Source organism: Hirundo rustica, chromosome Z (genome assembly GCF_015227805.2).
Source record: "Hirundo rustica isolate bHirRus1 chromosome Z, bHirRus1.pri.v3, whole genome shotgun sequence".
NCBI lineage: Eukaryota > Metazoa > Chordata > Aves > Passeriformes > Hirundinidae > Hirundo > Hirundo rustica.
The window spans coordinates 19,905,738-19,972,821 of NC_053488.1; the positions used below are offsets into that span (position 1 = coordinate 19,905,738).

Below are 67,084 nucleotides of genomic sequence, written 5' to 3' on the forward strand. Positions count from 1 at the left end.
GAGGGAAAAGGACTGTGGGGTGGTGGTGGTGGGTGCCCCCCGGGAGGGGCTGACCATGAGGAGACACCGCAGCGCCAGCGAGCGGGACGGGATAAACCGTGCCAAGGGAGAGCGAGGAAAGGTAAGGAAAGGAAGACGCGGCGAGAACTCCAGGTAGGCGGATCCCAGCCGCCATTTTACTCCCCCATGCCTCTTTTCCACGGGTCGGGTCGCCCCCCCGAGATAAAGTGTAGAGACCCGAACAAGGATGGGGGCGAGGGGGTGGGCGGGCGAGAACGCCCAAGTTTTCCCGGGGCAGGGCGGCAGCGAAACGACTGCGGGTTACTCGTGGCAGAGCGGAGGAAAAGGACAGCACAGAAACCAGGGGGCCAGGGGTCGCCGGCGGGCTGGGTCTGCTCCTGGCGCGGGGGGAGCGCGGCCGGGCGCCATCTTCTCCTTCTGTCAGACTCTGTGCCCCCCAACATGGCAGCTCCCCCTCGGCAGCGGCGGCTCCGTCTTCCCGCTCCACAGTGGGGTATCCCTCCCACTGGGTACCATGGGCAGTCGAGGAACAAGGGGAAGCCTCGCCTCGCCTCGGCGCCACCCGGCCGCGGCTGCCGGATCGGGCCGGGAAGGTGGTGGCGGGGGCCATGGGAAGGGGCGCGCGGGAGAAAATGGCGGCGTGACGGGGGCGCGCGAGGAGACCCAACACTCACGTCCTGCTCCACGCGTGGCTTCTCTGCAGCGCGACACAGGCGGAACTGACGCGGCGCGGAACGCCCGCCCCGGGCCGCTCACGTGGGGCGGCGGGGGGCGGCTTTAAAGGGGACGCGGCCCTTTGTCCCTGTCGTCGCTCGTTCCCGCCTCCCCAGAGGGGAGGTGGGGGGGGGGGAATCATTGTGCTGGAAGGGAGATTTTTACACGATCACAGAAAATCACAGATTGGCAGAGATTCACAAAGGCCATCGACTCGAACTCCTCGTGCTGCACAGGATACCTCAAGAGCCACACCCTGTGCTTGAGAGCGTTGTCCGAAGACTTGGTGCTTGTGACCACCTCCCTGACGAGATTGTTTTCGTGCCTGACCACCTTCTGAGTGAAAAACCTTTTTCTGGTATCCAACCTAAGCCTCCCCTGACGCGCTATGGAAATCCTGTCGCTGGCCACGAGTGTAAAGAGATCGGTACCTGCCCCTCCACTTCCTCTCCTGTGGGAGCTGTAGAATACGATGGACATTAGGAAGAATTTCTTCACAGAAAGGATTAGACGTTGGAATGGGCTGCCCAGGGGGTTGGTAGGATCTCTGTCCCTGGAGATGTTCGAGGAAACACTGGACATGGCACTTGGTGCCGTGATCTGGTTGACGTGGTGGTGTTGAGTCGTAAGATGGACTCGGTGGTCTCAAAGGTCTTTTCCAAATTGATTCTGTCGTTCTCTGAAGTATCCCCTCAGTCTTCTCCAGTCTGAAAACCGCCACCTACAATAATTCATAAGGGTTTTTTCAGGCGCTGCAGCAGTTCCTCGATGCCGCTCGGGCCGCCCGCGGCAGCGGCGGCTTTGCATACCGAAACCACGGCCCCGCCACACCTGGGGCGCCGCTCGGGAACCTCTCCTGACGTTTCCCCTTCTGCCACCAGATCCCCTTTCTGCCACCGTGTTTCCTTCTCTTGGGCTCTGCAGCTGGGGACCAGAGAGCACCAGGGCACTCGTCCGGGGAGGCACCGCGGGGCTGAAGCACCCGGGATGGAAGCTTAAAGCTGTCTTGGCGCCTCGTTTAAATACCTACATTTTAAAAGCTGTCCAAGCGAATAAGAAACCTTGAAAACATACTGACAATGATGCCTTTTTTGTTGTTTGTTTGTTTTTTGTTTTGTTTTTCCTGTAGCGTATTCTCGTAGTGATGCATCCTGAGCACCCTGCTGAGGATGGCCGTGACAGGGGTTAGTTCACCTAAACGAGTTCTGCTTCTGAGACACACCAAAATGGAACCGAGGTGAGGAAAGAGCCCTCTGCCCTCCGCTTTGTAAGAGGCGATTTTTAACAGCGTTTGCAGACTGTGATAGGCCAGGCGTGCTGTCAGAGCACGAAGTGGCTTCATGTTGTGTATTCTGTGTTACCTGTTTGAGCCTTTGAGTTTATGATTAATGTAATGTTATTAGTATGTAATGAACATAATGAATTTAATGTTGTTACTAACATTAAAATATGGTCATGATTCACATGAAACTAACACAGCTTGCTCCTATTTGCTGATCACTGCAGCAATAGGTCGTGAGCAATGACAATTCTTCAGACGCCCAGTACCACAAGTCCTTTTATCATTCTTACTAAACTTATGCTTTTGCTACCACATGAGTGCAAGCTTTTTGTAAAAAGTGCAAGCAAACTATAAAAATTAGGAAGTGGACTGTAATCCCAACCCTAGCTTCCAGATGAAGTTGATACAGGCTGAGTAAAGTAGTGGCTAATTGGCCTCCATAGTTTCAGTAACAAGCACCTATTAATAAAGTGTTAAAAAACAAAAGTCTTTGGTTTTGTTTGCTTGTTTGTTTTTTAATTGCAAAGATCTCTGTTTACTAATATGGGCCAGTGAGAGGAATGAGATTTGTCTTTACACACAAGCCCTGGGTCTGCTAGTAGATAAAACTAGCTAGCACTGAGAGATAAGAGAAACAATGGGAAGGAGTCTACTGATTGATGAATGGGAAAGAAGATAACTTGCCTTCACAAACAAACCATAAGTTTGTTTGTAAATGAAATTGAATATTGAAAGATGAAAGCAACAATGGGGAAAACCCATAAATCCCACAAAAAAAAAAAAAATTTAGGGGGGGGGGGGTTTTATACATTAAAAGGGGAATGTTAGGTCTTGGGCATATCGGGAAGTCTGTACCTCTCAAGTACCTCAGCCAGTGGGCAAAGAGAGAGGGAAATGCGGCCGGGAAATTAGGATAAAAGGGAGGCTGCGTCCTCCAAAAAACTGAGAGTCCCCACAGGAAATGCCCCATGGCCTCTCCCTTTATTCAAATAAAGTAAAAGGACACCTCTGTCTCCTTTTTGGACATAAACCTCTGGTGTTCGTGGATTAATTTTCCTAACAGCCAGAAAGGTAAACATCATGTTTCAAGAGGGAAAAGTCCCCCAAAATCAGCATGAGCAGCTGCAAATTCTAAGCAGTGTTTCTGAAAAAGTACTTAAAGGAGGTGGGCAAAGAGGTTTTTAGAGGAGATCCATGAGGTCCTTAGAGCCCTCATCATGAAGTAAACTGGATTTTGCTGTGATTAGTGGCTTTCACTTCCTCGCTTTAAAAGTAGGAAAACAGGAAGGAAATAACCAGAAACAGGAAGTGTACTCATCTAAATAATCCTTGGTAACCTGTTTTCACAATGTCATGTAGGTCACAAAATGAAAAGAAAAATACAAAAATATACATTTCTTTCTACATCTCTGACCTGTGGATGATAAAAATATGGTGGTTTATACAAACAGGAGTCAAAGCACAATAAGTGATAAGCAGGTAATATAGTAATTATCACCACTGCAAAAACACTTGGCTTGTTGAGCCAAGTAATTGTGGAAGATGAACAGATTATATTGTAATACTTCATGTTTGACTCCAGCAACAAGATCATCTCCAAATATATACTATTAATTTGTAAAAAAACAGTTTCTCTTTTCAACCAACTTTAATTAACTTTTCATGTTAAAAGCATAATGAGAGTTCAGGTGTTTGTAATCCCTATATGCTTTGCTTTTTCACAGGTCAACGCTAGGTACACAAAGAATGTTTATGTTTTAATCAAATCATCAAAGAATTGTTTATTCAAATCAACAATTCTTTATGGATTTTTAATCAATTCTTTCCGTCTTGACATAAATTGACTAAAAGAAACATTTTCTGCTGGCTCTTAATGAGTTAATTTTTCCCACCTGCAATATTTCCTCCAAAGCAAGCACCATGTTTATTTTTACAGCTAAATTCCTGAATAGCAGGTCAGTGAGGGGCAGGGAAGGTTTGCTGCAATGGGGATTCGATGTTCTGCTTTTCAGGCACGATGCATTTCTTTGAGAAATACTCCGGTCTTTGAGTGTAACGGTGTTCTGAGCTTTTGGTGAATTACCTTCACCATATTTTATTGTATTTAGAAAAGAAGAAAGATGCTGCCAAGAAAAAGTGCTGGCTTTAGAACAGTGGGAAAGGAGCCATAATTTTTCCAAGGTAAATCTCTGCTGTTACCTTCTGAGTGAGTCATCTATCCCCCCTAGGGGTATAGTTCACTTTCTGAGCACTTAAAATAGACTTTTGTAATGGGTTTGTTCCTTCATCAGACACTTTCCTTCTGTAACTGCCTTAAAAGGGCTTAAATTCTTCTAGTTACTGCCTGATTGCCTCATTTCATATCCCACATGTCTTTGACAGAGAAGAGTGTGGAAGCATTAGTTTTTTCTTCAGTAGTAGATTTTAGCATGCAGATTTGAATGGGAATGCTGAAAAATACATGCTTGTGCTTCTGATTACATAGCAGTTACTAACTGCTAATGATGACTCCTCTGGTTAGAAATAGTACAACTAGCAAGAAAAGCATTTGGGGCAAACCTAAAGTGGGACAGCTTTTAGAGCTTTGGTGTTCATACTTACTAGTTTAAAAGGTGGAAGAAGAAATCTGCTGTGAAAGAGGGGGGTTATAATATTGATGGTAGTTTTATTAAAGTATCAGGAAAGAAAGAGTAAGGGTTTCTACCACACAGTGGTTTTGATTGTGGAACTGGAACCGGTTCTTTTCTCCTGTGTCGTGTAATTTGACTTTGCATCAATACTTGCATAACTTTCTATTATGTTTGGGAAGTGGTTTTTTTAAAATGTTGCAATTTAGTAACCTTTAGTAAATTTAGTAAACAGTATTAACTTCCATCTGTGGTTTATTAAATTGCTTTTATGTGTTTTAACATGTCTATTGTTATGGTCACTGTACAACGTCTAAACCCTACTGTTAGAAGTAACACTTTTTTGCTTTAATAATTCGAAAATATGGGGTCTTTTTCTTTACTGCTTAAAAAAACGTAATTTCACTTTACAGTAAGAAGGTTGATAATCTGATGAATGTCTTGTCTCTCTAGCTATCTGAAGCAATTTCCGGGTGAGAGGATAGCACTGGTCTCCATATGTTGACTGTAAATCTCTTTCTATCTAGAGCTTTTAGAAAGAGAGCACTAAGTATTAAATTGCCTTTTCAGGAAATAAAAGCAACTTTTGTTAACATGGTCTATGCTGTGTTGGAAAGCTTTCACCTTCTGCTGCGTGGCCCTGCCCTCTGGTGGGCACGCAAAGTCTGGCTGAGAGCGTGCTTTTACGTAAACCGGAAGGTTGTCTCCAAGAAATCTTACCTAATCTTACTTAGCAAATCTTGAGATTTAAAAACATTTAGTTTTCCCCGTTGTGTTTCAGCCGCAGTTTTGCAGTCCTGTGGCAGCAGCAGAGACATTATCGCACGTGTTTTGGGGCATTAAAGTAAAACAGTAGGATTGATGACATCTGCAAGTTATTATGGTGCTTTCTTCTTCTCACCATATTTTGGAGATCTCTTCTCATACAGTTGAAATGAAGGCCAAAAGGGTGTTTTCCTGAATGCTAGCTTGCTTGCCATTTTTGTCTGTGATATTTTTAGACACTTTGAACTGGGCACAGGTAGAGTATCTCTTGTATTTAATTCCAAATTTAAGATTTGTGTTCCAGCATATGTTTTCTTTCTGGAACTTCTTCTGGCTGTTCTTCTGTAATCTTACTAGGATCAGGAACAGAGAAGTTTCTTTTTCCTATTTAAAAAACAACTTTTCCATGTTTCTGTCTTTCTCCCTGTGCCACAACTTGCACTTTATCACTCCATGTATTTTCCTTCCAGATAAAGATATAGAAATCAGTAAAGGTCAAAATTACTTTATGGATCTAATATGAATTTAGTACTGTTTCATTTTGAAGCAGTCTGATACGTGTCTTAAGGAGATAGAATCTTGTTTTATAACACACTGAGGTTTTTTAAGTATAGATCTTGAATCTGATCCTGCAAGCTAGTAGAAGCGTAAATAGATGTTATGTAATGGTTCACAAAGTCACCAGGAAGCATCAGGTTCTTATTAGGAAACTGCTGAGGGAAAGACTTGTATAATACTAGTGGGTTTATTTTTTTTTTTTTTTTTTTTTTCCCAAGGAGAAAGGAAATCTTGGTTGTTAATTTCTTTGGTCACATTTAGAAAGTATGACTTCTCATAAAGTATGTTGTCGTCTTTTTAAAGTGATATATGCACTGAAAACTCAAAATGCAAAATTCACACAGGAAAGTAATCTGAAACTTCTTCTAGAATTGCAGCTGAATTGGGCTGCCAGATAGGAGCTTATGCTGAGAAATATGCAGGGCTGAAATCACTACATAAAGGGTGTAGTATTTGAATTATAACTACTAGAAATTACTTGGATGAAGAAAAGTTATGAAACCTAAGTCAAAAATCTCGGTTGTGAGTAAGAAAGCCTCAGGGTTTTTCAGGTTGGCTTGGTTTGGGGGTTTTTGTTGTTGTTTGTTTTGGGGTTTTGTGTGTTTTTGTTGTTCTTGTTTGTTGGGTGTTTGTTTGTTTCATGGAGACAAAGTTGAAAAGAGGGTAAATATTCCAAGTTCATTTGGAACATTATAATATAATACATATCAATAGTAGTAATGTTAATAATGTAGGTATGTATCCACAGAGAGAGTCCACAGGAGGATCATTTGATCAGAGGGATGGAGCACCTATGAGGAAAGAATGAGAGAATTGGGTTTGTTCAGCATGGAGAAGGGAAGGCTTTGGGGTGACATGATTGGAGCCTTCCAGTCCCCAAGGGGAGGCTACAGGAACAATGGAGAAAGACGTTTACAAGAGCCTGGAGTGACAAGGGGGGATGGCTTCAAACTGAAAGACTTAGGTTTAGCTTAGATATTAGGAAGAAACTCTACTCTAAGGGTAGTGAGGCATTGGCTAAGGTTGCCCAGAGAAGCTGTGGGTGCTCCATCCCTGACAAAGTTCAGGGCAGGTTGGATGGGGCTCTGAGCAACCAGGACTAGTGAAAAGTGTCCCTGTCCATGGCAGGGGAGTTGGAAATAGGTGATTTTTAAAGTCCCTTCCAACACCAGCCAGTCTGATTCTGTCATTTGATGAAGTTCGTGTCATAAATGAATAGCAGTGGCAGGCCTAACTACTTCGCAAAAAATAGTTTTAGTGATGCAGTGACAAAAGTATGTGAATGTCAGTGTGTATAGATGCTTATATTTTTAATGAAATGTGTATTAAATATTATCTATTTATCGGGATATTGGAAGGCTTATAACTGAAAAAAAAATTGAAAGACAGTTGAATAAAACCCCCTTTGTTTTGTGTTCTTGTCCAAGCAGCAGGATCCAGTGGTCTAATTATGAACAATTTTTAATAAAAGAAAGGACAGATAAACATTTTTATAAATCATAAATATATTTATAATCTGTATATCTTGAGTCAATTGAGATTTTCATGGCAGAGGTCATATCTTCTAAGTTCTTATATAAAAGGTTTCTGTAGTCTTTTCCTCAAGTACTGTCCCATAGAACTGCGGATTAAGGCTTTTCTTTCCTAATCTATAGCATTTAAATATTCACCCAATAGCCACTTTCTTCCCAGAAAAGCACTCTGGGTAGAACCAAGCAGATTCTATTTACTGTTGTGCTTGATTAGGATAAGAAGGAGCAGGCAGTGCAGTAATATTAAATTCCTATGCAAAATTAATAATAATGACCAACAAATTATGTTCAGTGAATTGGGAAGGATGTTTGGCATCAGAAGTAGTTGTACTTCACATTCAGCTGCAATAATGTTAGCTATGAGATGAGAAAGTAAGTATATTCCTTTTCTCATTTTTTGAACAATAATATCCTTACAGTTCTACTGCCTAAGACCACAGCTACTCTGGAATATGGGAATCCCTGCTTTTGTGAGGACTGCAGGAGGGCATCCCTAACAGAGGTGTGTTTTGAATAGGCATAGTTTACAGTAAACGAATACTTCCAAAATGATACTTTTTACTCAATCAGTGTTTATTAATAATTTTATAAGCCTTGATTAGTTTATCCGTAATGCACGCTGTAGCACAGGCAAAATACATAAATGAGATTAAAGTATTTAAGCATTCAAGTTTTGCTTTGTTCAGAATTTTGGGGGACATCTGATGGTCAGAGGGAAGGATTTGCCGGAAGGAGGGGCAGAGCCATGAGGAACGGACACTCATTCTGTGCCTTTGATCGGGAGGTCACTGCACTGGCCACAATGTGCTGCCCAGCACATTTCAGGAGTGATCTGACGGACTGCCGGCTTCTGTAAAAGTCACACGAATGGGCCCCGTGTGGGTGAGGCTGTACTAGTGTTGCACGTGCTAAAAGCACACAGGAGCTATGGTGGGATTCTACGCAGCATATATACAAATGCATGGCTGCGTCTGTGTATATATTCCATAGGTGCCCCGAGCGCTGCTCCCCGTAGCCGACCAGCGGGACTACACCTTCCAGCGGCTCCCGCGCACATCCCGCGCCTGCGCACATGGCCCCCGGGGCGGAGGCGGTTCCCTGTTCCGTGAGCGGGAGTCCGGCCGCCGCCGGACTACATCTCCCAGCGGCCCCCGCGCACATCCCGCGCCTGCGCAGGCGGAGCCGGCCCGGCCGCACTCCGCCGTTGTCGCCGTCGGTGGGTGGGTGGGGGAAGGGAGAGAGCGGGAGGAGGAGGAGGAGGAGGGAGGGGGGGGAGAGTTGAGAGTTCACCCGCCGCCGTCGCTGCCAGGCCGGACTCATGATTCCCATATGCCCGGTAGTTTCGTTCACCTATGGTGAGTAGCGGTGCTCAGCGTGTCTGTGCTTGGGGAGAGGGCGCGGGCGGGGGTCGGTCCTGAGGCGCCCAGTCTGACCTGGCGCTCCCGCGCTCTCTCTCCCTTGTCCCTCTGTGTGTCTCGTTCTTTCCCCACCGCCTGTTCTCGTTGGGCCTCCTCTCATGGCCTCGGCCGCCGCCGCCCCTCGGTCGCCGCCGCCGCAGTGCCCAGCCGGCTGGGGGAAGATGCCAAAATGGCCACCGGCAACTACTTTGGATTCACCCACAGCGGGGCTGCTGCCCAGTACAGGTAAGCACCGCCCCGACCCCCCGGAATTCCCCCAGGGCCCCTCTCCCCGGCCGGGACCCAGGGCAACTCCCGCCCCTTGCTCCGTGCCGTGGGTTGTGCCCGGACCCTCCCGCCGTTCCCGTGGGTGTGTGTTCTTGTCTCCCTGTATGCCTGGGGTGGGAGGTGGGGCTGGGCAACACGGAGAAGGAGGAGGAGGATGATCAGCAACAGCATCGGGTCCCCAGGCCCTTAGATTAAAATGGCCACTTGCAGTCAGTCAGCAGCACCGGCGAGTCACGGTGTGCCTCCCCCAGGCCCTTCTCTTGCCTCAGCTTTGGGGAATACAGAATTGCTCCCTAAGGCTTTGCTGTCACTGTGGGAATGCAGGATCCCGTATAACACGGGTTGGAAACCAACCTAAGGGAAGTTGGATGGATCAAGGAGAGATGGGGCACCGGAAAACAGCAGGGGACTTAATCCTGTTGAAGTAATGTTATGATTAATGTGTCTAAGAAAGTAGAGAAGGTATGTTCAGGGACAGGTAGCTTTTTTAAAAAATGTCCTACTCTGATTTTTAAGACCAGGAGCAGTATTCTAGTGGAACTTGAGGACCTGTGACTGTGTTAGACAGTCTACATACCTGCGTCTTATGTGTCTGAATAGATCTATCAATACAGATCTCATATAGACACACTGCTACAGGTCTTTGTACCTTTGTATTTTTTTGTTCATCTAAATTGTGACCAGAGTGTTAAAAAGTAATTGGTAGCGTTTTATTATAGTGCATTTTCTGGCATCATATTATTTAATTTGCTAAATACAGTCAGGAACATCTTTGCAATTTTGGCTTGTATTGGAGTGACACCTTGAAGCCCACATTTAAATCTTATGTTGCTCATTCCATAGATCTGTCATAAAGACCTTCCTCATGCCTAAGTTGTAGTGAATAAGAAAAAACGCAAAAGAACAGAGCAAATGTATCAGATTATTAACAAACAAATGCAGATGTGTGCTACTAGCTACTAAAAATTGCATACCTGACGTAGTTTTAGGAATGTACACTTTTGTGGAGGTGTTGGAATAACTCCAAGTCTATTTTTTCCCATTGATTTTTTTCCCTGAGAATGGATGTGAAGTACATTGAATTTAATTTATTCTGGTGTTTAGTAGAGGACTAAATTTAGCTAATCTTCTCGTTCCTTTGGATGCTCACAGTGCGTGTATATGTTTTACATGACGGTTATAGTGAATATATAGGACACATATATAGAACTTTCTTTTAAGTATAAAGTTTAAGTGAATAATAAACCAAGATCTGTATGTCTGCAGTTTTGAAGTGCAGATGAATTTTTAAGAACGTTTTTTATTGCAGGGCTGAGGTGATCTTTAGACTAAAGATCCTGAACAATTCCTTTAAAGTTATATAATTGGAATAACATTCAAATTTAATAGCTGATCCTAAGTGTGTTTTTGATAAAATGGGAAACAGATCAAAATAACCTTTTTCCTTTGTAATCATAAGTTTAAGATACTGTTTAATTTGCTATCAGTTAAAGACGCTACATCCTGTAAAATGGTTTGTGTGTTTACCACATCTAGAAGTGAAGACACACAGCAATCAGTGTTTAAGCAGTCCTTTCATAAGAAGGAATTTAGTATTTTGAGCTGAAAACACAGAGTCACTTAAAATGTCTGAAGGGAGATTACTTTCACAAAGCCAGCTTGGTAGGTCCTTACTAGTGTGTTTACAGAGTGCTACAAATCATTTATTCCACTGCAGTATATTTGAGAAAGAGATGGTGGTGGCAAAGGAAGATGGTAAGATTTGATATTACAGCAAGTCTTCCAAGTTTTTTCCCAGTATTTGAAGTGACAGTTCATAGAATAAAAAATAATGTTCTTGGAAACCAGGACAATAGATAAACAAATGTTTTTCTACCTACTTAGTACATAGGTGAACCTCATAAATCTTGAAAAATAAAATGTGTCTCTGGATGCTGAATTAACCCATGGATTTTTTAAAAGCTGCTCAGAGTAACAAGTTGTCTTCGGAGAGCAAATCACACTTGCAGTTGAAGTCTTTAGTTCTTTATGCATACCAATTTGGAAGTTCTGACGCTGTAGTTTTTATAGCAACAAACAGAAATTTTGATCATAAATACGACATCAGTCACATTTTTAAAGGTTCTGTCTTGCCAAAATGGCTGTGAAAAATTCTGGTATGTTGGAAGAATATTAGTCTGCAATTTTAGATGATCTCAGTGCTTGCAAATTATAATAATCAGAATTTTATTGATTTCAGCACTTAGTTCAAAAATTTGTGCAATTCTTTTTAGTATACCTTTCTTGTAATATCCTAAAGTATGAATACCTCATGTTTCATCTGGAAACATGCAGAGAAAATAAAAAGTCTAAACTTTGCAACAGAAAGAAGAGTGTCTAAGTAGATTCTGTTCAATTTCAAGGAATAGAGCAGACTCTTCCAGTTGGGAGGGGCCTACAGTCACTGTCCAGTCACTTGCCTGCCTGCTTCAGGGCTGGCCAAGTTCCAGCATGTTAAGGGCACTGTCCAAATGCCTTTGAACACTGGTAGACTGGGGCATCGACCACTTCTCTAGGAAGCTGTTCCAGTGCTTGACCACCCTGTCTTGATAGAAATGCCTCCTAATGTCCTGTCGAAAGCTCTCCTGGTGCAGCTGGATTCATGGATCCCTCATGTCCCCTGATTATGGGGAGGAGAGCTCCGCACCTCCCGGCGCCCTTCCCCTCTTTGGAAAGCTGCAGAGAGCAGCGGGGTCGCCCTTCAGCCTCCCCTTTCTCCCAACCGGACAAGCCCGAATTCCTCAGCTGCTCCTCACAGGCAGTTCCTCCAGCCCTCCCACCGGCTTTTCCTCCTCAGGACACCTTCCAGGACTTTCCCGTCCTTCTCCAGCTGCAGGGTCCAGCAGGGCCCACGCTGATGCCGCTGCAGGCTGAGCCCGGTGGGACCGTGCCCTGTGCGGGCCGGCGGTGCCGTGCTCGGAGCTCTGGGATGGGCTTTGTCCTCCGGGCTGCCCGGGCCCTGCTGACCCACACTGAGCCCAACACCACCTCCCTCTGCAGCTGTCCAGGCACTCCTCTCCCACTCCATACCTGTGCCTGGCATTACCTCATCCCAGGTGAAGATTCCCACATCTGAACTGCTTAAATTTCACTCCATTAATGGCTGCTCAATGCTCCAATTTATCTGGATATCTCTCCAAGGCCTCTTGTTCCTAAAGAGAATCCAAAGCACCTCCAAGTTTGAATCATCAGCCAGCTTGCTAATGGTGTGTTCAAGTCTTGGTTGCCAGACAGATGTAGCCCTATTCAGTGAATGCTGCCATCGAGCCAGAGCAATGTGAACCTGCTCTCATCCCACAGCTGGACAACTTGTTGGAAAACAGTGCTGGGAGGGACAGTGTTAGCAGCTTTAATCAAACTGGAGCTGCATCCACTGCCTTCCCTTCATCCAGGAGGCAAATGACCTTATGATAGAGGGAGAGGTTGGTTAATCATGACTTTCCCTTTGTGAACCCATGTTGACTGTCAAAGATGATTGCATGTTCTTTAACAATTCTTTCACCTTTCCAGTAGCACTTAGTATCTCCATAGGTTTTCCAGGAGCTGAGGTTACATTAATAAATCTCCAATTCCCTGTTTCTTGCCTCATGCCTTTGTAAATGGGAATTACGCTTGCAAGCTTCCAGTCAGCAGTGACCAGCCCAGACTCCCAAGGCCTTCAGTAGATGATTGAGAGAGGTCTTGCTGTAACAGCTGCTGGCCCATTCAGTACTCAGGGGTGAGTCCCATCAGGGCACATGGAGGTGTGGGAACATTCGTTTATAAGCTGGCCCCTCAGAATTTGGGTATTCCACAGTTGTGGATCTCCGACTCAGAGGACTCAAAGGAGAAAATCTGCTGTACTAAGTGATTGCTGAAAGGTGCTTTTAAGGAAATTTTCTGTATTTAATTCTAGACTTGTTGTAGACTGGTATAAACTCTTCCAGAATTGCAGCTCCTCATAATGACAGTACTCTGATTTGCGTTATTAGTAGTGAATCATAGGATCATAGAATATTGTGAATTAGAAAGGACACACAGGGAACATCAAAGTCCAACTCCTGGCCCTACACAGGACATTCTCAAGAATCACACCATGTGCCTGAGAACACTGTCTGAACATTTCTGGAACTCTCTCAGGCTTGGTGCTGTGACCACTTCCCTGGGGAGCCTGCTCCAGTGCCCAACCACCCTCTGGGGGAAAAACCTTCAGCTGATGTCCAACCTAAATCTCCCTTGACATAACTTCAGGCCATTCCCTTGGGTCCTGTCATGGGTCACCACAGAGAAGGGATCAGTGTCTGCCTTTGTTTCCACTTGTGAGGGTGTTGAAGGCCACAATGAGGTTTTCCCTCAGTCTCCTCCCGACTGAACAGACCAAATGACCTCAACTCCAAATGAGCCATTCCTCACACAGTTTCCCCTCCAGACCCTTCACCATCCTCATTGCCCTCCTTTGGATGCTCTCTAGTAGTTTAATGCCTTTCTTGCATTGTGACACCCAAAGCTGCCCCCAGCACTCGAGGTGAGGCTGCCCCAGTGCAGAGCAGAGCAGGACAATCCCCTCCCTTGCCCAGCTGGTGATGCTGGGCCTGATGCCCCCAGGACAGGGTTGGCCCTCCTGGCTGCCAGGGCACTGCTGGCTCACTTGCTATCGACCTGGAGTCCCAGGTCCCTTTCTATGACACAGCTTTCCAGCCTCCTGTTCCATAGTCTGTCAACACAGCCAGGGTTGCCCTCTCCCAGGTGCAGAATTTAAACCAAAAACTGAAAAGGCAGTGGAGCATAGAAGTCACTGTGTCTGCCTGGAATTCCAGGTTATCCATGGCCATGGTGGATCATTTAAATACTCTGTCATTCTTCTTTTAATTTCTCCTTCATATGAAGGAGAAATTAAAATCTGTCCAAATCTTAACAATAAATACTGATATTTGTTGTAAAGGCCAGATTGATAGATGCTCAGGTGGTAGACCTTGGATTTGGAAAATTCCGGAGTACTAGGTTGTTGCTGTCTAGCCCAGCCAGTAACTACACAGCCTTTTGCTCATTTCCTACTCGCCCTAGTGGCGAGGAGAATCAGAAAAGTAAAAGTCCTGGATTGAGATAGGAACAATTAATAGTTGAAAGAAAATAATGTATAATAATATGAATTACAGCAGTAACACTAATAAAAGTAATAATAGTAATGACGGGAATGGGGGGAATAAAACCTAAGAGAAGGAAGCCAAGCACAACACAATTGCTTATCCCCTGCTGACTAATGTCCAACCTGTTCTCCAGAAACAATCAGCAGCTCCAGGCCATCTCGCCCTTGTTTATACATGCATGCATGATGTTCTATGACATGGAACATCCCTGTGGCCAGTTTGGATCAGCTCTCCTGGCCATGCTCCCACCCAGCTTCTTGTGTACCTGCTTACTGGCAGAACACAAGAAGTTGAAAAGTTATTGACTGGAAGTGAGCCCTGCTGAGGAGCAACTGTACTATCTCTCTGTTACCAGCATAATTCTCATACTAAATCCAAAACACAGCAGTCAACCAGCTACTAAGAAGAAAATTAACTCTTCCCCAGCCGAAATCAGGATGGTCATGCAAAACTTGATAATATTAACTGTTGTGACACTATAATCATTAAAGTTCCTTCAATTGACTAGATAAGAAGAGGAATAGATTACTGTCTTTATTAGTTCACAAATACTAACTTTCATAAAACATACTTGAAATCAAGACAGCAAAAGAGCTAAGTACCCTTTAAACCCGTAAATAATGTATTAGAAGCATTCTTGTTCCTTTCAGTGTTTTTGCTGCATGAAATTTCATGCTACCCTATTATTTAAAATTCTTTTTGTGCACTACCCTGTAATAGTATCATGATTTACTGGTAGAAGCATCAGATTATGCAAATAGTAATGCAGGAAATTTCTCTGAACATTACAGGACCTTTACAGTTTGTGCTTTCTGCTAGTTGTGGCATTAGGGCCTAAGGTTATAAACCTGTATGCAATACAAACCTCATTTGCTACTTATTTAAGTGACTGTACTAATCCATCTGTTTACAAGCCTGCAATAAATGTGGAATTTGGTTATACTAGTCTTCTTTGTGTATGCATGTGTGCATGCTCTGTATCTCACCTGAGCCACTGTGTGACTATTCAATTTGAAATTAACACCCTAATATTGGCTTGTCTTTCCCGTGTAAAATAATGTTAGCGTTCTTGGTTCAGTGCTGGAGAGAGGTATACTTATGCTTTTAATCTCTAATTGGCTGGTTAAAATGGTGATGGAGAGATGGGCATTGAGTAATGTTTGGACAGAGAAGTGTGCGAATGTGGTAGTTTCATTTAGTTAACCTTGTATTATGGTTTTGGTTTCTGTTAAAAAGGTGAAGAATCTTTTAAGTGTTGTGAGTTTCATCTTGGTGGTATTCATACTGTGTCTTTCTCTAATGAGGTGGGATCCTGATGAGAGATGCTTGGTTAGTTAGGAATGATTTGTTAACTTTGAGTTGTTTTCAAGCAGCTTAAATATTACTGAGTGTGGTAAGCTGTCAGAGATACAGGCAATTTTAGCAGTGCAAGTTCAGAGCAGACCACCATGCCTGTGAGTCCAGGTTAAGATGCAGTCTTCTAGGCAGAAGTATGGAAGTGAACTCTTGCAGTTACAGCTGGTTTGGAATTAAAATGTAGTGCACTATGTTACAGTATATTCAAATGGTGCCAAACAACAAAAGAAAGTGAATTGCTATGCATGGATGAGTTGGCTATTGAGAATTGATTGGGGGTGGAGTGTTCTTTTCTCATCTGCTGGTATTTCTAATTACTTTTATCTTCAATATCTGCCCCAGTTAATTGTTTTTCATCTGGATCCTGGTTTGAAAAGTATTGAGTCTTTCACAGATGTTAGGGTTGTAATTCACATAGGCATAGCAGACCAAGCTTAAGGTATTCACTAAACATAATTCAGTCTTGTGTTGATGAAAAAAGGTTGGTAAGGACAACAGTGGGTAGGTTTTCTTCTGCAGACAGGATGTACTACTAGACTTGTGCAGTGAAAGTAATCACAGTTTTACAACACGATGAAGCTAAAAGCTCAGAATGCTTGCTCTGTGTACTTTATGCCCATGCCCTCTTGAGTTCTATCGCATCTTGACACATGCATAATTCTTAGCAGAAGAGACTTCACTGAATATGGCAGAGCTGTGTGGAGCTTATTCTCTTCTGGTCAACAAATGTTAGTGTTAAGTGCTATGGTAAACATGCTGTTTAGCTCAATGTACACAAGAAGCCAACTGTACTGTTGTTTGTGAAAGGATTTTCATGGACTTCTTTTCAAATCAGTGAGGTCCCACTCTCAAAGGAGATATGCCAACATAACAAAGGCAGTAAGGGGTTCTGGGTTTGTTAACATGAGTTGTATGCCAATATTGCAATAGGCTATAATAGGAGACAGAGAAGGTGGTAAATGAGGTGGAAAGGCACCTAAAGTCAAAGAAGCCTTTGTCATTTTGAGGAGGGAAGCCTGCCAACTAGCTGAAATTTGTAGCAGGTGCATGTCTTTAGGAACTGAGCACTTGGGGAAGATTTTCTGTTAATAATTAACATAGTTGTGTCCTTTGTAGCTGTATCCTCAGAATGGGTTGATGGTTATAGGCTAAGCTGTGGGGTGTTAAATTATGTGTGAAATTTTGTCTGCTACTACAGACAAACACAACAATGGTAGCTTAGAGCATAGTTATATTGTTGGTGCTAGAAAAGCTAAAGTAGTAGCTTAAGGCAGGAAATACAGAATGTTATAACAATTTAGTACAGTTTTCCATACTAGTGAAGTTTCCTTCCTTTTTTGGAGAACTTTTAGCTTGCCCATTTTAGCTTTTTTTCTGTTTAGCATCTTCATTAATGGTCCAGATGTTAGGGCAGAGTGAACTCTCAGCAAGCCTGCTCACGACAGAAAATGATGAGGAGTGAGTTACATGCCAGAAGGTTACAGTGACATGCAGAGGGACTTCAAAGTTCTGCAGAAAAGAGCTGCCAAGAATCTCAATAAGAAGTTCAATAAGGGAGAGTGCAAAGTTCAGTGTGAAAGAACAACCCCATGCACTAGTATATGTTGTCGGCCACCCAGCTGGAAGAGAATGTGGGGATCCTGGTGGACACTGGACTTGAATGTGAGCCGCAGTGGTCCTTGCAGCAAAGAAGAATGGCATCCTGGGATGCATTAGGCAAAGTATTACCAGGTGAGTGAGGGAGGTGATCACTCCCCTCTTGTACAGCACCAGTGAGACCACACCTGGTATCCTATGTCTGTTATTGGGCTTCAGTACAGGAGAGATATGGACATACTGGAGAGAGCCCAAGAGGCCCACCCAAAGCTGCTGAGGAGTCTGCAGCATTTCTCTAATGAGAAAGGGCTAGGAGAGCTGGGACTGTTAAGCCTGGAAGAGGGTGAGGGGGATCTTCTCAATAAGTATAAATACCTGAAGGAAGGATGCAGGGAGGACAGAGTCAGGCTTTTTTTTTTTAGTGGTGCCCAGTGCCAGGACCAGAGGCAATGGGCACAAACCAAAGCACAGGAGGTTCCCTCTGAATGTGAAGAAATACTTTTTAAACACAAGAACGACAGAGTCCTGACACACATGGCCTAGGTAAGTTGTGGAGTCTCCATCCTCAGAGATGCTCAGAAGCTGTCTTGGTACAGTTCTAGGTGTCTGGCTGTAGGTGACACTGCCTGAGTGGGATTGGACCTTAATGACCTCCAGAGGTCCCTTCCAATCTCTGCTGTTCTGTGATTTTGTCAGGGATAATGTTAGCAGTGGCTCCTTTTTTAAGTAGATGTAACCTGTCTTTTTGTTTTGCATATTATCATTCAAGGCTGTTAAATAGACTTGAAAGAAACGAACTTTTTTTAAAAAGCAGTATATGAACTGTCTGTTGTCTGTAGCTGAGCAAAGAGAGGTTGATACAGAGCATATATTATATCACTGTTACAGACACCTGCAGTATGTACAGGGAACAAAGCATGGCAGAATTTGATTTGATTTAAATCAGGTTGTGAGACTAAGTGTAGACGTTATCAAAGAAGAAAGGGTGTTTCGAAAACATGAGGCTGTTCATCTTTGAGGTGAATTATTGATAAGTATATGGTTTAGCTATTTAGTGACAATCAATAATTTGTAGTGGCAAGATGCAGAGAAGTTTTTAGAACAAGGAAAAGGAAAACTCGAAATGGTTATAAAACCATGTCTTCTTTAGGCTTTCTGTAGTTAAACCATAGAATGTATTACTGCTGAAATTTAGCAGAATTCAGGGGGGTATAGCACATTTGCATGCCTTCAGGCCTCTCTGGATTCCTACTGAATTGCATTACAAATAGCGTTCTGTTCACAAAACTGGAATAGGAAAGAATAGGAAATAAGTAATTTTCTTTAAAGTTCTTAGAAGAATTTCAAATATTGAAAATGTGATGTTTGTAGTGAGTGACAGTCTCCAAAAATACAGAGGCAAAGTCACTCCTGAGGTACAACATAACTGTAGTGTGGTATTTAATTTCACCATTTTATGCTGCTTATTATTAAGTGTGTTTAGGAGAATAAAGCTAGCTTTTTTTCTCTTTTTTTTTTTTTTTTTTTTTTTTCTTGTTAATTCTAGTTTTGGTTTTGCTTTTCTGTGTCCATATTCCATTAGCACATCTGAAACTTCATCTGACTAGTTATTCAGTAGTGCCTCTTCCTAGGTTAGGATCTGAAGCAGTAGCAGATTACACTGCTTGTAACAGTTTTTCAGTTTTTCATGTTTTAATCAGCATGTTCCTGAAGGAACTGCAGAACTGTGTTTTTTCTGTCCTATTCTGCTATTAATAGAATAATCTGTAAAACTCAGAGAAACCTGGCACTTAGATTTCACCAAATATGGTTTCCCTAATGCTAAAATGTTCCAATGTTCTTTAAAGGTACAAATCAAAAAATACATCCTAATTTGTGGAAGTTTCATTCAAGATACTCATATTTTGAAAACTATTTTGGAACTTGGCTTAATTATGTGCATGGAAATAGTTTCTTTAAATGAAAAGAAAAAGCAAAACAAAAACAACAACAACAAAAACAAAACCCACAAAAACAAACAAACAAACAAAACAATAACAAAAAAACCCTGCAAGAAATCGTTTTAGAAGCTGTAATTTCTGAGGAGTACTGTCTTTTGGGTAGAGACATTTGGGTATTTGGTTTTAGGCCAGATCCTAACTGTCTATCAAAACAGCGCTTGTCAGAAAACTGAAACTGAAAATTCAGAGACGTTCTTTGCCTCTTGGGGGAGAGTTTTCAGTGTTTAGCAACCTAAACAGAGCTGGAATAGGAGCAGCATTTGTGTGCATGTGTTGTTTGTTTGAACGGCAGTGTGCTGAAGATGAGCAGGTTGTGTGCATATGAGTAACAATTAATTCCTTTTTTTTAAATTCAAATAAATGAATCAAGTGTGATGAGAAGCAGGGCTTATAGGGAACATTTTATGGGCTTCCGGTATACATATCCTTCATGTGCTATATATCTTACTTTCCTGAAAATGTATTATTCTCTGACAGTAGCTGCCACAGATGGATTATCACGTTTCTTAATGCATGACATACTCAGCAAATACCTTAATATGGAAAAGAAAGTATCTTACAATCTTAATTTATGTGGCAAAATAGATTGTGTTATATCAAAATGGTTTTTTTTTATGTTGCTAACATTATAAAATGAAGTTTTCTACTTCCTTTTTTCTTTTTTTTTAAAAAAAACCCTCCACACTTTTTTCTAGAAAAAGGCAGTAGCTGGAAAGAAAAAAAGACATGACATAAGTGTACTGCAGAAGAGAATTCAATATTTGTTTCAGAATTGCTCTTAATACTGTGTCATTCTTTGGTAATCCAGATCTTTCAGTGCTGCTTTGGGAAGTGACTAACAAAGGTTCTCCTATATTCCATCTAACAAATTCTTATGTAAGTTTTTTTGGAGAATAATGCTGCTTATTTGCAAACCTACCTTATATGGCTGCTCAAGTTAGAAAAACATGTGGTTGGGGAGCTGAAAAACAGTGTTTTGCCAAGTGGACACCTGTACCTCATTAATTGCTGTTAACTAGCAATTTCTGCTCTCCATAACTTCTGACTTTTAAGTATGCTGCCAGCTTTATTCTTTTATTGCTTTGAAAGTCCGCCTTTCTTTTTTTATATCAAAAACTGCTACAGTGTTCTTGCTGAAGGTCTTTAGGCAGTTCAGAAAAGATTATTAATTGCTGCATGAATATTCTGCTTTTTGACAAGTGAAATAGAAAGTTACCAACAGAATTATGGAATTAATCTAGTTATTTTAATAAGAAATGCAGACTAGTGATTTCTGACACAGTCTGTTTTGAGTGCTTGTTCTCAGGGTATGGACTTTTTGTTGTTGATGTTTTAATACAACTTGGCCAGATGTTCAGGGTAGAATTTTCTGGGATAAGTATCTACCTAGAATTGTTTTTGTAAAGCTGTTCTGTAGATTATTTGATTTTGGGGTGTAGAATTGGGCAGGGAGATCTTTGTAACTATTTGGTGTCTCAGTGTTTAAAATGGAGATTTTGCAAACAAGAAAAATATTTTTAGATACTTTATTTCAGAATGACAGTTCTGAGTGTAGACAATGGTGTCCAATGTCGATACCATGCAAACAGCTGCCGTATTACTATTATATCCAAGTTAAAAAGTATCAGGGCAAAACGTCCACCTGCTTTGAGAAAAGGTACTTGCATTTAATGAAAGGAGTTTTGTGCCCATGACAGCAATGTGGATAAGACTAGTTTTTGCTTTGGCCTTTGCTATGGGATGATTTCTTCAAGATTGAGGGACAGGGTGGCCTATCACCCCCACCCCTAGAAAAACAGATTATCATGGAATTAGAGATTACTGTGGAGAAAGATATATGGTCACAGCTCACTGCAGTCAGTCTTATCTAGCAGGTTTAATATCATAGCAGTATTTTACAATATGTGGCACTTGTGCTGATATTAATACAACAGAAAGATTGGAATTTCCCATTGTTAGTGTCAGTAGAAATTATAATAGATGTTATTCAAAGATTTGAGTCAAATGTGTTTTACAAAAAATACTTGTGCAGTAATACAGTATTCTAATAAAGAGTTAACCTTTCTTTTTCTCAGATATTCAGTTACTCAGTTAGAATGTGAAAGATGAGGGTGAGTTAAGTATACACTGTTGTGTATAACTTCTGAATAGAGGTGACCTTGTTTGGGAAGAGGAAATAATTAAAGGATGAGGAGATAGTATTATAGATGTGGAAGTTTAAAAGCAGGTAAGGAGATACAAAACACTTTAGGTAAGGTCCTGCAAATGACCTTCTGTATAACTGACTGACCTACAGGATCTGGAGCAGAGCAGCTGGGGCCAACATGGCACTGTTAACTGGCTCTGGATAGGATAGTGAAATGCAGTAACGCAGACACCTGAACTGGAAGATGAGCATGGAAGAATGTGTTGTTCCTAGAAAACAGAAATTAAGTCAGCTTGGTAGGGAAGCGCTGTTTCTATTACAATCAGAAAGACATAAAGAAATAGGTCTGGTATCAGTAAAAATACATTCTTTTTGAATGAAAATTTCTTGTGGAAGATGTTGTATAACAGTAGTACAGCAGAGTACAATATGAAGCTACCCATAACTTCCTAAATTAAAGCATTATTTATCCCCAAAGTGAATTTAAACACTCGAAGAATTGTTATATGAAGTTACTTTGAATTGAGTGGTCAGAAACTGGATCTGCATTGGTAGGTGTTGGTCGGGAGTTCATTTGCTTTTGAAACTGGAGCTTTTATAAACTAAGGAAAAAATTCTTGATGGGATGCTCAAACATCATGTGCTGGTTTTGGCTGGGGTGGAGTTAACTTTCTTCATAGTAGATGATATTAGGCTGTGTTTTGGATTTGTGATGAAAACGGCGTTGATAATACAGGGGTGTGTTCATTACTGCTGAGCAGTGCTCACACAGAGTCAAGGCCTTTTCTGCTCCTCACCCCACCCACCAGTGAGGTGTCTGGTGGCACAGTAAGTTGGAAAAGGACACAGCCAGGACAGCTGACCCCAGCTGACCAAAGGGACATTTCATGCTATGTAGCATCATGCTCAACGATAAAACTGGGGTGAGAAGGAGGAAGGAGATGGTGGTCAGAGTGATGGTGTTTATCCTCCCAAGTAACTGTTTTTCTGTGATGGAACCTGGCTTTCCTGAGATGGCTGAACACCTTCCACTTTTCTGGGCATAGTGCTGCTCCTCAGTGTTTTGTGAAGGGCCCAGAACTGGCCTCATCAGTGCCTGAGTATGGGGGGGAGTCACAGCTGTAGTCTTGCTGGCCACACTATTGCTAATACAGGCCAAGATTCCATTGGTCTTGGCCACCTGGACATGTGCTGGCTCATGTTCAGCTGCTATAGACCAGCATGCCCAGGTCCTTTTCCACTGGGTAGCTTTCCAGCCATTCTTCCCCAAGTATTTAATGTAGCCTGGGGTTGTTCTGACTCAAGGACAGGACCTGGCACTTGACCTTGTTGAGCCTCATGTGACTGGCTTTGGCCCATTAATCTATCCTATCCGAATCCTTGTTTTGTTTTGCTTATGTGTGTGGCCTTTACCTTCTATATTAAACTGTCTATCTCAACCCAAAAGCCTTCTCATTTTGACTCTTCCAGTTCTTTGCCCGCTTCCGCTGTGGGGGAATGTGCAAGTGGCTGCATGGGGCTCAGTAGCCAGCTGGCGTTAAGCGATATGACACACTGGAACAGGCTGTCTAGAGCAGCCTTGCAGTCTCCATTGTTGGAGGTGATCAGAACCTGACCAGACAAGACCCTAAGAAAAAAAGCTTTGAAATAGGCTGTGTGGGTTTTACACTCCACCCAGCTAAAAAAGCAAACTGAATTTAGTGTATTTGGAAGAGAGCTTGGACTCAAAAATGCTAATAAGGGATATTATAATTTATTTTGGGGAAGAAAAGATTTGATCTACGAAGAAAAGTGGCTGTATCAATTGAGTTAGCTTCTTTCTCCGCAGTCCTGCAGTACTTACTGGTGTATTCTTAACTCATAGAACATACAGAGTAATTTGTATAAACTCACCTTTTCCCCACAGTGTTGAGGGATGTGGTGAAGAGCATGCATGTGATTGTTACCATAGGTCAGCTCACATAGTGTATTTCATTGGTGCTCTAATAACTTGATGACGTGCCTAGATCTTTTGGAGACTAATTTATCAAGACTAAGATGAAACACTCGATGTGGTGCAGTATGAGAAATGACTGTTGAAGGTAGAGATTTGTAAAATAATTGTAGAGAAGGGGTTGGTAGAGGAGAATAGTAGAATTAGAAGAACTGTTACCGAATAGCAGTAATTGCAGTGGCATTCACTAGGGATCGGTTGTGACCTTAGTATTTATATTAGTGTGGCATGTTGTGCTGTTTGATGTAAGGAAAACAGAGTCAGTACACAGGTAAATTTACGAGAATCTGCTCTGACGAAGCTAGACTGCTGGGAAAGAAAGCAGTTGTCTGGAGCAGAGTGGGTGGCACAGCTGAAACTTCGTACGAAATGACGCATGAGGTTCTTGCCATCTATAGTCAAAGAAAAACAGATAATATTAAGGTAGGTGCACAGATGAAGGAAGAGTGAAATAGGGAGTTTGGCAAAATAATCTAGGAGAAGCTAAGTTCATCTCCACAAATGTGATGAGGTGCTGATCACCAAACCCAGACGAAAACTCTTGTAAGTTAATTGAAGAAGTTGGCACAAGGATATCTTTATGTAAATTAATTAAAATGTCTGCTCATCTGAATGTTAAGGGTTTTCAGTAAGACCATGGAGAGAAGAATGTCACAAACTTAGAGATGTCACCATTAACTTATCTTACATAATGTGACAACTTTTAGAAAGGAATAAGCAGTCAGTTGTAGAATACCTTCCTTTCACTCTTGCAATCTCAATCACTAGCTCTGCATGATGTTGCAGAAGCAAGGGGAACAGGTTTGCTAAAACAAACATGGTCATAGAACCTGTATTACCCTTAGAAATCTAATTATTTGGGCTGTTAATTCTATGCCATGGTAAGGAATTTTGCTGCTCAGTTGAACAAGAAATTAAATTGTCTGTACCATAATCTTGTTAATAGTTCTGCTGGTAATGTTCATGATCTCTTCACAATTTTAAATACTGAGAACTGTAAAGATACCTTTAATTGTACGTGTTCTGAGAACAAAAGTATTACTTTTGCTAAACTCACTGGTACTGTTACTTTGTAGTGTGTTGTGAGCACTGTATCTTATTTTGTAACAGTAACAAATGCAGTTTCCGGAAGTGGGGAAAACCCGAGCTCGTGCTTCTGCGCAAGTTTTCTGCTCCATTTTTTTGCTCAGTTTTCCTGGTGTACATATATAATTAATATGGGTTCTGACTCTCAGCAGACCTCTTTTGTAAGCTGCTGTGTTTCTTAAAATTTCTGCCATGCTAGAATATGACCCCAACAGGAAACCTTCACATTGTTTTCTGCTAGCTTAATGAGTAAAGCAGTGCACTGAATGGCTTGACAAGTGGCATAATTAGCACCAGGGCTGGAATAAAATGGCTTAGCCATTTTAGGATTGGTATTTGGGAGAAGGGAAGACAAAGAGTGGGAAAAGTGTGAAGCAAGGCTTACCTTGTTGGCAGTATTAGACTGTTGATGAGTTCAGCTGCAGTCAGTTAATCAGTCTGGTGTTTATTCAGTTTAATGTGATTTTAGTAGATTTGTATGACCGTGATAGTTACCTCAGATTTTGTGAATATTTTACATTTCTGTACTGTTAAATATGTAAAGAGTCCTAATTTTATAGACTTTCATTCACTTTTACCATCATAAGACAGTAAGCTTTCCTGAGCTTTGTGATGGAGTCCAATTTCTCGTGTAAAGTAAACAGAGAATTTTCATGTGAACATCAGGGAGGAGGAGTTGTTGCAAGGAGCAATGGGAGGTACATCCAAGTGGTTTAGGTCTTTTCATTTTGCTCTTAGGCTAATAATTAAAAATAATGTAAAACATTACTGTAAGTACAACTCACAACTGAAGTAAAATTGGATAGAATGCAAGTAGTCTTTTAAGCAGTGAAGGACATATGATGGGAAGAAGGTGGAATCCAGGCATGTAAGTCCATCAGTAGTAAAATTTTCTCTGTTTCTCCTGTGAGAATGAATGGGTTGGGGTGGGGGAGGGGAAAGGATTGAGTGTGTGAGGGGTTTTTTTAAATTTAAGTAAGTGAGCTCTTCTGTAATTGAAATGACAAAATCAGGTTTTCTAAAAATAAGTGAGAAAAAATTACTGAACCACAAGGGAGTTGTGGAAATGTCTTTTGCAAAATTAAAAGTCTATAAATAGAGCTATTATTGAACAGAGGTATAGGAAATGTACAAAAAAAGTCAGAATTATCACTGAATCCTCACTTGATGTCATTGTTCCAGATAGTGATATTTTACCTTCTTCACTTTATTTGCTTAAAAATCAAAAAAGCTCTTCTAGGCTTCTAATCATAGTCCACAGTTACACATCGTAATAGAACATCATCATGCGGAGTTACGTATCAGTACAGGACAGTAATTCTAGTTTCTGGTCAAGTAATTAAACCTTTGAAGCAATATTTTTTTTTATTTCTGCTGTTAATGTTTGTGGATTTTTAGTAAATTGTCACATTTAGCATCCTACCTGCAAATTCTAGAGAGGCAGATTAGTCTCAGCATGTACCTGGAAGATTGCCAGAGCTCTGGAAGTGATTTTCTTGCTCAGTATCTGCACTTTTGATGCATTTTGCTACGTCAGCGTACTTCTGCTTGAGCAGGTGGGGCCAGCTCCTATAATTCTAACCATCTGTTGGAGAAGTCCCCTATCAGATATGTGTGTCTAAGTAAATACAACACTTCTGAGCTGATTTTCATGGAAGTCTTTAAAATTTCATTGCTTGAATATCGTGTAATAAAAAACTAGTACAGGCCAGTTATAAGCTCTCACAGAAAAGTAGTATTTTTCTTAATTTGACAGATGTGTCACTTTATTGAAATACTACTAATGCATTTAAAACTTGCCAGTCTGGAGAAGATAACAGTTTGAGACTGCTGCATTATTTTGAATGAAAGACTTGTATTCCACTGCTTAGAGAAAACTCAACACAAACGCCCCCCCTTATGAAGTAAATAATCATCTGCATGATGATTATTTACTATCAGGAACTGTGGAGATAGAACATCGAGTAATGGGTACAAATTGAAAGAGGAGACATTTAGGTTAGATGTTGGGAAGACATTCCTTACTCTGAGAGTGGCAAGGCACCTGAAACAGGTTGCCCAGGGAGGTTGTGGATGTCCCAACCTGGCAGCACTGGCCTTGAGCGGTCTGGTCTACTAGGGGTTGGCATGGAGGCTAGGACTAGATGATCTTTAATGTCCCTTCCCATGCCTTAACATTCTGTGATTCTATTCTATGTGTCTATTCACAGAAATTTAAGAAAGATACAGCCTTTTTTATGGGGATGGAAGATGATTAATAAAAGCCATTAAATAAGAGTATGCACAGATAGAAGACTGCTCCAGATCTGTCTGTAGAACAGTCAAAGTATTAATCAAATCTGGGATTTTGAAGTGTGTCAGCATTAGCTTTATATGTTGGATTAATTACTTACTGTTTTCTGCCAATACAGCCAGCAGCCAGCTTCGGGTGTAGCCTATTCCCATCCAACCACAGTTGCCAGCTACACTGTCCACCAGGCCCCGGTGGCTGCGCACACGGTCACTGCTGCCTATGCCCCGGCCGCAGCCACGGTGGCAGTGGCCAGGCCTGCCCCAGTGGCCGTGGCAGCTGCTGCCACAGCTGCTGCCTATGGTGGGTATCCCACGGCACACACAGCTACGGACTACGGCTACACCCAGCGGCAGCAAGAAGCTCCACCACCACCACCTCCTGTCACCACGCAGAATTACCAGGTAGGTTCCTGCTGTGTGATTTTTTTAAAGGTGCTTTGAGAGGAGGAAGCTTTGGAGAAGAAAATGTGATTTTGTGAAACTGCTGCTGTAAAGAAAAGCACTGTCTTGCGTTGGCTCATATGTTGGCTTGTAGTGCAGTAAACTGGGTCATGGAGCTGAAAAGACTGTTCCAGTAAAAATTTTCAGTAGAGGTAGATGTCAGATTCCTGGGTGCCACTGGAGTCTAGTACCAAGCCTGTGAGGACAGAAGTTTGCCCTAGGAGATAAACTACCCTGTAGGTAGTTTTTGGATATCCTCTTCTGAGATCCCTGCCATCTGTGGATACAGGCTTTTGCAAAAGGGCTTTTGCTTTCTGTCCCCTTTCATCCTGAAAGACTATTTTTCTTGCAATAATTTTTCAACTTTTTTATTCCTGAATTTATCCAGGCATTATCTAGATTCTAATTAACATTTTGGTTTGTTGGAAAGAACTGTATTACTGCTGCATGTTCTCAGTTTTTTCATACAGCTTCTGTAATTTGTTATGTATTATGAAGTCAGTTACTAGATACATTTGGAAAAAAAGCGAGTCCCCTAAATGAAATAAAATAATTCCAGTTTACACAGGTTGGACAAAAAAAGATTTTGTTGTTGTATTTCTTGAAATTAAAAAGACTTTTACTACATTAGTATATTTTAGCTGTAGTAGTTCATGCCTGGCTCCCCCTCTGTTAATAAACTCTTTGTGCTTTACCATAAACGTGATGAAGGTGAGAGAATATATGTACATGCATATGGTGGCTTCCAGGTCATCCCCTTCTAAGCTTATCAGAGATCTACTGAGTTGTAAAGGTGTCAAATGAGCTACTTGCCTTGCCTTTATAGGCTAGTTACGCTTCCCTGATGAACTAGCTGATACTCCGAAAAGTAAAGAAGGGTTTTAAAGTATCACTTTCATAGTCTAAAAAAATATAACCAAGAAAAATGTTGTTAATTGTTGGAGTCCAGGGACATTTTTCTTGGTTATATTTTTTAAAGCAAATACAGGCTCATGTTTCTACCCCTGAGAATTTATTTGGCCTTGTAGAAATCCATGTTTTGTAGACATTTGTGATGGGTTTTTTCTTAATATTTTATAGATATAGAATCTGATTATTAGATGTTGAAAACTGGAGAGTAGATGCTTTTCAAAAATAATTTGGTAGAGAAAGGGATTAATAGCATGAGGATAATTTCTGTATTGAGTCTGTAAAAGACCATTAGGACTGTTTCGGGCCTGAAGTATCTATGAAAGTAAATTTAATTTCTCTAATGCATTTATTTGTATATACTGTACATGTAGATGGGGAATTTTTATTCTACTTGAGTAGGCCAGAAGACAATACACTGCTAATTTGACTCTGCTGATGACTTCTATTAGTCTAGCTATATACCTACAGGCAGTTTCTCTTTTTTAAATCCTTAGGATTCCTACTCTTATGTTCGATCTACCGCCCCAGCTGTGGCTTATGACAGCAAACAGTATTATCAGCAGCCAACCGCGACCGCAGCGGCCGTGGCTGCTGCTGCCCAGCCACAGCCCTCAGTGGCTGAGTCCTATTACCAGACAGGTGAGTGACATGATTCAAGGTGCTCTCGTTACTCACAGTCTTGTCGACTACTTTAAGCCTTAAAAATAGTTGGTTTACTGTTTCACATTAATTTTTTTGTTTGTTTTAAGTTTTGTCATGTAATTTCTGTCACTGTGTGGAAAGCTTTTCTGTGCTGAGAACTTCATCACTTGTGACATTGCTATAAGTAGCTGCCTCTGAGGTTTGGACTGCCACTAAATACACTCAAAATGTACTTCTGGGCAAAATTCTTGCTGATTTGTCTAGAAACCTTGCTGAAGTAGGTTGAGATGATCAGTGTTGTGTTCAGATGATAACTCAGTTAGAAATACTATTTCAATTCTCTAGGTACTTCATGTATATGGTTCTCTAATTACGTGCATCATGATTGCTACAAAGCATGAATCCTGCTTAGTTTTCTTTTTATGTAGAATTAGAAGGAAAGTTTAGGCTTTGGTGCTTTGGTTTGGAGTATTCTAGTAAAACTGTTGGTTAAGAAGGTTGTTTAAAACGTGATAGCACAGTTAAAAATAAATAAATAAAAGGCTTACTACTGTGAGCTGTGACTTGATTGAGATACATGGTATGCAGTACATAGCCATGACAGTAAAGCAATCCAGTGCACAACACTAAAATGCAAAACAAATGAAACAAAACTCCCAGAACAAACCCCCACTTTTTTACACATTTGTTCACAAGCACATTGTTGATTTTCCCTTAGTATGGTTTGCATTTCACTCAATTAAAACATGTCAATGTTTGTACACTTGTATTTCCTATTCTCATTAGCTCCGAAAGCAGGTTATAGCCAAGGGGCAACTCAGTACACCCAAGCCCAGCAAACACGGCAAGTGACAGCTATAAAACCTGCAACCCCAAGTCCAGCAACAACGACATTTTCCATATATCCAGTGTCCTCAACTGTGCAGCCGGTGGCAGCTGCAGCCACTGTTGTTCCATCCTATACTCAGAGTGCAACATACAGCACAACAGCAGTAACCTACTCTGGTAAGAATTTTGCATGTTCTCTTGCTGGGATCTTTGCAGTTGCTGCAGAAGAGGCTTTCAATGCTCAGAATTTTAGCAGTGCATGCTCAATTACATCATAGTCTGCTGAGAAGTATCAACCAGTTCAATCATTACAATGGCAGAAAGTTTTGTTGTATCTTTAAAAGAGGTTTGATGTCTTATGTGCCTGTTTGGTTACATGTGAGAATATACAACATGCTGGCATTGCTATCTGAACAGTGACTTATTGTAAGGTGAAAGGGAGAAAATGGAATATAAAACGTAAGGGAATGCATCCGCACAGATGTTGCTCCCAGGAAATGGGAAGGTTGCATCAGTTACAGGGACAGGGAGGAACATTTCAGTATAAATCTTCTAAGTTTGGGTTGTCCTGACCCAAAATGGAATGAGAAATGTGTGCTGAAAAGACTTTTATTCAACCATTAGGAATCCAAAACATAGTTAAAGATGAAAATATGGTAACTTCATAGCCATAGATAGTAATTAACTGGCATGTTACAGATACCCTGTTCTCTGTTTTCTTTTGTTTCCTGCTTAAAAAGGGATTTTAATACTTCCTTGAGACAGAGCCTGGATTTATTCAGCTGGAAATCAAGGACTGTGTAGCCAGGTTTTAGTGAGCGAAGCATCTTCTCTGTACCCAAACAACTTAAATCACTGAAGTAGGATGTAATAGCACTAGATATTCCATCTTTTATCTTAATTTTTTCCCCCTTCCTCTCCGTATTAATCCTTGCCATTTGGAAATGTGAACAGTAAATCTGGTTCTAGAAGATGGCTTGCTTCATGTGGCCTGTGTTAAATCTTTCACTAAAATTCTTGTTCCATCAGACCAAGTCTTACCAGATGTACCAAGAAATTTCATATGTTGTCTAGGGATGCTTTGATATAGCTGACATAACTGAGTGTCTGCAAAGATGTGCCTAGAGTTTAATATATTCCAACACAATTGGTGGCTGTATATTTGTCTGCTGTTAAACATGAAACCAAATTCAAGACTGCCTGACAAGATCTCAGTGAATTACTTATATCTTGTCTTGCCCCTCAACTGTTATGCAACACAGTTTGAATTAGTGTATTATGTAATTGATACACTATATATGGTGATGTAAGATTTGTTTTTATTTTAATTTTTCAGGTACCTCCTATTCTGGCTATGAAGCTGCAGTGTATTCAGCTGCATCATCCTATTACCAACAGCAGCAGCAGCAGCAACAGAAACAGGCAGCAGCAGCTGCTGCTGCTGCTGCTGCGACAGCTGCTTGGACAGGGACCACCTTTACTAAAAAGGCACCATTCCAAAATAAGCAACTGAAACCAAAACAGCCTCCCAAACCACCCCAGATCCACTACTGTGACGTTTGCAAGATCAGCTGTGCTGGACCACAGGTATCTGTATTATATATTATTCTATTGTACTTCATTCTGCTATACTTTATTCATAATTTCTTCAGCTAAAAAAACTGACCCTCTTAAGAGTCATAGAGTTGTTGAATGGCCTGGGTGGGAAAGGAACTTGAAGATCATCTAGTTCCAAGCTCTGTGCTGTAGGTGGGGACACCTTCCACTAGACCAGTTTGCTCAGAGCCTCATCCAGCCTGGCTTTGAGCGCTTCCAGGGATGGGGCACCCACGGCTTCTCTGGACAACCTGTGCCAGTGCCTCACAGCCCTTACAGTAAAGAATTTCTTAATATCTAAACCTACTGTCTCAGTTTGAAGCCATTCCCCCTTACCCTGCCACTCTAGGCTTTTGTAAAATGTCTCTCTACATCTTTCTTATAAACTCCATTTAGGTACTGGAGGGTCCCAGTTAAATCACCCCAAAGCCTTTTCTTTTCCAGGCTGAACAAAACAAATTGTCTTAGCCTTTCCTCATAGGAGGGGTGTTCCATCCCTCTAATCAAGAGTATTTGTTAATTTTTAGACCTGATTCTATACTTCTACTAAAGGAATAATGAAATAAAAATGTGTACTATTAGAAAGAGTTGCTATTGGAAGACATAAAGATACACCCCCTGAGCTTCTACGGAGGAACTTCACCTGACTTCAGAATAATTGAAACTTCGAATGTGATTTGCTTCTTTAGCGTAGGAAACTTCTTAGAAAATACTGTTTCGAAAGCTGTGGAATTACACAAATTTTTTGTGAATGGGAAACCTGAAAATTTATTCTTCAATTGTATTCCAACTTCCCAGTTTAGTGTCTGAGTGGGTACAAGTGCCTAGAAAGTAGATACAAAGTCATGCAGAGTGTTTGTGTGAGAGACTAGCTAAACAGTTCTTTTACTTTAGGTAAACTTCTCACTATTTCCTACTGTCTGCTCTAGGTCACCAATGTTAATATAGGAACTAATATCAACTTCTGTATTTCTTTTTCAGTACAGCTTTATTTGCGCACTACCTTCTTTTAAATTGATTTTCTGCTTATCTGGATCCCCTTAGAGTTTGAGGGAAGCTGAAAATCAAGAATAATTGAATGCAGTGCAGGAAATGGCAGTTTTCTGCTCCTATCAAGTTTTCAGTATCTGTTGACCACTACTTGATGGGGAAGTTGAGAAGTTAGAGGAGAAAAACCTGTATTGTTTTACCTAAGTGTGGGATCCTGATGCTTGAGAAGAACATTTTTGGTCTTAGAAGTGGCTTGTTAATGCCTTAGACTGTGCCATACCGTAGAAGTGTTCAGTGTAGGAGGTACTTCTTAGGTAAAGTGTGTGTTTTCTGCTATGTGTTCTGTATTACATGTATTCCATTGTACAGTAGTACAAAGACAGCTTACTGTGTGTGTTGTCTTTATTTAAATAGACTTACAAAGAACACTTAGAAGGCCAGAAACACAAAAAGAAAGAAGCAGCGTTGAAAGCTTCTCAGAACACCACCAACAACAGTACTTCTGCTCGTGGAACTCAGAATCAGTTGCGCTGTGAGCTTTGTGATGTGTCTTGTACTGGAGCAGATGCTTATGCTGCCCATATCCGTGGAGCCAAGCATCAGAAAGTAAGAGTTTTCTCTTGTTCTTGCCATACAAGTCAGTAAACACATTTCTCCCTATGATTTTTTCTCATTTTAGGGAGGGAGAATATATGCAGAAACAATATAATTTAAATAATTTTATTTAAAGATTTAATTCTTCTTTTTGTTTCAAATTTGTGTTTAGGCTCACTATTAGAAGGGCATTGTTGTAAGAAATGGGGGGAAATAATGCCATGGCATCAATGAAAAGAGAATGTATTGGGATATCATGCAAATCATAGGAAGAAGGTGTGGAGTGAGATGAGGGAAAGGTACCGTTGAGGACATGTGCCCCCTAACTTTTCTCAAGGCTTTTCTTGAGATTCATCTTACTTGTCTGGCTGGGACAGTAAATCTTTCAGTGCACTTTGAAATACCGTTAGCTGAGCTAGTGCAAAGAAGAGCAGTGTTAGGCATCATCTTTCGATCGTTGTTGCCAAGAAAACTGTCCTGTGGAAGCAGGAAACAATGTCCTGTAGTAGACTTTATAATGAGTATGTTTAGAAGACTTCTGCTACACGTGTTTTTCTTATTGTTTGAGTGCTCTCTTGTGGGCATTAGGGAATAAAAACTGTGGGCTGCACTGTGAAATGCTGTGACCCATGTTTTAAATTTGGCCATACAACAGTAGGTGCAATGATAGATAGAATATGTGTTTAGAAATTAGATTTTCCTCATAACTCTGGAAAGATTAATGTCACTAACAAATACAGTATTAATACTCTGCTTTTATAGCTCTTTGCATCTCAGGACACAGGCATCAGTAACATTGTTCCTACTAAAATAAATCTGAGAGCATGTTTAAAATAATCTTCCTCCAAAAATTAAAATATATAGAGACTTGTCTAGTGTTCTTATTTCATAAACTGAGCCATTAAATTCTTGGGTTGTGCTTAATAACTCCATAGGTATATGGAGGATAGTATTTATTATCTTTTTATATTTGGATGTAGTTTTCTCTTTGTGATAGCTGCAAACCATTGCTGGGTTTAGGTTCTTAACAGTGTGAAAATAGTATCTTAAAGGACTCTATTGCTGTGGTAACTAAAGAACTGTGTGTATTCTACTGGAAAAAAGTAATTTTGAAGAGTTACTTGAGCTTAAATTTATATTATTGTGTGATATTAATAAGTCTGTATTCTGATAGGGAACATGAAAAAATCAGAACAAAAGCCTAAGAAATTAATTTGGACAGTTGTGTGCGTATCGTGATCATTTACATGTTCATATTTAAGGCATGTCTCACAGATACATATTTTTTTTAATCCTGCTTTCAAAACTCAGTCTTTAGTTTTGATCTCGCATGTTTTATTCCTGTGGATTACCTGCATTGCTTTTTCAGGAGGTGGGCAGCCATCACCAAAAAGTATGTTATTCCATGACAGACATGTTGTGGAAAGGCCTCTGCTTATTACTTCCAACGATAAGCATGTACCTCTTTACTTTCTATGACATACTAAAGAGTTCTGAAACACCTCTTGAATCCTCCTTAATTATTTCTGTACATTTGGGGGGAAAAAAATAAAAAGGAAAATCTTTGTCTAAGGAATCTCTTCAACTTAGCTAAATAACCTAAAAAGTCGTTCAATATAAAGACTCTTCAAATGTAGCAACCAAAAGACAGTGTTGCTGAACTTGAATTAAACTGCTCTTAGTTGCAGATATTGTTTGGAACCAAAGCAGTTCAATGTGCTGCTCTTTCCAGGGAGTCTAAAAAGTTACCAGGCAACAAAACAGACACATTGAAACACTAGGAGCAAAATGTCTTCTTTAACTGTCCTGAGTTACAAGCTTACTGTGATTCTGTTCTTATCTAAACAGCTGTGAGAGTAAATGCCTGAATTTCTAATTCAAGTAAGCAGGGTGAAAGAGCAAGTACCTGTTTCCTTGTTACAGATGACAAGGAAAGATGACAGCTTTTACATGTCCACCTTTTTCTTTCCCAAGACCACTTCTAGTAAAAAAACCAATAGCTACTTTTTATTTATATTGATTTTTTTTTTAATACTGATATTTTTTCCTTATGATACATTATTTTTATAGCTTTTGCAGGGAGATCATGTTATGAATTTCTCTTCCTACTTACAGGTGGTAAAATTGCATACAAAACTTGGTAAACCCATTCCTTCGACTGAACCAAATGTGGTTACCCAAGCTACTTCCTCAACATCCACATCTGCTTCCAAACCAACTGCCTCTGCTTCAAATATAGCAACTAGCAGCAGTACAGTGAACTCCTCTGTTGCATCGTCTGCAGTGAAAATTCTTACTCCCACAGCAAACACACCACTTAACAATGCATCCAACAACAAAACATCTTCAACTGCTGCTAATATAGCTGTAAAGAAAATATCTACACCGAAAATAAACTTTGTTGGCAAGTATAGAAGTCAGTCTTTATTTTGAAACCTAACCTATTCTGTGAATATTTCTTAAGAATTAGTGCAGCAGACACAAATGTGTTTGGGTAACTCTATCCATTAGTTACTCTGCTGTGTTTAAGGGAATTACTGATAGGTGAAAATGTCTGTAAAAAGTTTTCCTTCAAAATTGTTGGTGTTTTCTGTCACCTGGCCCCTCTTGAATACTTTTCCCATCTTCATAAGAGTGCTCCCACCTTTGGTTTCTTTTGTCGTAGCTGCTGGAGTATACCAGTTTATAGTCCTAATTTCAGTTCACAGCCTGGGCTGTTAATGCACCTGCAGTAGATTGGCAGTTTGTGATGGACAGCTGAAACATCCTTTTTACAGTGAAAAACTAACCATGGAAACTTTGAACTGAACATAACAGAGGTGGGAAGCAGCTGTTCCACAATAAGCTATCATGCTCTTCAAGAAGAGACTATACAGTTGAAACCCTAGGGGCATATATACTAGTACAAACATTATAAGGTTTTGGAATACACAACTTCAATGTTTAGGTAACCTGAACGTTAAAATATTAAATTGTATTGAAAATATATTTAAGTTTTGGTTGATTTTAAAATCTGATAGATTTTAAGACATATAATTTTTGCCCAGATCATAGATGTTTTCAAATAAAATCTTCAGTTTCTCATTTTATGAAGGGTAATAATTTAACTTTTTTTTATTTCTAGGTGGCAATAAGCTTCAGACAACAGGAAGTAAAATGGAAGAAATGAAATCAGCTGAAAATGTTAAAACACCTCCTGCTGCTACAGTACAAACACAGGAAGTAAAACCTGACACAGCAGCTGAACCAGTGACTCCCACAACTCTTGCTGCCTTGCAAAGTGATGTCCAGCCAGTGGGCCATGACTATGTGGAGGAGGTATTAATAGGAAAATGTGTATTATTTTTCAACTGTTTTAGTGAAACATAATCATAGAGTGGTTGAGGTTTACAGGGACCTCTTTAGGTCATCTGGTACAGTCACCTTGCTTAAGAAGGACCATCTACAGCCAGTCACCCAGGACCATGTCCAGATGGTTTTTGAGAATGTCAAAGAATGGAGATTCCATAAGTTCCCTGAGCAGTTGTGTGAAAGCCCAGTCGGTCACAATAAAAACAGAGTGTTCTGATGTTCACCTGTTTTTCAGTTGGTGCTAATGGTCTCTGGTCCTGGCACTGGGCACCATTGAAAAAACAAATCTGTCTCTGTCCTCTTTGCACCTTTCCTCCAGGTATTTATATTCACTGATATGATACCCCTCAGCCTCCTTTTCCGTAACTGAGACAGTTGAGGTCCCTCTGGGTGTCAGTGCAACCCTTTGACATATCAGCCACTCCTCTTAGTTTTGGGTTATCAGCAGACTAGCTGAGGGTACATTCTGCCCATCATCCAGAGCATTACTGAAGGTGTTACAGGACTGTATTGATCCTGGGGGAGCACTGCTGGCTCCTGGCCTCCAACTGGGCTTCAGTCTGCTGATCACCACCCTTGGCTGTGCTGTTCAGACAGCTTTCAGTCCACCTCACTTCATGCTTCTCCAGCCTACGCATTAACAGCTTGTGTAGGAGGATACTGTGGTGAGACTGTGTCCAAGGTTTTACTGAGGTCCACGTGGACAGTCTTGACTTGTCCTGATGGTTTTCTTGCCTCCACTGTACCTGGAAATAGTTTCCAGGATTAGCTGCTCCATTGCCATCCCAGAGATCAAGATGAGGTTGACTATCTGTAAATCCCTGGGTTCTGCTTGAAGAGAAGAATGACAAGGCATTGAACCTGCAAAGGCTTGTGCATATGTTTACATTTCTGTGTTGTGCATGTTTCTTTTTTGCTTCATGTATGAGATAGATGGATCAAGTCTGATGTAAATTTTGCGTGATACACAAATTTGTGATTATTAGCTCACTATGTTCAGGTTTGAATTTACAGTTGCACAGTCTTTGGAATGGAAGGATTACCCAAGCACAATGGTGTCAGAATTGAAGGTTCTACTTTTCTACTTTGCCTTCTTTCAGTCATTGTGTGAACTTCTTAACATGTTTTGGGACACATAGACATTATCCAGTATCACTGGATAATTAGATTGATGGATAATTAGATTTTGTATCAGCTTTATAAAAAAAACACCAAATGTGTTACAACTTTATTTTGCAGGTAAGGAATGATGAAGGAAAGGTGATCCGCTTTCACTGTAAACTCTGTGAATGCAGTTTTAATGATCCTAATGCCAAGGAGATGCATTTGAAAGGGCGGCGGCACAGACTGCAGTACAAGGTAAAAATGCTAATGCTTCTTTCTTAAAATCGATCAGCTGACTGGTCTGGTCACCTGTTCTTAGGTTTAAAGATTAGTCAAAATAGGCATTCTGAGTAAACTGCATATAAAAAAAGAAAAATACATTTCATAGGTAGTATAGTCTTTAAAGAATAATGCAAACTCTGAAACTGTATTTTGGTTGAGGCTTTTTAAAATTGTTTTGAATGTTGCTTGTAGTACAACTGATGCAAGCAACAATAGGTTCTTTATGTTGCTTACCAGGAAGTTTAAAGAGTATGAAATAGTATTCCTCTGTGTTTTGGTTCTTTGATTTTATTGTAGATGAGCAGTATATGTTAAATATGTCACAACTCCATAACCTTGAGGTGAGAACAGGAAAGCAACATTTAATTCAATACTTTTCTGATCTAGAAAAAAGTAAACCCAGACTTACAAGTAGAAGTAAAGCCCAGTATTCGAGCAAGAAAAATTCAAGAAGAGAAGATGAGGAAACAGATGCAGAAAGAAGAATACTGGAGAAGGCGAGAAGAAGAGGAACGCTGGAGGATGGAAATGAGGTAATGCATTATGTTTCATGAATGAATGTGACAAAACTGCTGTCAGATTGTCTGAAATGAAACTCCATAGTTATTTATTTTAAATACTTCAGGGAACCCTGTACTGTCTTGTTTTAAATTGTCATTCTCTCACTGGGATTTTTGTTTGCTACTGTTCAATCCTTCTGAGAAATGCATAGTTCGTAGAATTACTTTGCAATAAATGCAGACCTATTTTTATAACAATAATTCATATTAGTTACCATCTGTTCATTGGTATTTTCTTATGACTACTTAAAGTTGTTGAAGACAGAGAAGAATCTCTCTAGAGCAGTGTCAAGTATTAACTGTTGTATAAAGAGAATGCTTTGATTGATGCACTTCAGGCGATATGAAGAGGACATGTACTGGAGGAGAATGGAGGAAGAGCAACATCACTGGGATGACCGTCGCAGAGTACCAGATGGAGGATATCCTCATGGCCCTCCAGGACCTCTAGGTCTGCTGGGAGTTAGACCTGGCATGCCTCCTCAACCCCAAGGACCAGCTGTGAGTTTCATAACTTGAGAAAAAGATTAAACCATTCTTACCAGGAGGCACAGTTAAGAATTATAAATTATTCAGTGCTACTTCGCTTGTCTCCAGTGTTTCTTAATAAAGGATTTGGAAAAGAGAAGAAGAAATTATATGCTAATGAAATGGTGTAGGTGGACTAGTCTTTCAAAATAAGTCCAGTGAAATGACAAGAAGATGCTTTAAATATTGCTTCTTATGAAATACAAGTAATACTGGATTTTTCTACTTTTTATTTTCTTTGATTGCATTATACATCATTATTTACCTAATTATGGGCAAATGTATGGATAAAAAGTGGCTGGATCATCAGTCTTGGAGAATAATGCTTAGTGGTGCATCAAATTCTAGCAGTGTGGAGTGCAGCACTACATGGGTTGATCCTGGCATTAGATTGATAAGCACCTTATCAGTGATCTGAAGGGTGATGCAGTGAGTGCATACTGCTGAGGTTTGCAACTGGTATGAATCTGAATAATTTTGGGGTGGAGAGAATAGCTGATACCTTTGAGGGCAAGGCCACCATCCAGAGGCACCTAGGCAGGCTATAGGAATGAAACATTACAGAATTTTGCAAGTACGAATGCCTAATGCTGCACTCAGAAAGGAAGAACCCCGTGCATTGATAGAGTCTGGGTAGCAGATCTGCTGAAAGGGGTCTGGGAGTCCTGGCAAACAGCAGTCTGGGCATGAGTCAGCAGTGTGCCCTGGCAGCAGGGCCAGCAGCAACCTGGGCTTTAGTAACAGGAACACAGTCAGTAGATGAAGGGAAGTGATCAGCTGTCATTAGATCCTAACTCAATACTACATTTCATTCTGGAATTTCCAGTAGAAGATATATAAACCATAATAAGCTCAGTGTGGAGCTATCAGGATAGTCAGGGGTCCGGAACACTCGCCCTGTGAGGGAGACTGCGGCATCTGGGATTGTTCAGCCTGGGGAAGAGAGAGCTTCAATGGGACATAATAGCCTTTTAATAGCTGTGCTTTATAAAGGATATGGAGCCATGCTTTTTACAGTCATGAGAGGGTGAGATGCATCCAACTTAAGCCAAGGCAAAAGAGGTTTAGACTGAATAGAGGAAATCATCTTTTTTCCTACACATGTTGTGCAGCCACCATCTTTGAAGGTTTTCAAAAACCAACAGCCTAAAGCCCTGAGCAACATGATGTGGTCTTAAAGTTGACCATGTTTTTCACAGGAGATTAGACCTAGATGACCTTCTGAGATCATTCTGTACAATCCTGTGATTGTACAAAAGTAATAATGGATACTTTATTTTGCAGCAGTATCCAAGTACTTCACAGTTGACAGAAAGGCAAGAGATATTAATGTTGAAAAAGTACCTCTGATCTTGGGATTTGGCCGTAGTTTAATTTTGATACATTTCATATCTTTTCAGACGTGATTGATTGTGGCAAGGTAGACTGTTGAAGAGATTTCATGTTTTGTTACATTTCAGTGATGTGAGGTTTGAATACTCTGTTCCTTAGCCATGTTGTTTGGGTTTTGGTCATTTTGTCTCATTTGTGAACTTGGAAGTGCACTCAAGTTTCAGAAATACACTTTTTTGCCTGTTCAGCCGCTGCGCCGCCCTGACTCCTCTGATGACCGCTATGTGATGACCAAGCATGCTGCTATATATCCAACTGAGGAGGAACTTCAGGCGGTGCAAAAAATTGTTTCTATTACTGAGCGTGCTTTGAAGCTGGTTTCTGACAGCATGACTGATCATGAAAAAAGCAAGAACAAGGAGGGAGATGACAAAAAGGATGGCAGCAAAGACAGGTATCTTTTTTGGTTTTTATTGTTTTTCCTAATCCTGTTATCAGTGTTTCCAGGATCTCATCTCTTTGGGCTTTTATACATCATTTTGAAGTCACAGAAAGATGTGGAATACTATTTTATTTCACTTCTCTATCTTCAAGATTATTTTTCTGATTTTTACATTATTATTTTAAATGCGACTTTTAACTATAATTCACAGAGCTTTGAAAGGCGTTTTACGGGTGGGCGTTTTGGCTAAAGGTTTGCTGCTTCGTGGAGACCGAAACGTCAATCTTGTTTTGTTGTGTGCTGAGAAGCCCTCCAAGACCTTACTCAGTCGTATTGCTGAAAGTCTCCCTAAGCAACTTGCAGTAAGTAGAATTTAGATTTTTTGGATTTGAATTTTTGTAAACGTACTGTGAAAACCTGTCCTCAGGTTAAATGTCTGCAGGACTCACTGTACTTCTACTTGACATAGCTCAGGTTCTGTTTCTTTCGATTTTCTGAGTGTCTTCATCTGAATTCAGAGATTGCTGTGTGCTCTCCTTCCTCTATATTGTGTCCATACAAATGTGTGCTCTAGCACTTTAGTATCAATCACTGTTTAATAGATTCCATTTATTTGGGAAACAGAAATAAGCCCAAGAAAGACCATTAATCAGTTATCAGTAGCAGTAATTACAGCATGTTACATTTTACAGCATGCCTGCTGCCTCAGGGTGAAAGTTCGCCATTAATACCAGTCTTCTGCACTTATACCTTGTTTCCTATTTGTATGTCAGTGTTTTCTAATTCACAATTAGCCAGCTAAGTCTAGTGTGGGTTTTTTATAATTCAGACTTTTAATAAAGTAAACATGCAGTTTTAGACCATTCAGTGAAATATAAACCCTTTGTAGTGTTTCCACAAGAATGTATGAAGTCTCTGCTCTCTGCTGAACAAAGCCTGTCACAGTAGAGTGCTTGTCACAGCATTAGTATTTCAGTGCAATCTAGTAAAATGCTTGACAGCATCATGATAGAAGCTTTAGGAGGATCAGATTAATGAGAAAACAGTCTCAAGTTTGCTCATGTTTGAAGTAACAGAACAGAAATAAATTTAACAAATGGACATCTTGGTCTGTCTTTGTGGAAATGTTCTCTTGTCCATGTATGTAGAAGAAGGTCACAAAGGTGCCTACAGGTTCCTTTTGGGGCTATATAGAATTATTAAATAAAGTTGCAAAAAGCAATTCAAAATAAACACTTCATTAGTTACTCTTACTTTTTTTCCCTGGTGCTTATCTTGCCCTTTTTTTCGTAGTATGTTGTGAGGCCAAATCACAGGATGTACCTAGCAATACCCATTTGTAACTGTGAGCTTGAAAAATAACCCCTGCATCTTTGCTTTTCAAAGGCTTCAATGTTCCAATGAGAAACACCCTGCTGACACTTTAATTGGCTTTCAGGCTTTTCTTCATCTCAAACACCATCAAGATTCTTGTTTTGTAATTTATATTAATTTCCCTTCTGGGTAGTTTTTTTTGGTTTGTTTTTCTTGTTGTTTTTTTTGTGGTTTTTTGGTGGGGTTTTTTGTCTGTGTTTTTTTTTTTTTAATTCTAACTGCTTGGTTGTGTAATTTCATTAATAATTTAGAAACAATATGCAAGTCCACATATCTCTATAATGTGTAGTGTGGTTCTATGACTATACAGGTACCTGTTTCATATAATTATATTGTGTTTCTGTCTTTCTGTTAAAAAAAAAAAATGTTGGAATCCTCTTTCTTCCTCATACTTTTAATGGCCACATGCTAATAGAAATTTCTGTTTCTCGATATTTAGGTAATAAGTCCAGAGAAATACGATATCAAGTGTGCAGTTCCAGAAGCAGCAATAATTTTAAATTCGTGTGTGGAACCCAAAATGCAAGTTACAATCACACTGACATCTCCAGTCATTCGGGAAGAGAACATGAGGGATGGAGGTTGGGCAGTTGTTAAAGATGTTACTTACTTCTTACCTGTTTTTTTATGTTTATCTATTCTGCTTAAGATGGCACTAAGGTCCTGGAAGGCAACATGCTGGCACACGCATTTGATCGAAACTTTGTTTTTCAACAACCAGTCTCTGTAGAGAACAGTTGGTTAAAATAAATGTGTATATGATGCTTTTATTTAATTTTTAAAATTTCTAACTTTATGTCCAACCTCAGCTTTCTGGAAAAGGTACAAGCTTGATTTTTCCCCCCTTCTTTTAAAATTATGTGGAAAACTAAATATTTTATAGCACGTGGCTACAAACTGGCTTTCTAGAGCAGTCTTGCCTTAAGAGAAAGATTGTATGGATTTAGAAAATCAAATCACAAGTCTTTTGGGTCTGAACTGGGTCAGTATTATCATCACTTAGACATTCTGAATAGTACCACTTAAAATGCACTTTTACAGTACTTTTCACGGTAACAGTGCTTCTAACTTGAAAAGATGATGTGATTTTTTCCAGCTCTCTGAGGTTGCTTTTTGGTCTGGAGTGCTTTTTGAGTATATTTAGGCTCCTGGTATTACAATCACTCTTCTATCCAACTGGCAAACCCAACTAGTACAATAAGAAATGGCTTTGTCATTGAGCTGAAGCAGAAGGTGGAGCTTGGGAATCAATTTACCTTTTTTTGAAGTCCACAGTTTCTCTGGTGCCAGCAGTGTTGCTTTAGGGTCTCTTCTGTAACACTTTCAAAGCTCCAAAAAGCTTTTAAGCCAACAAGCATGATAATGTCTGCAGTACATTGGTTCTTTTTATTTACGGGTCAGATAAAATTAACTTTTGTTTCCTTTTAATCCTGTATTTTCATAGTTGAAAGAGGTCATAGCAAACAAGGTTCTGGTGTTTGACAGTGAACCTACAAATAGGAAATCTGATGCTGTTTTAACACTTCTCATATGCAGGTTGAAAGAAATTGTATGTGTGTATGTATACATGTGCTTGTGTATATACGTATTTATATAAGCCACAGAGGTTTTTTTATATTTCATCTCATCACTACATGTCCTCTAAAACACTTGAGGTTTTTATATTGCATTATTAAGTGTCCTGTAGCTGTGACTAGTGCATTTATAAGCAAGCTATGTTAACAAAGTCATCCTACGTAATCAGAAAGAAAAATTTTCAACATGCATTCTGTGGTTTGGATGACTTCCAAAGAGTCTTATAGTGCTTTTGTTTTAAGCTGTGCATATTATTCTTAGCTATAAAGGCTTTGTATGTGTACTGTCAGACCCAACCAATTTTACTTGGTTTTGGACAATATGAGTATAACATGACTCTGGGCTGAATCCAACATTCCATATTATTTAAATTTATAAAGAATAATTTTATTATTAAATTAGACTAACCATTTAATGAAATTAACCTTAAACACCATGTTTATTTCTTGATGTACTGTGCAGAAGTGCAGTATTGATTCCTGCTACAGTACTAAATTTTAACTAAGTGGTTTCTGGCCCAAAAATTCTATGATGTGGACTAAAAATAAAACAAATTTCAAATTACTACCATCAGTCCCCTAAGTTATGCCACCAAAAGGAAACAAATCTGTATTTTTGTCTGACCCACACTTGAGTTAAATTATCTTTATGGGTTTATTCACTGCTGAATGCAGTACTGCCTCTAGGCAAACAAAATCAAGTTAGATTTCTCTTCAAGACACTGAGCAGTATAAAATGGATGTGCAGAAAAGTTCACATTTAAAACTGGAGCAAATAGAAGACTGAATTGCCAATTATTGCAGCAAAGAAGTTCCTTATTCCGAAGACTGCTGCTTATTTGCTGCAGAGTAACAGTATGTGTTTGTGTTTTTCTTACTGCAGCTTCTCATGCTCTGTGTCTTACATTGGTTTAAAGTTTTCATTTTCCCTAGCCTGCTTGGGGAGCCTAGTTCAGGTGTTAAGGAAGGCTTTACCGGAGAAACCAGTTGGAGTAAAGATGCAACTTGAGTCTTGCACATGGAGTAGAATTATGTTTGATGTGTTATTACATAAAAGGCTAAAATAACCCCACAAAACCAATGAAATGAAATTGTTAACCGCATACCTACTGTTCCTTACAGTATTATGCGTTTGACAGTTGACTGAATCCGATACATTTGGAGAGATCTAACCCAGCTGTGGAGTCTTCCTTCAGCAGACAAAGTGTACATACTTACAAACACCTCTGTGTGTGCGCGGGTGTCTTTTTTATCCTTAGCTCACAGCCCCGGTCCAAAGCCTTCTAGCAGAGGGACTTGATTCCTGTTAGGGGTTGCTGCCAAGACATCGGAAGGATTTTTGACCAAGGTTTTCTAAAGCTCAGTGTCACACCTGCCATGCTTTACAAAGGAGGGGTTTGGATGCATAGTCCTGGCATCTGCTGTTACTTTGTGTTTGGTTGTTTTTGTTTTTTTTCTTTTCGTCTTTGTCTCTCTCCTAGAATGAAGCAGTGTTCACACTAGTCTTATAATAGTTGACTGGATAAAATGTATTTTACATAATAAAACTTACCTAAATTGACATACCTGTTAACCTTTAATGAAGAGGTAGTGTGGACACAGCATGTCTAACTGAAGATTAACCCCTTATGTTTAGGCTAGTAATAAGTTACACAGGGTCAGAATTCATGCTTGTGTTTTGTAAATTATTTCAGTTTTTGTCTTAGTTTAGTAGGGTGGTATGTTAGGCATCTGATTTTAGTTACACAGTCTTTAAGGGGTTAATCCTGAAATGTGAAACATATGCAAAAATCCACATAATAAATATTACAGGAGTTCCCTTGATGTATTTTTTCAGTCAATGTTTTCTCAGTGTAGTACATGCCTCAGCAACTTCTGACTTTCAGAGTCTTTTAAAATTCCAAGGGTATTCTTATGACAGCTATTAGTAACCCATTTTAGATCAACATTTCCAGCACTAAGATTCCTTCCTGTACATTTAAATTGCAATTCTTGTCAGTAAAACTATTTTACAAGTTGAAAGTTTTCAGTGATAGAAGTTTCAAATTATTTAATGAATTACTGTGCTCAAAGTTTTTAGTTTTGGGAGAAAGTAAATAATTGACTGATTAGGCTATTGGCCCAAAAGCATGTATTTGCATTTTTAATTTCTCAACCTTATTTTGCCACTGTTTCCTGTGGTGGGTTTTCTCAGGATGTACTCCATTTCTCATATATCTTGTTTGTACTCCTTCCATCACTTACTTTTAGCTGGCACCCCTCTTTTGGACGTTTTGAGGGGATTTTTTTGTTTGTTGTTTTTGTTTTGTTTTAAAAGAAACATCACTTTAAATGTCTTCATTTGCTCTGTAATTGCATTGTTGATGAAGATATTTTAAGTTTTCCACTTAAATATATATATAGTCTCTAAATTGGAATATCTGTGTGAGAAGTTACCTATGTTCTTCTTAACTTTGCTCGTATGAAGTCTTCACCTTTTTATCCTTGTGCAGAGCAATGGGACTATCCTCTTAAAATGTTCAAATCTGAATGTAATACTTAACATTAAATTTAGTTACTGTGTTGCAAAGCTATACCACCATGTTAATTCATGGCCTTTTAGCTCTGTATACTGAAGACTACTACTATTTTACATTTGTGGTTTCAGAGCACAATTTCTGCAACATTCTTGAAAGCTTGTCTTTGCAGGCATGTTTCATGAGTCTCATTTTTTTTTTTATTTTATTCCCTGGCTTAACTTAAATGTAGATCTTGGAGGAGTAAACTGTACTGTTCCGAACAGCCAGCTCCTGTGAAGTGTGTGCCATTGAGTGAGGGTTTTTTGTTTCATCTTACCTGGTCTATCACCAGTTATGCTAGCAACATATGTTGTGACTAGTCACTATAGCCATTTTCAGAATGAGTAAAAAAAGTGACTTCTAACAGTGACCACTGATTTGATTATATCCATATAGTTTTCAAGTAACTCAAGGATACCATTTCACACTGCTTAGTGGTTCCAGTTTCACTGATTAAACCACTTCATTTTTGGCAGCAAAGCAGTCAGCTTGATAATTAAATTATTTTCTGAACATTTAAATAGCCAGTGTCTGCTATGTTTTCTCCATCTTCCAGACATTTTGCTTTGTTTTTTAGATTATTCCTTGCTTTTCTCTATCTTGGTGAGTCTTATGTAGTGCAGTCCCTTATCAGATTCTTCCTTGCATCCTAAGTGTTGCTGGAATACATATATTATGGGCTGAGGAATTTTATTTATATGGGTAAGAGAGAAGGTACTAGAAAACAAGGAACTCTGTAATATTGAAAAACATGTCACATTCCTTTAGTCATGTTTTTAAAGTAAAATAAATCCAAGCTTAAGGCATGATAAAAATAACATCATTACTAAACATTTAGTGCTTTTAAGATTTGTTATACTTAGTTTTCCTTTCAAGAATAGGTCCCAAATAACATGTGACAATTAAATTTAAAAGAAACTAAGTTTGAATGTTTCTACTTGGTTAAAGTGGATTTTTGTGTTCCTTCTTGTCTTGTGTCCTCTGTGCTGGTGCACTGTGTCCAACCATCCTTCCTTCGGTATTTAATTTTAGGGGATATGTGTTTTTCCAGTGTTAGCTGAAATAAAGAAATACTATGCATTGCATCATCAGCAATGCAGTTGAAAATAACTTCAGAGCTTAAATGCATTATGCTCTTGATCTTCCTACTGGGTTGATGCTGTAATCCTAATTGAGCAACTACTGCTGAACATTTACATTTCTCATTCAAGGGTTTAAACTTTAAATGGCACGTGTGACATTGAAGCTATTTAAGGAAGTGTCTTGCTCACCTGGTCAAACACCCATTCCTCACTGCATTTTGCCAATTCAATCCATTTTAGATGTAACCTCGGGTATGGTGAAAGACCCACCGGACGTCTTGGACAGGCAAAAATGCCTTGACGCTCTGGCTGCTCTACGCCACGCTAAGTGGTTCCAGGTTCGGAACATCATTTTACTTTCTTCTTGTAGCCTTATGAGAGATTAGTTCAGTTACAATATGAATGTTTAACTGTGTGAAAACACTCAGCGTTGTTCATGCTAATAATACTTAATATTTCTCTGGTCCCTAAATTTAACTGTAGAAGGTTGAGTATGGAGGAGCTGCTTTATGCAGTTATTGCTCATTTGACATCACTTTTTTTTCCAGTCATTGAGAAGGCGATGTTGAAAGCTTGACTCGCTTGGGGTGATCATGTTGTATATTTGTTATATATTCCATAAGGCTGCAGAGTAACTTTGCTTTAAATAATGGAATATGTGTTTAAAGCTTTGTGTTTAGATTTAAGACTTTTTTTTTCTATTTCTTTAAGTGCATTAAGTGTAGGGAATGAAAGGTGAGAAGCAACTGTTTGGTTTAGTGACTTTGCCTTCTGGCAAAGGCACAATAAAGAAACCAAACAGATTCCCTTGACCTTTCAGTCTCTATACTTATTTCTTAGATCTTTACTTTATCCTTTTTATTGCTAATATAGAAAGATACTGTATTTATTGTTTCAAATGAACATTGGTCAAAGTGTATAGGGGATCAAGAAATGTTATTCTTGTATAACCTGTGCACTTTGACTTCTCCTACCTTAAATTACTAACCCTGTATAAAATACTGCTGTAAATGGCAGCTCACGGAATAAAGTTGTAGGATGATTTGTTTCAATCTTGTATCTGAGCTTCCATTGAACAGTGGTGTTTTAGTCTTTCAACAAGTCCTGTTTGCTATGGGTGCAGGGGTTAATTAATTTGATTTTGTATTGCTCTCAAGGCTAGAGCTAATGGTCTGCAGTCCTGTGTGATTATCATACGTATTCTTCGTGACCTCTGTCAGCGGGTTCCTACTTGGTCCGATTTTCCAAGCTGGGTAGGTAATGATTTTATAACGAGTCTTGTTAATAAATACATTACTACAAGGAAATCATAGGAAAATGTTAATACAATTTTTAAATTCAGGCTTTTTCAACATGTAATGTAGGGTTTTGTTTGGGATTTTGGGGGGCTTTTTTGCTAACAAATACTCCAGATTCTTTCATAAAATACAGTTTTCTCAGATTTTTCATTTGAAGCTGGAAGTTATTATTTTTTCCAAAAGAAATTTTCTTGTTATTTTCTATTCTTTGTGGGTAGATTCATATTCTAGGTTTTAGCATTTTTTCCTTTGCTCTGTATAAAAGAATTTCTAGCCATCTACTCTGAACTGGAGTTTGCTGAAACTTATTTAAAGTAATATTGGCTGTGCCCAGATGGTTCTGTGATAACAGAAAGAATTTGAAAGAAAAAATCACAGTAATTCTTATGATTATTATGTCCCTTTCACAAGGTGAGATACCACTGTACTTCAGTACAGCCTGTGGTTGTGTCATCATCGTATTTTAGTCAGTGTCACTTAAATCTCTAGGTTGTATGAGGTCACCTTTCTTAATTCAGTTGAGTGTTCTTGGAGCATTCCTTTTGCATTGATTACCTTACAAATGCTCCAAATATTAACAGATGTACGATCTGTGGGTTAGACAAAGTTAGTCTGAAACAAATACCCGACACATGTATCCTGTAGAAGTAAACCTAGCTATGGCTGTAGTGTTTTGCAGACCAAATCCAGTTGCACTGTGCTGCTTCCTTCTCAGTTTTGGCAGGAGGAGTACTAACATTGTTTTGAGCAGTTGACTCCATTTAGATGAGAAATGTTTTACATCTCCACTAAGTTTACAGACAGGCTTATTAAATTACTTCTAATATTTATTGCTTCCATAAAGGAAGTGGAGTAGTAATGTCTGTTTTTTTAAAAATTTAAAGGGAAAAAAACTAGTGCCAGTTTCAGGACTGCATTTCCTTAAAAGCACACTAAACAAATACAGCTTAAAAGATGCTAAAAAGTGCTCTCTTAATATCACTATGATACTGAGTTGCCAGATAATGAACCTTGGCATACTTTCAAGAAAGTATCCTTACAATATTGCAACACAGAGCAGGGCCATGGGTGAGGAAAAAGGAAATGTGGCTTCTAAATTCTCACGTTATGTATTACAAGGCACATCCAGAAGGGAAGAGAGATAGGAAGCAGTGTGTCAGACATTACTGCATCTCAGTTCTCTCCAGGAGTGATTCCTGATTTGTTCCTAGTACCTGATGCATTCTCAGTGAGATGGATCAGCACTGAACTGATCTCAGCTATTCTTTTGGTCTGTAGGAAAAGTCTTACTGACAAAAGCAATGACAAAATTAAAGTAGTGGTTTCAGCCAGTGCAGATGGAATTTCATGGATTGGTGTAATACAATTTTCTGTATACAGACGTTCTCCTACCCTCTATACTAGGAACCTTTTACAAATGAAAGCGATGACAGAGGTTTTTTTTAAAAAAACATAGGTAGTTGTAAAAATAGAAGTTAATAGGAAGCCGGAATGTTCACAGTAGTAGCATTTCATGTGCCCTAAAGTAAAAACTAAATTAGGAGAATTTTGTCACGTTCCTACACTTTATTCAAATCTGAAATCCAGCCTTTTGTGCACATAAACACCAGGACACATAATTCACATTTTCCTAGGACTGAGTTACAGACCTTAGTGTACTGTATGAGAATCCAAAAGAACTAGATTTTAATAAATGCAAATCCAAGATCTGCTAGTTTTTTTTTTCTTTACTGATATACTTTGCTTCCTACTTGAAAACATCTAAATTACTGTTGTCAAATCCTGACTGATACAGTGGGAGTATGAAAATAACATGCTCAAGAATTGAAATCTGTCAGTTAAATGGAGCTAAATAGAAAGGAATGGGCATCCTTAGTGATTAGCCTGCCTGCAGTTACTTGCAATGCATCAAAATAAATATTTACACCTTGAAAGGAGGAACAAAAGGTAGCATTTGAACAATTGTAGATGTGGTGAGGAGGACAAGGCCCAAACAAGTGCCTCCAAAAAACCTACCAAGAACCATTGTTTGAGAATTAAACTTGCCAAAGAGGTAGCAGTAAAACCTCTAATTCTGGGAAACAGATCTAGGAGAAGCTAGTCCTTTCTTTTACAAATACTTCTATAGGTTCTTCTAGAAAAAAATAGTGTCTAATAAGAGGGGACAGTGGAAATACTCACAGAAAAAACCACCAGTACTTAAAACAGATAATGATTTAAACCATTTTAATTAACATCAAATAATGTACACATTTCAGAAAATATATTTATCATAGAAGTTTTTTTACACTTATTTAACATCTGAGTTTGAGTTGGTTGATAACCAGGAGAAAAATTGCTGTGAGCTTCAGTTTTGCTAAACTGAAGGACTAGTTAGGATATTAAGCATTTTAAGAACATTAATTTTTTGATGTTACAAGTTTCTGTACTCCTGTAGAAAAAGCTATTTCTATTTTTCTATAGCATCCTGTTTCATTAGGTATAATGTATAATGTATTCATGTGGCTGACAGAATGAAGTGTCTCAGAGTGTTTCATACTCTCAAAAATGGCTGGACAAATTGTCTGTCTGCATATGTAGGCTACTAGTGCATAAATTTCTATGAAATTACTGAACAACTTGTGATGGGAAGAAGCCCATCATGGAATCACTGAATTGTTCAGGTTGGAAAAGACCTTGAAGATCATAAAGTCCAATTGTTAACCCAGCACCACTAAAACATGTCCTTAATTGCCATATCCACATATTTCATGAACGCTTCCCAGGATAGCAACTCCATCAACTCCCTGGGCACCCTGTTCCAATGCTTTACAACACTTTCAGTTAATTTTTTTTCTTAATATCTAATCTAAACCTTGCCTGGTGCAACTTGAGGCCATTTTCTCTTGTCCTTTCACCAGTTATGTGGCAGAAGAGACCAAGCCCCACCTGGGTACACCCTTCTTTCGGGTGGTTATACAGAACAATAAGGTCACCCCTGAGCCTCCTTTTCTCCAGGACAAACACCCCCAGCTCCCTCAGCAGTTAACAGAACTTTGTGCTCCAGATCCTTCCTCAGCTCTGTTGCCCTTCTCTGGACTCACTCCAGCAGCTCAGCGTCTTTCTTGTGAGGGGCCCAAAACTGAACCCAGGATTTGAGGTGTGGCCTCACCAGTGCCCAGTACAGAGGGACAGTCACTGCTCTGGTCCTGGGCCACACCATTGCTGATACATTCAGGATGTCCTTGGACTTCTTGGCCACCTGGGCACACTCCAGCTCATGTTCAGCCACCGTTGATCAGCCCCGCCAGGTCCTTTCCCACTCAGCAGCTTTCCAGCCACTCTGTCCCAGCCTGCGGCACTGCCTGGGGTTGTTGTGACCCAGGGATGGGACCCAGCACTTGGCCTGGCTGAGCCTCACAAAATTGGCCTCAGCCCATGCATCCAGCCTGTCCAGAACCCCCTGCAGAGCCTTCCTGCCCTCCAGCAGATCAGCACTCCCACCCAGCTTTGGGTTACCTGCAGACTGGCTGAGGGTGCTCTTCATTCCCTCATCCAGGTCATCAATAAACAGGACTGGGCCCAACAGTGAGCCCTGGGAGAGACGACCAGGGGCCAGCTGCCAGTATCAGTACTCATTGTTCTTTTATTTATCTTTATAAAATTACTGGGGCTTCTTTCACTTTTAACTGAAAATGTTCTACATTGTATAATGTTCTTCAAAATTCAGGATTCAAAATTCTCTACTGAGGAACAGTATCAGCTTTATTCTGTCTTAGTCCATCTTCTAATTTGGCCAAATCCTTCTGTTGTTGGTCTAGGCCATGGAGTTGCTTGTGGAAAAAGCAATTAGCAGCGCTACCGGACCACAGAGTCCTGGAGATGCACTGAGAAGAGTTTTTGAGTGTATATCTTCAGGAATCATCCTTAAAGGCAAGTTGCCTTTTATGTATACTTAACTAATCTATAATCTTGCTTGTAATAAGGTAAAGATGTGTTATTAATTAGCCTGATTATTGTAGGTGGTCCTGGCCTTCTTGACCCTTGTGAAAAAGATCCTTTTGATACACTTGCTGTAATGACAGATCAGCAACGAGAGGATATTACTTCAAGTGCACAGGTAAGGGGATGTAGGTGTGAAGTAACTAAATTTGAGGGATGGTGTTGTTTTCATTCTGTTTTTTTTCTTAATGGAGCTTTATATTGGACATGAATTTTGTTCTCAGAATGTAGTTGGAGCTTACCAGTCTTAAGCTAGGCATTGAACGTGTATCACAGGAGAGGATGTTCATAGTGTTCATTATTGCATTGAAATAAATGTATTTTCCTGAACAATTTGTAGCATTCTTATCTATATCTATAGATCTAGATTTAGATCTGTAAACAGGCTTACTCTACAGCAATACATTGCTAGACTGGAAATTCTATAAATGCATCTGTGTAAGATTCATGTGGTAGTAATGACCATTCATGCTTGCAGTTTAAGAGGTTACTGCCTCTGCCTCTTCCTTTGATCCTTTTGCTAATGATTCCTGATCACATGTCACGTAACGTGACATGTGACAAGCCTTGGCTGCTCCAGTGCAAGCCCAGAAGCCCAAACACGTGTACATTAAGCTAAGATGCTGCACTTACAGAAGCAACAAATGCGATATACATGTTTTATTGTGTTGACTTTATTGGGGGACAGAAAAATGGGATAATTAGAGCTAAGGGTAATGTCATACATCACTGACGTTCTTCCCTAATTGTTTGACACAGTCCTCAAAATGGACACTTGTTACACAAGTAACTTTTCTTTACTGTTTTTCTAGTTTGCGCTGAGACTCCTTGCATTCCGTCAGATACACAAAGTTCTAGGAATGGATCCGTTACCACAGATGAATCAGCGCTTCAACATCCATAATAATCGTAAAAGGAGAAGGGACAGTGATGGGGTTGATGGGTTTGAAGCAGAGGGAAAGAAGGACAAAAAAGATTATGATAACTTCTAAAAATGTTTGTCATCATTGCTAATATTGATGGTAATGAAAAGTCCATTTGTTGCCTTGCTTTTAATTCATTCATAATGATGTCTGTTTAAAACATCCAAAACCAGCTTCTGAATTAGATTTGGAAGAGAACAAACTAGCTCTTCTGTGAGATTCTGAATATTTTAATTGGATGTACTGTACCAGACAAATTATGGATGGAAAGACTGCAAATGGAAACTTGTTATAGAAAAAAATAGTTTTTCCTCACTGCATTTTCTTTAAACGTGTTGCTAATTTTGGTATATTTTCTTTTGTTTTTGTCTTTTTTTATTAACAAGTGCATTGTCTTCCTATCTTGACTGTATTTAATGCAGCATTTGTGCTTCTGTTGCTATGTGTATTTTGACCTTTTATTTAGAAGTATTTTTGTTTGCCTTTGACACTAGTTGTATGAGTTACTTTGTGTTAGGTAGTAGAACTGTTCCCCTCCCAATTAATATTTTAAAGAGGGTGGGGTTTTTTTCTTTTTTTGTAAAAGTGAGACTGCAGGATCATGTTTTTTTCTAAATGTGAAGGGGTTACAACACATAATTGTCCTGCCATTTGAGTGCACAGAATTAAATGTTTCTGCCAATCTTGTGGCATTTGTCTCTTTAGTGTGATATAACGGTGTAATTAAGAAAAATTTGTGTTAATCTAATTGAGTTTGCTGTTAGTTGTGCATTAGCAGTATAAAAGCTAATATATACAGTATGGTCTTGCAACAGTTTTAAAGCCGCTGCATAACTGATCAAAGATTTGCATGATGGGTTTTTTTTTTATAGAAGGGCTTCTAAAATTATTATCTTAGGTTAAATGCATAGGTCTCTGTGTGATTGACTTTGTGACATAGCAAGGCCAAAAAATAACTTTCTGAATTTCTTTTCTCAACAAGCAAAGGTGGGCATTTTCCATTTAGACAAAGTTAGTCATTCTTTTCAGTCAACTTTGTCAATATGGTATTAATGCCTCTCAGCCCTTAAAATAAATGTTTGTCATATCAGTGCCTGTGAGGTTATTCCTTATATCTGTTCCTGTATAAACTTTCTGTGATTTTTTTCAATAATTCAAAATTTAAAAGTGAAGTATTACTTAAAAAGTGAAGGTTATCAAAGAAAAAAAACCAGAAAATTATTTGCTGTGGCCATAGTGTATGCTTATGTCTCTTTCAAAAATCTAAATAATAGCAGTGGTGTAAGTAAAGTTACATCATACTGTTGATGTATGCTCTGGTACACAGGTGTGATTTGTTGTCACAGCACTACAGTGGAATACACAAATAAAAGTTACAATTTATTAAATGACTAAAATTCATTACACACTGGAAACTGAAGTTTTACTTACTCTGTTAAATGTGTATTATGCTTTGTTGCAAACTCATAAAACACAGATTAACATAGACTAACATTCCGGTAGCTACTTTATCAATGGCTGTTGAAGAGTATCACATGTGACAAAGATAATTTGTTATTTCTGATACAGTTTATTAAGAAAAGCCCAAATTTTGTTCGATTTCAAGGTCGAATTTATCTTTGACCTTTTTAATAAGTGACTACTGGAGAAGGGGGGATGTTTCTGTTCCCAGCATCTACTTACTACTTACCAGCATGGGCCTATAGAATAAAAATACAATATTTTAGAGAAACAGAGGGAATCTAAAGACTTAAAAAGAAAAACACTTAATAATAGTATTCTGCTAGCATCAGAGTGCAATTTTCAAGGGAGTGATTATAAGGGGTTATCATATAAAAGCAAAGCTTTCTCACTGTAGGAAAGCTTTCTGAATAATTAGAAATACAAAAAGCAGAAGTGCTTTGCAGTTACTTTAAAAAATTACACTCATTTCGTTGTTTCGTTCAGCCTTCATGCATAGCTCCAAGCATATGCTTGTTCTAGGGGATATCTTGCTGCCATCGTGTCTAGTTAGCCATTACTATTTATTTTGAAAGCTACAGGTGCTATTCATGTGGCTATTTCAACTCCATACCAAAGTTTCTTTTCTCATAAGGCAAACTTGTCTAGTCAGGAATGTGACCCTAAATTATAGAATTAAAAAGGTCAAAGATGTATTTTAGATTTTCTGTACTTTTGTTCTACTGGCTTTTAGCTCCTAACCAGTTTCTGGATCTTTTGAAATATTGTATACTTAAAGTGATTCCACATTAAATATGAAGCTGTGACCATGATTTTTGTGCTGTGTGGTGAAAGGTGAATTTGCAGTTTGTTTCTGGTGTTCCTGCCCATTTTAATGGATAACTTCTGACTTTTTAAAATAAATCTACGAATGTAAAAACAAGGTTTTCAAAAGTACAGAGCTAGCTTTGGCTTAAATACTACACTGCATTTAGGAAGGCAAAACAGACTAAAGAATACCCTGTGTTTTGGTAATGCTAGCAGTTTAGTAATAAGCACTGCTTGCATTTTTTATTCAGCAGTGCTATGTGTTAAATCCCACAATCACAAACACTGTAGTCCTCATTCACAAAAGGGAAATGTACACAGAAAAGATATCCCCCGCCTCCCCCCATGCTCACCTTAGAAGAGCAGTTTGTGAACATGTGAGCTGTTCTGTTTCAAAGCTTTTTTGAACTTTGACTTGTCGTCCTAGTTCGTGTGTTCTGTCTGTGAGCAATGCGATTTTGCGTGGATCTGTGCATAAAGGCACTGCTAGAAATTGAAGTCTGTTAGACATAATCCATTGACTTTTTGCCTTTTTATGAAATTCTAGATAAACAGTTAAATTTACATAACTATTGAATATGATGGGTTCATTTGCAGCTTCTATTTTTAGAATATTACTTACTTAGAATATTATTACTTAAAATTGTTCTGCCTAGAAAACTTCCAACAGTTGGAATCAGTTTTTAATATTCCTGCAACAATTTGTATGCATATTTAACATTCTTGTTGCTGGTTGAATATCTGCTGATCATTAATTTGTTAAGTAGTCACACCATGCCGAATTAATTTCTTTATTAAGCAGTAGAGATTTGGAATAGCCAAAATTATTTGAATAGCATAGCATTAATAATGGTGGGGAGTAGTCACAGTTAGGAATGATTTCTTGCATTTATATTTCAGTTTTACAAAGAACATGATAGATTCAACCAAAACATCTGTTTTCCCTTTTTTTTGTTGTTGGGTTTGGGGTTTTTTGTTGCTTTTTTTTTGTTTTTTTAATGACAGCTATAAGCTATTTGGCTATTCTAGCCATAAAGGCTAGCAAATTAAATTTCTCCTGAAAGATTCTTTTGTAGATCTTTTCAGAAGATCTTCTTATCCTTCAGCATGGTATTTCTCAGACTTTCAAAATGAAACAGCTGGTGTTTTGGGGGGGAAAAAAAATCCAAGGAATATTATCTGTAGACTTACTACAGCAGTTTTGATTCATATCCAAATAAAAATCAGTCTTCATTCTGTAAATATCTGTTAATTTGTATTCTTACATTTTATTCCATTTTTTTCACTTGCATTACAAAAGTCTGAGAGAAGCTTGCTGTTGTTTATTGAACTTTCTGATTGTTTACAGTTTCCATTTTAAGAAACACTGCCCTAATAATACTCAACAAGTGTCCAGTTGCTACCAAAGGCAAAAGTCACTTTTTCAGGGACTGGCAGCTCTCACTGGGGATCTTGACGCTGCGGAATGCACACCTTCCCACATGTCATGGTCCTTACGTACCTTACATGTGTTGGTAAAGGTCATAATTTAGAGACATCTTTGATACATGTGTTTTCTTAAACTGTTTTGCAAAGCCACCACTATTTATTGCAGGGTAGTTTAAAGCCTACCAGCTTTCAAAGGCTCAGCCATTAGCTTAAATACTTTCACATATGTTCTGTTTGAGCTTGATACCCTGAATCACAATAAATATAGAATGGCATCAAGAAACCTTTGTGAATTTTGTAAGTTTCCTGTACTTAAAAATCTAAGACTGCAGAATGGAGTAGTTGATCGAGAGAAAAAAATAAATGGCTTTTTCTGTTGTAAAAAAGGTTACTTTAACATTAAAAGTGAGGCAAAAGACCTCTTGTTTTCACACAAGAATCACAAACCTTGCACCTTATATAACCTCTTTTCTTTCATTTTCTGCATGCTGTATTGTGTTTGTAACAATAGCATGATCAGACTATGTAAGACAGTCTTATCACAGACTTCACTTCTAGCATACATTTAAGTTTGCCAGTATTCATCTGGTTTTAAAAGTTAATGAACAATATGGGAGAGATGAAAGTGCCTGAGTACAGGAGTTTACTGACATGTTTTACAAGCTCCTGGGGTATGTGCTGCTCCAAGAGGGGCTGGGTTTCTCAGAGGTGCATGTCCACAGCTGCCAGTCCCACATCAATACCTCAGCATGACTTAGGATATCAAGAATGTCACTGCTTAGGTAACTACTTCATATTTTCACACGTGAGAGAAAAGCATGGTACATTTAAGGACTGGAGCCAGGGTGATCCAAGATGTTGCCAGTACAGTCATGTGAAATTGCAGCTTCAGGAATGGTCATTGTGATTATCAGCAGGAGAGTATGCTTGTCACAAGAAAAGTGTCTGATAATTAAATGCCATCCCAGTTTTTACCAATAGCTTCAATAATTTATTTTATTTACAAGTGGAAAGTGAATAAAATACAATAGAGCAGACTCTTCCAGTTGGGAGGGGACTACAGTCACTGTCCAGTCACTTGCCTGCCCACTTCAGGGCTGGCCAAGTTCCAGCATGTTAAGGGCACTGTCCAAATGCCTTTGAACACTGGTAGACTGGGGCATCGACCACTTCTCTAGGAAGCTGTTCCAGTGCTTGACCACCCTGTCTTGATAGAAATGCCTCCTAATGTCCTGTCGAAAGCTCTCCTGGTGCAGCTGGATTCATGGATCCCTCATGTCCCCTGATTATGGGGAGGAGAGCTCCGCACCTCCCGGCGCCCTTCCCCTCTTTGGAAAGCTGCAGAGAGCAGCGGGGTCGCCCTTCAGCCTCCCCTTTCTCCCAACCGGACAAGCCCGAATTCCTCAGCTGCTCCTCACAGGCAGTTCCTCCAGCCCTCCCACCGGCTTTTCCTCCTCAGGACACCTTCCAGGACTTTCCCGTCCTTCTCCAGCTGCAGGGTCCAGCAGGGCCCACGCTGATGCCGCTGCAGGCTGAGCCCGGTGGGACCGTGCCCTGTGCGGGCCGGCGGTGCCGTGCTCGGAGCTCTGGGATGGGCTTTGTCCTCCGGGCTGCCCGGGCCCTGCTGACCCACACTGAGCCCAACACCACCTCCCTCTGCAGCTGTCCAGGCACTCCTCTCCCACTCCATACCTGTGCCTGGCATTACCCCATCCCAGGTGAAGAATCCCACATCTGAACTGCTTAAATTTCACTCCATCAGAAAAGCCAGGGGCGGAAGGGGCCGGGAAGGGGGGAGGGAGGCTGGGGGCACGGGGGGTGTCAGAGAGTTGTGTGTGCAGACAAGTGAAATGGTAAGAGAAAGAACAGAACTAATCAAATGGGTCCAACTCAAGAAATAAGATGGGGAAGACCATTAGAGAGTTACAAATCAAAGGTAAAATAAAAAGGAAAAAAATTACATCAATACTCAACAACAATCAACTCCAAAAATAGTGAAGGAAATCAAAGAGTAAGGCTCTTTTTCAGCAGAGAGGAGACCTGTGCATGATTGGCCACTCATGCAGCAACTGCAGCGCTCCATGAAAACAGAAGAAAAAAGAAGCTCCAGGTGGCTGAGGAGTTTAAGACTGAAGTGGTTTAGGCCAGTGGAACTGAGGTGTTACATGCCATGTTCGGCAAGTGTGTTGTGGGAAAAGGTGAAGGAGAAGCTGAGGAGTTTTTATTGACTTTTCATGCATCCCTCCTGCTTCAGAGACAGAACTACATCTGTAGTCCATGCCTTTCTCTCTTGCACGTGAATGGAGAGTGTTAAAGGGTGTGAGAGGACACTTCCCCAAACACTTGGAAACCTAAGTGAATGTTCCACAGCCAAAAAGGAGTGTGCCGTTTTATGCAGCAAATCCACAGGGCTGTGATTGAAGTGTCCATGTGTGCTCCCAGCAGCAGAGAGCAGCAGCTCCCACTGGAAAGCCAGAGTTCATTCTCACCTTTCTGTTACAAGCATGAAGGGAAAACTGATATTCTAGCCATTATAATGTTCCTCTCTATTGCCAAAAAAATTAATTTTAAAATAATTTTAAAATAAATATTTAACGATGCACCAATCATGGCAGGAAAACCCCAAATAAAATCTGCTAGTGAATTAGGAGACAACAGTAGTTAGAAACACAGTCAGCACTATCTCATGAATAAATTAGAAGTAAATATTTTAGGGGTGTAAAGAAATTACGCAAGTCAGGGTAGGCATAGCAGAAGGAAGAAGAGAGATTCAATCTTGAGTCACTGAGGGCTGCAAAGAAGAAATTCTGCAAGGTAAGGATTCCCACTGAGGAAGGCAACCTGAGAAAAGTTATAAAGAAAGATCTGATAAAATGTTTGTCAAAAGATATCTGGCAAGTCACTGAGAACAGGAGGAGAGAGGGATTTTAGGTAAAAATCTCGTGTGAGGGGGTACTGTGTGGTTTCGCTTTCTTGTATCCATTTCTTAGGCTATTTCTTGCAACTGTTCCAGGGTAATTTCAGGGCAATAGATCCAGGATAAACATTCCTTATATGACAGTGGTAAATCATAAATCAGGATTCTGGATGCTTTAATTAACATCCCCAGCAAGTTCTCCAGCGTACCCAAAGGCATAAGATGAACCAATTTACAAGCTATGGGACCAGTTCAGAGCTCCTGTTACAGGAGTAGCCAGGGCTGGAGTGTTTCCCAAGAAGCAGTGATGCAATCAGAGCACAGATCTGAAACCCAAAGGTTTTGGACAAAGTCCATGCAATAAAATTCCACCAGTCTTCTGCTGGTTTATATATTCTTCCTGAGGAAAAGTCCCTCTACAAATTCCACCCACGCATCAGAAAAAAAACCAAAAAACCCCCACCAACTAAACTTATTTCCTTAGAAAAATCTGGAGTTCTGGAAGTAAAGGTGACTCCTGGAATCCTCAAGAAAAAGATTTCCAAATATCCATCTTGACATTCAGGTATGCCAGATTGCCATATGGACATCAGCATGTATATTTTAACTCTAGCATGAAGGCACGTTAATTCTAGAAATTTTGGTCAAGAAACTTTCCGAGGGCCTGAAGAAGAAAACCACAGCAATTGCAGAGAAAAATATTCTAGTAAGTCAGAAACATTTGCTAACAGGGAAGAATACATGGATTTATGAGATTTCTTTTACAAGATTTGCTGCTTCTATGAAGTTTGCTGCTTCAAAGACTTGTTTGTCTTAGCCAAATAAAAGTGTGCCCTGCAAAGACAACGGCCTTTTTGAAGTCAGGGACAGTAAAGGGAAGCTAAAGCAAGCCTCTAGACTCATGCTTGTGTTTTGCCATGAGTTTCTCCTAAAGAGCATATAGCCCTCCTGAAGGGGTATGTTTGTGCCTGTTTCTCAGATTATCTGGGCTGGATTTTTTAGTTGCAGCAGTTTTATGGGGGGTGGGGATGACAGCCCGAGCTGGATGGCTTCTTTCATTACCTGACATCCATGATTACTGACACACACGCATTTTGCATTCGGAAATCAAAGAGTAAGTCAAGGCCCTGGGGGGCAAAGTAAAACGAGCGCATTTTTTCATTGCAGTCATGCACTAGATACAATTGTCACTGCTAAAGGAAAGAACAGATGAGCCAGGACACAGCCATCAAAAACTTTCAAGTCTGTATGTGTCTTCCCAAAGAGAAGAAGTTACTGTGTAGGCCTGGTAACAATTTCTCCCCATGGATATGCCGTCCTGTACCCTGTAATTTGGACACTGGATGGTTCACACTAGCTTTGCTTTGCTTCTCCTCATGCCCAGCAGGAAGAGCCCTGCACAGGAGCAGCTATTTAACTAGATGGACCAGATTCCTAGTTAGTGACAGACAGCTGGACCTCTTTCCCCAGGACTTTTCATCCACATTGCATTCAGAGAAGTGACTTGGGAAGAAAGAATTGGGGTTGCCCAAGGACACCTTGGCAGATTTTTTCCAGCACCCAACTTAGGTACTGCCATCAAATTGGAAGCTGAATGTTGCTTTTTTTTTTTTTTTTTTTTTCTTTTTAGGGATTCATTCCAAGACGGAATGGTCAATTCACATCCTTTGATATCAGGAGGGTGACACTTAAATTCATCCCCTTTTTTATCTACGAGCTCATGATCCATAGAATCTCCTTTTGGGCTGTAGGTTTAGAAGAAACAAGGGTGAGAGAAGAGCCTTGACTTAACTTTGTCTCACCATCCAGCCATGGTGTAGGCTTTTTCCCAATACAGATGGGGTTTGGCTCACCCTTTATGTACTGTTAAGGATAAGAAATAGCCAGTCTGAAGCAATTTCTGTTCACAGCATTTTGGAGAATAAAATAAAGAAGTTCACCACATGACAAAGAAGTCTGTGTGTGCCCACAAACAAGTAACTGTGTTAGCTTCAAAAGGGCTATAAAAAAGGTGGGGAACATCCCTAGCCCGTGTATCCTTGTTTCTGACAACTGTGCTTTCCTGGGTGAGTAGAGGTGTTAAGAAGTTACTCACTTCCTCTTCTCCCACTTGTAGCTATTAAGAGAAGGTGATTTTCCTGTTCAGTGTGAGGTGCCTTCTTCCCTGAGTTTTCACAACTCTCACAGCAATATTTTGTTTTCCATCCTCAAGTTTAAGATGTGTAATTCCCGGCTGCATTTCTATGACTAAAATAAACACCCTGGTCCAGGGTGTGTTCTCAGCAGTTACTGCCTTTGCCCCACTCTTTGTGGCATAGTTGTTAATTTGGTCTTGCACTCTTCTGTGTGCAGGTTTTGGAACTGTGTGTCCCAAATGGCAGATGAACCTTCCTGGTTAGAAGGGTTAGGAAGGTTAGCCCTGGAAGTCCTTGGTATAACAAAAGCATTCAGTAATTAAGGGATGGACACAGAATGGTGCTAGTGTGTATTGCTACCCCTGAAGGAACTGCTGTTTGCCATCTGAGTCATGATGTGTGGCCATGTGGGACATCCCTGATGGTTTTACTTAAGAAAAATTGCATCTCTTCAACCACCTTCAGGGAGGAACTGGTGACTTAGTGTCTCGGGACTGAGACGTGGGACGGAAAAGGAATCAGAGCCAGATATGTCAGCTGAGGAAAGCTAGATTAGGTCTGCTTTCCCTTTACTAAGAGAGATTAGATTCACTCAATGAGGAGTAGAAAACAGATTAAAAAATTGAAACACACAATGCAATCAGTAGAGGAAGGCCACTGCTACAAAGGAAACAAAAAAGTTTATATAAGACAACATTACAGAGTCTCTAACCATATACTTCAGAAATGAGCTCACGTCAAAGGTGACAGACTGCAATCTGAACCAAGTTTGGAAACCAATTCCTGAAGGACACAGAAAGTACTGGAAAATGAAAATGTCCGTATGAATATAGTATTAGGAGTAGTATCTTAGAGCAGAACCCTTTTATGGTTTGGGGTTTTGTTGTTTTATTTTTTTAGAATTGTCTTAATTTGCAGAAAACTAATATTCATTATTTTTCACAGAAAATTCTCTTAGCCTGTATATAGCAGAGGTAGCTGCTGGCTGTCTACAGACTGATTTGGTGACCATTTTCCACAGGACGTCTCAGTATATTCCTCATTTCTGATTTTTTTCTCGTATAATTCCCAGTAATCTGACTTCCAGCTTCATCTTAAGTCTTCTATATTTCTTGGATACCGATTTCAGCCACTTTAATGTGTTGACTTAAAATGTTTGAAATACTAAAGTCCTAAACTGAGTTACTTAATTGAACAGTATAAATAGGGAGTATCAGGCCCAGCATGGCAGATCTCTGTATAGTCAGGGTAAATCCAACACTTTTGGGACAGCTCCTCCCGTCTGAGTTACACATGAGCATCTGCAATGCTCTACGAAATGTAATAGCAACTGTATGGGTACAACAAAAATACCCAGGTTTGCACACCTAGGTGCAGCTCTTCTGGTTAGGCCCAGATAAATGTGAAAATAAGAAAAATCAGATTGTACACCCAGTAGATTTTCTGAATAGAAAGATTGAACCTTGGCAAATGGTAATTTTTTGAGATCCTCTTTTGAGTTGCTACTTCAAATTCTTTACCTGTGTCACCATTGGAGTTGCATGTACTACAAGTAGTGTCCAGATCTGGATCCAGCCATGATGAGAGTTCAAATGGGAGCACAGCTGCAGATTCCTGACTCTGATTTACCACTCTGGAATGGGAGTTATGCACACCGGTGACTTCACAGGTCTGCAGCACAGCAAAGGCTCCCTCTATTTTCTTCAAAAAGAGGAAATGGGGAGTAGAAATTAGATGAAGTCATGCAAGTTTGCTCAACACTCATTAATGACTTAAAAAATTTATTATATCTGTCCAACCTACACCAAAGCACCCACAACACACAGGGACCTGCACCTGACTATCCAAGCACCCTTTGCACTCCCCAAGGCATTGAGATTTACAAAGGCTCAGGCTCAGAAAAGCTGAAATGTGATACAAAGAGCTGTGATACAAAGAATTTAGTGATCTTCACCAAACGTGCTCCAGATACTGCCTAGGATAATGCCTTGCCCAGGATATTTCCCACAGCGAAGGAAATGCTGACAAGGAGGACCACCACAAAGGAAAATATGAGATACAACTTGCAGTTAAGAGGATCACTGAAAGAAAACTGATAGAGAATCTGCAAACAGCTCCTTTGTGTCTCCCTTCCATCAGCTGTTGCGCCACTCAGCCTGAGAGTGAATTCTCACAGCTGAGAATTCAGTCCAAAGAATTATTCAAATTAATAGCATGTGAATTTTTAAACAAAGTAATCTCTGTTTATAGGAAAAGCAGAGCTGGTCTGTGAGTTTCCCTCCTGCAGACACCATTAAATACTGTGATTATACTTCTAGAAAAAGAAAAGTATAAGGATGAAATGGAAACAGTTAAATGCCATATATTCTTCACCCACTACAGACAACATAAAATTTGGCTTTTGAAAAGTTTTATTCTTCTATGTTTGCATGATTGCCATTGATATACATATAAAACTGAACAAAATTAAATTACATTATTTGATACACTCGGGGGGGGGGGTTGGTGGTGTTTTTTGTTGCGGAGTTTTTGGTGTGTTTGTTTGTTTGTTTTAATGGACTGAAAGTCATTGGCAGCATGGAACAACACTTCCTATTTCGATGAAACATGGGAAGACATATCCTATAAATACACCATTCCAGCAGCCTCAGTTTATTGTAGAAATTTTATTTTAGAAGACTTTATTAGTGAAGAGAACAATCCCAAATTGTTGAACATCATTGAACTGTCTTATTTCCTCATTGGTATGGAGCAATTTGGAATACTACAGAGTGACAATGCTGAAGAGAGGGACCACATTAAAATGACAAAAATGTAAATATGTAAATACATAAGTGAGAGGCAGTAGATGTGTACTATGGGGGCAGTATAAAGACAAGGGCAGGAAGGAGGGCACTCTGAAAGGCCAACTTCAGCCTGGCTAAGCTAACTTCCCAAGGTGCTCTGAGCACTGGACAGTCTTCTGAGGCTCTTTCTGAACAAGGAATTTATTTGCTGCCCCCATTGCCTTCAGAAGGAACCTATTTCCCTCCACAGTCTGCAGGAGGAATCTACAGAAGTGAGGTGACAGGGCTGAAGCTGACTTTTACGAGTATTCCCCACAGACACTCCAGATTTTAGAAGAGAAAGTGGGAATATATCATTCTTCCTGAGGAAAGGGAAGAACATGGAAGCCCTTGGTGCTTGGTAATCTGCTGGGCACAGAGTCAGATTTCCAGCTGGCCCTTTCAGAAGCTAATATTTTTCTCTTAAGTAAGTTAACTTGCTTGTGATAGCTTTATTTCTTCCATTCCAAATCTGGCCCTCAAATTCTAGCAAAAAGACTTCAAATCCCTTCTGCAATGGGTTCAGTCCCACACAATTTGCATCCTGACGAGCAAACCCCAGGACAAAGCACTCCCTGTTTATCACCATGTGGACATTTTGCTGACGGAGAACAGCAGATGCATTCCGATTTTTTTATGTAGGGCTTTTTTTTTGATGACAAGATGAAGAATGAATTCCCATGTGCTGTGTGGGAATTAAGGCTCCTTTTGCACTTCCCATCGGAGTTAAAACTCTGGCCTGGTGTCAAAACATCCTTCCTCTTTGAAAAATGCTGTCAGTAAGTTGCTGGGTTTTGCCTTAGTGTGCTGTAAACCTCATGGCACGTGGAGGTATTCACGTTATTCCAACTCTAAATTCAGGTACTTAAAAAGATTTTTTACATGCTATTCTCTTTAAGTGCTTTAACACACTAGAGAGCACAGAGGTGGTGTCCCACATTTCCCCTCACCATGGATTTGCACCAATTTAATCCCATCGGGTGTACTTTTGACCTATGCAGCTGAGGTCAGATGCGATGCAAGGAATGATGTGGAAGCAGCTGTGGAGTGAAACATGAGAGCTCTTCAGCGTGGGATCTCATACCAGAACAGCCTTTGTTGTAAAACTACTAATGAAAGCTAATCTCTGAGTTGTGTTTCTTTTTTTTTTTTCTTTTCTTTTTTTCTTTTTTTTCCCAGAGAGAAGGTGATTAAATACAAAAGAATTCTCATTCCTTGACTCTGAAAACAGAGAAATTGCTTTATTTCTGAATTGAAACAGTCACATCATTTAACTTTTATAAATGCTGTCTCATAACTCCATGTAACCATTTTTCTCCTCCTGTAGTTTTCCTAGGTCTGGGTTTGGAGCAAGGTAAATAAAGTGAAGTATTAAAACAAAAAGAGGGGCGAATTATGTGAAAAGTGCTTATCACTAATATATGAAGGAGCTGTTGATATTCACTTCCTATGGTTTACTGAAGTTTGTATAGAAAGTTTTATTTTTGTAAAAATATTTTCATAAAGTCTACTCTGTGCATAAATTGCCACCTGGGTTACCATTCACCATTTGAATTGCTGGGTAGTCTTCCTGCGTTGACACAGGCCATTTACAATATTTACATCGTTCTGTATCCATATAAAAATGAAGCTTTAAAAAGTAACCCACATACCAGTTAAGCCCGGTGTATATTTACAGCTCTGATTACACAGTATCCAAAGACAGCATTCCAGGGAGGCTGTGGCTGTAACACATTAAATAGACGTTGGGCAGAGGACTGCTCAGGGTGTATCAGCAGTCACATTTTAGAGGGTTTACAGGATTATTTAATGCAAAGCAGATTTTATGTCATTGTTCTTGCACTTCTCCTGCCAGAAGTAACACTCTGCATCTCAATGCCACGGTTAGATTTTCCTTAAAGCTGTGTTGCCTTATAAGTGTGCACAGATGCAACACGGGCGTTGGGCAGTTGAGTAAGAAACAGGGCAATAGAACTAAACGAAGTTTAGATGAGACATTAGGAAGAAATTCTTCCCTGTGAGGGGGGTGAGGCAGTGGCACAGGCTGCCCAGAGAAGCTGTGGATGCCGCATCCCTGGGAGTGCTCAAGGCCAAGCTAGATGGGGCTCTGAGCAACCCGGTGAAACCTCTCCCTGCCAATGGCAGGCGGTTGGATCCAGATGAGCTTTAAGGTCCTTTACAGCCCAAACCATTCTCCGATTTTATGACTCTGTGGAAATGATCAAAGAACAGGCCAGGAGCGGGAGGTCCCTGCAGCCACGCACAAAGGTACGTGTTTACCCCGAAATTTAAAGAGCCGGC

General features: G+C 39.9%; 2 protein-coding genes and 1 non-coding gene across 5 annotated transcripts in view; 2 read left to right on the plus strand and 1 right to left on the minus strand.

Annotated features, from left to right (window-relative positions):
- SUB1 (SUB1 regulator of transcription) overlaps positions 1-777 on the minus strand; it is a 12,569-nt gene extending 11,792 nt beyond the window's left edge. The window contains exon 1 of one of the 2 annotated variants that reach the window (XM_040090935.2): positions 696-777. The gene's annotated coding sequence lies outside the window, so the exon portion shown is untranslated. The remainder of the gene's footprint in view (positions 1-695) is intronic. The other variant, XM_040090936.2, reaches the window with a different exon arrangement.
- A 7,996-nt stretch (positions 778-8,773) lies between these two features.
- On the plus strand, positions 8,774-55,483 carry ZFR (zinc finger RNA binding protein). Of its 2 annotated transcripts, XM_040090937.2 has the most exons (20): positions 8,774-8,854; positions 9,058-9,142; positions 26,938-27,220; positions 28,666-28,810; positions 29,600-29,818; positions 30,978-31,228; positions 32,642-32,833; positions 34,937-35,225; positions 35,946-36,139; positions 37,412-37,531; positions 37,946-38,091; positions 38,457-38,619; positions 40,227-40,432; positions 40,632-40,782; positions 42,234-42,375; positions 47,249-47,346; positions 48,166-48,261; positions 52,107-52,218; positions 52,308-52,405; positions 53,100-55,483. In XM_040090937.2, exons 1-20 carry the CDS (start codon positions 8,818-8,820, stop codon positions 53,277-53,279), a joined length of 3,207 nt encoding a protein of 1,068 aa, XP_039946871.1. In that variant the 5' UTR covers positions 8,774-8,817; the 3' UTR covers positions 53,280-55,483. The 2 variants fall into 2 exon arrangements, 1 of the variants encoding a protein (XP_039946871.1); XR_005704508.2 differs by lacking the exons at positions 47,249-47,346; positions 52,308-52,405; positions 53,100-55,483 and having other exon boundaries at positions 52,107-52,123.
- Positions 24,190-24,327, plus strand: LOC120766016 (small nucleolar RNA SNORA66). Its single transcript, XR_005704558.1, has one exon. It is a non-coding gene; the product is annotated as a small nucleolar RNA SNORA66 (small nucleolar RNA).
- Positions 55,484-67,084: the final 11,601 nt, after the last annotated feature.

Excerpts from the sequence above, each read along its gene's own strand:
- ZFR (XM_040090937.2), top strand. The coding sequence starts at position 8,818 with ATGATTCCCATATGCCCGGTAGTTTCGTTCACCTATG. Across the intron at positions 37,532-37,945 it reads GGCACAGACTGCAGTACAAG|AAAAAAGTAAACCCAGACTT; the intron begins GTAAAAATGCTA and ends TTTCTGATCTAG. Across the intron at positions 38,620-40,226 it reads CTCAACCCCAAGGACCAGCT|CCGCTGCGCCGCCCTGACTC; the intron begins GTGAGTTTCATA and ends TTGCCTGTTCAG.